We start from the raw sequence: 72,089 nt of genomic DNA, 5'->3' as shown, positions 1-72,089 counted from the left end.
TTGAAATATTTTTTTAACATATCCCTCGCCTAGGGTGCTTTTTATCTAAATAGTCACGCTACCAGTATGCTTTTATTGGAACAATCGAATTGATCTCAAATTTAGCACGAATTTGGCTATTAGAATCGCATTGATCTCAGAGTTTTGGAAGAAATTATGGTTTCTCTATCAAAATCCATTGTTTCTTAGCCCATAAGGTATTTTTCATGTCTTTTGTGATTGGATTTATTGGTGTTTTGTCTGGTCCTCTTCGTTAATTAGAAATTTTTTGTCTCTTTGGCTTTTGAAGTTCTTGGAGTGAAATTGGATTGATTCTAGGGTTTTTAGATCATTTGATTATCACTTGTTTCTTGTGAGTGTCACTGAGATCTTGATTTCCTGGTTGATTACATCTTATTTTCTGAAGAAGTCATTTAAAACATTGATTTTCATTCGTTTTAGCTTGTCTTTTACAAAGTTGTTTTTCGATTGCATTAGGTCATATTGCATTTGGAAACCATATTTTTTGTTTGTCAAGCATAGATTACATTGTTTGATTTACAAGCTTAAAAGAGTGCATTGTTTATTTGTTCAAAAGGGAAAAAGTGAAAGTTATTTTCATTTAAGTTCTTTTGAATTCGAATTGGTGTTGCTTTGATTGATGTATTAGCTGCATTGGAGGCATTTGAATAAAAATATCATTTTACTTTAGTTGATGCGTTAGTTGCATTAGATAATTAAAAAATCAAAGAAAACCATCATTTTTATGAGTGCATCTTAGTAAAAGTAAATATCATTTTTCTTTCGAAAGGTTCCAGTTAGGATTGTGAAAATTGAAAAGAAAAAAAAATCTGTTGATCATTACATTTGGAAAGAGAAAGTTAAAGTTAGTGGAAGCCATGTTGTTTGATGCATTTTGTTTGATGCATTATTGATTGAAATTTCTTCCTTGATTACTCTAGCTTTCATCGAAGTGGAAAGTTTTTTTTTCTCATATAGTTGCATCTTAGGGATTCAGGTGACATCATTTTGAACCCAAAATTGAATCATAATTCAAGATAAACGTAAAACTTACTCAATTAACCTAAGGAGAATTTTGAACCCAATGCAAACATTTAGAGGTCTAGGCTGGAGACGTGTTCTGGTATCTATAAACCTAGTATTTATCGTTATTTTCCATCATTGTATCTTGGGGGTGAAATCCCATTCCACGTATGGAAGTATATACGATCGCTCTCTAGTACTCTTGGGTATATCGGAGGCAATACACGGATGGAAAGTATATGAGAATGCTCTCATCGAATGGTTATGTTGAAATGTGGCAACAAGAATATTCTAATTTAGTTTTTCTTTGAATTAAATTGTGAATTAAAATAGAATTTAGTCTTAATAGCTACTTGTAAATAATTAATTAATTCATTTTGAAATAATTAGTTGGAGAAATTTAAGTTAGAAGTCTTTTTGAAGTCATGCAAGAGTTATCCCTTAAATTAAGGAGATAAGATTGAGTTATATTTGAGTTGTAATTAGTTAACTCAGCTTACTAAGTTAAATCTAGTTAAATTAGTTCCAAACTTTTGAGGAACTAATGGTAAGTTAATAGTCAGTTGACGCAAGCATGCACTCAACTAGTGTACTCTGGTTAACTGAAGATTCCATCATCAGAAACTTATGCATGTCTATTCTGAGAAAGACGCAGTTAAGATTAAAGACAAGTACAGTGTATTATCAGTTGCATGTGTTTTCTTATAAAGAAAACTCATGCATGCAGTCAAGAATAATTCCTTGAGGATTGCACAGTTGTGATAGTGTGTGAGAGTGATCATCCACTTGGTAACATAGATGTTGGGTTGTGTTATATTCTTTCCACGACTAGCCAATGTAGTTAACCGGGCAGTTAGAAGGGGGGTGGAGCCCCCCCATTCATTGCACCGATTGCATAGCAGGGGGGGTCACAGGGGGTTTGAGAGGTGCAGGTAACCCCACTCTATGGGGTCCATGGTTTTAGACATGATGGTTTTCGGTCCATGGTATTGGATGCTTCAGCATGTATAAATATGTATTGTAACATTGAAAGGAGCATAATGAAAAATCAATCTGGTAGTCCCAATTTTGGGATCCAGGGGAAAATCTCTATGTATATGTGTTTTATGTGTTAAGCTCTCGCATTTTTTATTTTATGTGTTTTAGAATTCGTACGCAGGTAATTTATGTACGGGGTTAAAACCTACAAGAGAATCATCCCAGAGGAATAGCGCAAGGAAATAGGAGCTTGGAGGGCAGAGAGGAAGGCTTTAGAGAAGCCAATATTGCCTGTGATCATCTATGAGGATTGTACTGAGACTTGGCTAGTTGTGAGAGCTAAGGCTTTATATAATTCCTATTTATTTCCACCTTGTATGATAACACAGATACTGGGGTTTTTAGCTGAGGATTTCCCCAAATTATTTTCATGTGTATTCTGCATTGATACTTCTTCTTCTGTTTATAGTGTTCATCTCGATCATTAACCTTCCAAAAATTGATAGTGGAAGTAAGTTATAGTATTCTTATTTGATTTATATTGCATTATCAGGTTAACCTACAGCAGATTTTCTACATGTTATCAGAGTTGTGTTTGTAGAAAATTCTACATGGTATCAGAGCTGGATTTGTAGAAAATTTCTACATCATATTAGAGTTGTGAACAATATACTAAGAAGAGAATTTGAAGTTTGAAGTTTGGGGTTGCAGGTGCAAATTGAGTTCATATCATACTTCAAGGTTGGCCAATGGCGTTCTATGGCTTGAGACTATGGCGTTCTATGGCTTGAGACTCGAGTATGCCTTGGAAGGTAACTCAAATTACATAGCATGGAAAGATAGAATGGAGGTTTTATTAGAAGACAATGGCTTGAAGGATTTCATTAATCAAGAAATCCCAAAGCTAGCTTCAACTAATGCACAATAGTTGGCTAAGTGGAAGAAGTGTGTGGCGAAGGTGAGATATATCATCCTTGAGGGAGTTCAAGACAATATTATCTTGAGTCTCTATGGGAAGGATACTCCATTTTCAATGTGGAATACATTGAAGGACCTCTACCCAAATAATAGCGACTAAAGGAAATTGGTGCTCAAGGATAAGCTTCGAAGAATCAAGATGGAGAAGGGCGATACTATTTCTACATATTAGAACACGATCACCACCTGCAGAGATGACCTTGGAAGTATGAGAATAACTACTACAGATGATGATACGGTGAGCCTCGCTCTCCTTAGCCTTCCAAAGAGTTGGAATATCTATCAGGACTCTATGAATGGAAGGGAGAAAGTGTCAGATTGGAAATGACTGTGGTTGGATTGATGAAAGAGGAGATCAGGAGGAGCACACGAGATGGTTCTTCATCTAAGGATGATGATGAAGAAAAATTGGCCTTAGAAAGTAAGGAAAGGAAAGGGAAGGGGAAGGCTTCCCATTCCAAATTGAATTCTTCTCATGGCGGGAAGAAGGGTGACATGTCTAAAGTGCAATTCTTTAATTGTCACAAGATGTGACATTATGCGACTAATTGCCCATCGAAGAAGTCCAAGAAGGGATCGTCGGAAGGATCAGAAGATGAGGCATTAGCCTCTCAGTTTGAAATGGACTTTACCCTCATTGCATGCATGGTGTCATCGATGATGGGTTGTGTCTGGTATCTTGATAGTGGAGCCTCATTCCACATGACCGCTGATAAAAAGTTATGCAGTACCTTGGAGGAGAAAGACCTAAAGATACGCATAGAGATGGGTGACGACGGAAGGTATAGTGTTTCAGGAGTGGGCACAGTTTCTTTTCAGAGGGAGCATGGACCTCCTATCACCTTGACAAATGTGATGTATGTGCCTGGACTAAAGAAGAACTTGATATCAGTCGTGATGTTAGAGGACAAAGGCTACGATATTGTTTTCAATAAAGGAAAGGTGTTCCTAAGACACATAGCCACGGGTCAGACCAAGAGGATAGGGATTCTGGTGAAGTATATCTATAAACTAGAGGTAGATGATTGTGCAACATTGCGTATGAAAGAATAATTGGTGCAAAGCCAAGACATTAGCAAGTTGTGGCACAGGTGGTTGGGCCATTTGCATCATGGGGCTTTGAAGTTAATGCAACAGATATCTGCAGGACTTCCCAAAGGTAAACTTAAGCAAGTTGACACATGCAAAGGTTGTACCTTGGGAAAGTACACCAAGTCTTCCTTTCCTTATCGAGACATTCAAGCAGAGGCTATCTTAGAGCGGGTTCATACTGATGTATGTGGACCATTCTCGATGACATCCACAACGAAGAAAAAGTATGATGTGATTTTCATTAATGACTAGTCTCGTAAATGCTGGATTTATTTCATGCATAAAAAGGACCAAAATTTCACAAAGTTTTGTGAGTTAAAATATTTGGTCAAGAAAGAGTCAAGGAAGAAGATCAAGGCCTTGAGAAGTGACAACAATGGAGAATATGTCTCTCAAGAGTTTAAGGACTTCTGTGCAGTGGAAGGAATTAAACGAGAGTTGATGGCACCTCATAACCCACAACAAAATGGTGTGGTCGAGAGGAAGAACAAAACTATTGTAGAGGCAACATGGGAAATGTTGCATGACCAAGGCCTACCACTTTACTTGTGGGCTAAGCCATACAACACAGTTATCTATTTGCATAATAGAAGCCCGCATCACATACTTGGGATGAAGACACCACATGAAGGTTTCTCTGGTAGTAGAGAAGATGTGGGTCACTTCAGGATATTTGGCTCATCGATATATTTCCATGTGACAAAGGATGCACCGAAGAAGCTTAAGCTGATAGCAGAGTTGGGGATACTTGTGTGGTACACTGATACACCTCAAAACTATTAGGTGTATTTTCCTACCAATCAGAGGATAATGGTTCACAAAGATCTCAAGTTTGATGAGTAGAAGGCCATGAGAGTTTCCTTTGAGAGGGAGATCCAACTACAGGCTGTGGAGGAACTGTTGGTTCCTAAGGAGGAGGAGCCTCAAACTGATGTAGAGCAGCTGCATGAAAAGTTTCCAAGAGTGGAGACATCCACTCAAGCAAAGTCTTCCAGAGATGGATGAAAGCGCACAATAGAAGCTCACAGATTGTTGAAGGATATGAGAGAGAATGTGGGAACACCATATTCTCAGCGCAGACAAAGGAGGTCACCTGAGAGGTACACTAGATACATGTCCCTTGCTGGGGAATGTGTTGACACTGAACCATCTTCCTTTGAGGAAGCAGTGCAATAGCTGATTTGGATTGATGCTATGGTGTTATAGACATTTTTGTGCCTTACAGCATGAAGCATGAAATGTCAATAATCTAAGGGATCCAAAGTCCCTAAACATGTTGTTCCTACCCCTAGAGGAACAAGGTCAGCAAACCACAGCACTAAATATCAGTTCTCCACCTGAAAACACTCAAAAAAAAGCTAATTCTGGATCATGTCAACTGCTCCACTGAGCATCTGCGCTGAATGTCAACTTCTCCACTGTGTACCTGCGCTGAATGTCAACTGCAAAGAAGGCTACCTGCGCTGGGCGAGTTTGGCCAAGTGGCACAGTCATTCCTCAAGGTGTCAATGCCCAGGAAGCTTCCAAAATGACACTTGGATCAGAGAATTCACCTAGTGATGAGTAAGAGGGTCTAGATCTCCAAGTGGAAGCAAGAACCTCCAAGTGGACTCAAGAACTGAAGAATAACTGAAGTGGGAGAGGACACTAGTCAACTCCATGCCAAGCTCAAGCTGACTCATCCTTTCTCCAAAACTCCTATATATAGAGCTCTCTCATGAGGTCTAGGGAGGCTGGAATCTTGTGAATGTAAGGAAGTGCTGTTGGTTTGAGTATAGAACTATTGGGTGATTTTCTTGAAGGAGGTGAAGAGGAGATTTCTTTCTGCTGGGAGGTGATGCTGGATTGGGCCTTTTATGGTTGTATCACTTCCTGAACTTTACTTCTTCCATTAATAAAGCATTTGAGGTTCTTCTATATGCATGTGTCTCAATGGTGTATTGTTATACTTGTATATTTGATTTATTCTAATCCTTGAATCAATTATGAATGTATGCTTCTTGTAGTTTCCCTCTCTTGTGATTTTGCAGGATCTTGGTGTAGCTGGGCCAGTGAAAGAGCAAGGAGCTGGGAGCAAGTAGCAAAGAGAGAAGATTGGATCAATCATTAGCGGAAGACATCGGTTAGTGGGTCTCTTCCTCCTCTCTCTTACATCTCATAAAGAAGTAATCTCAAAAAGATTTGCTTTGATTGTTCCTGAGGTACTATCACCCTTAGAGTGGGATAGGGTCATTCCGTATTGGATACTTTTCCCAACAACAAATTGGCGACTCCGCTGGGGATCGTATCTTGTTGGTTGTTTGTGTTTTTGCTATTCATTTCATAAACACAGGGAGTACCGAATCGAACTGCATTTGGATCTTTCAAATGCAAAGTAGAGGGAAGCTACTCTAGCTCAGTTTCTGGGCATGTTTATGATTTGAAGAGCTGATCCACAAGGACTCTAAATAGCTCTTAGTGATAGCTTTTCATCCTCCTTTTCATCCCTTAGTGTGTACTTGATTGATAGCTTCTGATTTGGCCAAAAACTGTGAATTTTTGAGCAATCTGTGACCCGGAAACTGAGAAAAACGAAAGTTTGAATCTTCAGTGCAAGCACTGTGAAGGAAGTCTGCATTTCAGCGCAGTTCCCGAAGGGGCTACCTGCGCTGAAGGTCAAACTGCCAGTGTACTACCTGCGCTGAACCAGTTTTGCCTAGTGCTACTGGGGTTCCCTCCTGTTTATTGCCCTGTTTTCACCCTTTTTTTTGCAGCCTGTTATCAGTCAATGTACCTATCTGAAACCAAATTTCCTTGCCACTTTTCCGCCTCGGTTGTATAAAGAAAATTTGTTTGTTCTTTGTGTATTTCTTGTATCATTTACAGTTTCCCATAACGAAAGTGAACTAGTCTTGCTGTGGCCTCTTAGATCTAGACCTGTGATTAAGTGTCGTTTTGATCTTAAGAGTTAGTTTGTTGGCTGTTCATAGCTGATTGAGCTTTTGCTTTCGTCATATGGTTTGAATTTATATATTTCTAGTGTCGAAACAAGTAAATCTTAAGGTGTCTTTTGATTTTGGACAAGCTTGTTTGCTTTCACTTGAAATTGAATTCAAAATTATACAACAGCTTTCTTTTTGTATTACACCAACATTAAGAAAGAGAAAAGAAATACTTGCATTGTGCATGTGCATTATGACAGTTTGCATGTCGATTTAGGAAAAAGTGCATTAGTGTGTGCTCTATGATCTGTGTGAAAAGATGATGTCTTTCTTTTCCCTCAGTAGTTAAGATTTTCAAAGTTGAAATATTGAAAAGCTTGCTTATCATCTTAGACTGCATTTAGGAGTGTTACTATACATCTCGTGGTGATCCATAAAGGCAAACTGCTAAACAAGATCAACCTTAAAATAAATTGAATTTACATAACAACGCATTGAAACATAACGCAAACACATAGAGGTCTAAGCTAGAGACGTGTTCCGGCGTCGTTAAACGTGATATCTTAGCGTTGAGTGGTTGGGTGATTCCTCCACGGTGAAGCGATAAGTATCAATACGGACTTGTGCTCCCACGTACCGTCACGTATATATTGGGAGACCCCTATAGGAACAAAGCCTTTATCCATAGGAAGCCGTGTCGGCTGCCCTACTGATCGCAATGCAGTGAACACAGCATTCACGAAGATCGACCACTCGTACCGTAAAACGTATTCTGTGGTTTTGCGAAAAGTTTGGCACACCCTCTGCCTAGAACTCCAGAGTAGTTTCATTTGGCCTTTTTCAAACTCTATAACTAAAAAATTCCATCCGAGCATTTGTCACTTTGGGCTCGTTAAAACATCGAAGGAGACTAGAGTCATCTTTAGCTTTTTCTCGACTCTTAAAAAGTGAAAAAGAAAGTTGTGTCTAAAGCGTCGTTATAAAATTTATTTTAAACGGAACATAATCACCTCCTATTCCTGCGTTGATCTGTAGGTTGAGAACATGGAACGCCCCAACCAAGGAATTCCACATGATGGAAATCCTAGTCCTTTCTCCTCTTGGGGAGAAGTTGGTGCGCCCCACATGGCCACATTGTCGCTTCCAGGACTGACAATTGGCCTGCCTATTTGGCTATTGTCAACCAATGTAGTTCAAAACACCATGGTTCCTGAACAGTCGAGTCAACAGTTAGATCAGTCTAGAGCTGCCCACCAGCCTTCTACTTCCTATAACTCTTCCTCCGATCCTTCATCTTCGCAAGGTAGAGCCGGAAAAAGCCAAGCTCCCATGGAGAAGAAAGAGAAGAAGAAGAGAGAGAAGAAGAAGAAGGAGCCTAAGGCGACTGGGGGCAAGCAAAAGACATCTAACAAAAATCCACACACAGCACAGACCGGGCCTAAATCGCCATGTGTCATATGTAGAGGAGACCACTTCCATAGAGATTGTCCCTGTATTCCCCGGATACTAAGGGACTGGTCCCCTTGGTTGCACAATTTGGGAGCATCAACCTCTGATAGCCATGTTGAATGCTTACCGTCAACCAGCGAAAGTGAAGGTTCAAGACAAAGGGGGGGAGCAAGATCCCCCTGCAGACTGTGTGAAGGCGATCACGCCATCCACCGTTGTCCCTTCTTAGACGAAGCGAAGAGAGTTTTGGAAGATCGCCCGGTTTCACCGTTGAGACTTCCTCCTGGATACAAAAAACTTGTGCCAAGTCCTTCGTTGGTTGAAAATACAGCTGGCCCGCTCAAGTGGTCAGCTGAAGCGTCAGTCATCGAAAATGAACCTACTGAATCCAGACCGGACGAAAGTCCCAAGGTCGAAACGGCAGTTGACCCGGTTCTGCCTTCGGAGGTTTCATGTTCAAATGACACCGTCAATGAAGATTCATCTTCAAATGACACCCTCACTGAAGAGAATAAGGATGACACCATCCAGATTCTTTTCATCAACACCGACTCCCATGAGCATCAGGGAAATGCGCCCATTCCTCTATCGCAGGGAGGAACATCGTCAGGGTCATATCCGGCCGTGTATTCGGTCCCACCACCAAGCAACCTGGTTGTGTCCTTTGATTGGAACCAACTAGGCAGACCCCGGTTGCCAGCCAGTATACCATTCAGAATCATAGTCCAAATTTATAGAATGGTAATGGCTGGCACTATCATTGATGAAGGGGCATCTGTGAGTATCCTTTCCTCTATTGCTTGGAAAGCACTGGGTTCCCCGGCGCTTTTGCCTGAGATAAGAAATCTCTCGGGTTTTGATAAAGGAACCAGTCGACCATTAGGGATCCTCCCCAATGTACCTGTTACATTGAAAGGGAAGACCGTTCAAATGAACGTGATGGTCGTTCAAGGACCCTTGGATTATAACCTACTTCTTGGACGAGACTATATATATTGCATGGGAGCTATAGTCTCCTCACTCTTTAGAGTAATGTGTTTTCCACACGAAGGAAGAATGGTCAAGCTCGTATACCAACTTTCATTTCCGGGATCACACATCGCAAATAGTCACATACCAACCCTCAATGGTCTATTCACTCAAGAAATGTCTCCACCCCCAGTCCTCCTTCCCAATGAGTGCGAGTGATTCGGAAATATGGGACTGGAACCCAGGGGGCATGCATCCTGGTCTGCTTCGGGCAGAGGAAACCTTGGGTATAAGGTAGAATTTCCGCGAAAGAATATGACTAGTCCGTACCCCGTCCGTGGATGGAAGAGGGGTTGTTCTAGAACATGATTCTTTTGTTAAGGTTACTTGTTTGACAAAGGTCATTCACCATTGTCTACTTCGGTAGACAGTGCCGAGGAAATGTTTTCGTTTGATGGTGTTAACAAAACAATCTTTGGGTAACCAGAAAGAGGTATGCCTCTCTCGGTGAAACGAAAGTTTTGGCGGAAAGAAGTAGGGGTAACCTTGAAACTCTGTCTTATACCTGGGGGCATGCAAACCTTTTGGAATGCAAGCGAGGGACGACTTTAAATTTTTAAAATTTTTAGGTCCTCCCATTTAAACCTGTAGGTCTAACCCTTTAAACTCGTAGGATTAGCCGTTTCCGAACTTGCATAAAGAAAGGATGAGAAGGAGCATAGCTTATGTAAGGCGCGAGCTCTATAAAGAATGGAGTCTTACAGGAGACATTTCTTATCTTATGACTGGTATATCGAGCAGTTTTACGGCGGAATTTATGATCGTTAAAAAAATAGAAAAGTGAGATCCGAGCAGTTTTAGCACTTAGTTCATGCTCGTTAAAAAATAAACATAAGATTGAGCAAGAGTTTCCTCCAGAGTTTAAGCTCATTAAAAAATGAACCTATCCCGGTAAATAACCATTGTGATCATAAATTTATTAGCCATAAAAAGCCTTGGTCGTGTTTTCACCTGCCACCTCCATTCCATTTGGCCGATCGTTCACCTTCATATGATTGTTTACCCATTTTGAGGAACAACTGCGAAGAGTGATTTCACCTAGCCATCCTTGTGACATTGCCGTGATTGGAGAATTCCAACCTGTACCTGGAATCTGCTGCTATCCCTGTTTATCACTCGTTCCTCAAAAGACGAGTCTTCTTTGAGCTCTTTTCGTCTGACTCGTAAAATATGAAAAGTTTGCCGAGTTTTGTCCTTCCAGCTCGTTAAAGTGATCGGAAGAGCTATCCCTCCTCTAGATTTTAATCTTTTTGGACCTGAGGGATTATTACACAAAAAGGTCGAGCGCTTGTTTTATTCGGCTCGTTAAAGTTATCGAAAACTCATCCCTTCTGTATTGTTTTATACTTTTTCGGACTTAAGGGATTAAATGACGAAAAAGGAATTTTGGAGTTAACTTTCTGTACCTTTTCAAACTCTCTAAAAATGAAAAGGACCGAGTTTTCCTTGTCGTTAGACTCGTTAAAATGATTAAATAGCGACAAACTTGTCTTTAGACGAGAACGAGTTTCCCTATCGCTAGGCTCGTTAAAACATAGCAATGGGCTTGCTCGAAGGGCAGGTTATAGAACAAGCATATGTTATCCTCCTCAAGCTTGACAAAAATAAAGAGGTACTGGTCAGAAATGACTGGGGAAAAATTGGGAGAACCTCAAAGCTTTAATGGTAGCAAGTCGCTCTTTAACATGACACTTTTCCTCCGTATCACATCGGGTTGGGTTGTTTCATTCACCGGTCTCATCACCATGGTCTTCGCCAAACCATCCACATTTGGGGTAATGCTACCGATCCATCGCATCAGTGTCGTTATATGTTCAAGAGATGTTGTTCAGAAAGAGTCAACCGTGTCCCATCCACTGCCATACATTATCCTTCATCCACCCATGATCGCCACCCTGAATCATATGTCACAGATTGTTTTCACCTCCACTAAAATCATTAGCTCCGTTCCGTGTCACTGATGTGGGATTCATTAAGGCCCTCCTTTGACGGATCGCTTCTTGTCGACTTCAGCTCATTATCCAAGAAGTTGATCTAGGAACACCCCCCTCAGTACTTTGAAGCTTGCAGGCCTCAATGGCAAGTTTCTCACTTCCGGCGACAGGTATACATCAATGACCTTCGACCAGAAGATTTTATGTGGTGTTCGACGCCAAGTCCTATATTCACACCACGTGAATTGTACTGCAGTACCTTGAGGGTCATTATCATTATCGGTGATTCCTCTCGCGCTTGTTAACGGTTTACATCATTGATCGGTAATCAAGCGATGTCTTTCCATGTTCGACTTCAGCGCAATTCTCACATGGATCGACTTGTACTTAGAGTGAAGATCGAACGAGTTTGAAGACCCCAGATCTAGTTTCATCCATCCGGGCTGCGATATATATTCAGGAAACATAAAGACATTTGACATGTACATCATTGCAGCAGATGATCATCCTACTCAAAGGATGATAATTTCAGCAGAGAATTATCAGTCTACCATCAGACGATCATTTGTTCTATGTACCAAAATGAATTTATAAAGTTGAGCATGGGAATGCCCGCCTCAGCTAGATCATGAAAGCAGAATGAAAAATAATGTATTGTATTGTATTTTATTACAGGTCACCTCTCAGCGATTGAATGAACTTTGGATCCTCCTGATAAAGCATTTCACCCGATAAACGACCTCATACTTTAGGGGGCAACTGTTATAGACATTTTTGTGCCTTACAGCATGAAGCATGAAATGTCAATAATCTAAGGGATCCAAAGTCCCTAAACATGTTGTTCCTACCCCTATAGGAACAAGGTCAGCAAACCACAGCACTAAATATCAGTTCTCCACCTGAAAACACTCAAAAACAAGCTAATTCTGGATCATGTCAACTGCTCCACTGAGCATCTGCGCTGAATGTCAACTGCTCCACTGTGTACCTACGTTGAATGTCAACTGCAAAGAAGGCTACCTACGCTGGGCGAGTTCGGCCAAGTGGCACAGTCATTCCTCAAGGTGTCAATGCCCAGGAAGCTTCCAAAATGACACTTGGATCAGAGAATTCGCCTAGTGATGAGTAAGAGGGTCTAGATCTCCAAGTGGAAGCAAGAACCTCCAAGTGGACTCAAGAACTGAAGAATAACTGAAGTGGGAGAGGACACTAGTCAGCTCCATGCCAAGCTCAAGCTGACTCATCCTTTCTCCAAAACTCCTATATATAGAGCTCTCTCATGAGGTCTAGGGAGGCTGGAATCTTGTGAATGTAAGGAAGTGCTGTTGGTTTGAGTATAGAACTATTGGGTGATTTGCTTGAAGGAGGTGAAGAGGAGATTTCTTTCTGCTGGGAGGTGATGCTGGATTGGGCCTTTTATGGTTGTATCACTTCCTGAACTTTACTTCTTCCATTAATAAAGCATTTGAGGTTCTTCTATATGCATGTGTCTCAATGGTGTATTGTTATACTTGTATATTTGATTTATTCTAATCCTTGAATCAATTATGAATGTATGCTTCTTGTAGTTTCCCTCTCTTGTGATTTTGCAGGATCTTGGTGTAGCTGGGCCAGTGAAAGAGCAAGGAGTTGGGAGCAAGCAGCAAAGAGAGAAGATTGGATCAATCATTAGCGGAAGACATCGGTTAGTGGGTCTCTTCCTCCTCTCTCTTACATCTCATAAAGAAGTAATCTCAAATAGCTTTCCTTTGATTGTTGCTGAGGTACTATCACCCTTAGAGTGGGATAGGGTCATTCCGTATTGGATACTTTTCCCAACAACATATGGTGGAGGAGTATGACTCCATAGTTCATAACAGTGTTTGGGACGTGCTTCTGAGACTGGAGAACAAGTCAGTTGTGAGTTCCCGTTGGCTTTACAAGGTAAAGAAAGCTGTTGATGGTAGTGTGGAGAAGCATAAGGCAAGATTTGTTTCCCGTGGCTTTTCACAGGTCGATAGGATCATCTTGTTGTAGTACATTTCGATAGAGGAGCAAGATGTTGACATTTTGACAAAGGCATTGTCAAAGTGTAAATTCGAGTTCCATAGATACAGGATCGGGGTGGCATATAATCCCTTTCTTCTAATTGGTTACTACATTGTGTTTATTTTGTTGAAATATGGCAACAAGAATATTCCAATTTAATTTTTCCTTGAATTAAATTGTGAATTAAAATCAAATTTAGTCTTAACAACTACTTGGAAATAATTGATTAATTCATTTTGAATTAATTAGTTGGAGAAATTCAAGTTAGAAGTCTTTCTGAAGTCATGCAAGAGTTATCCCTTAAATTAAGGAGATAAGATCGAGTTATATTTGAGTTGTAATTAGTTAACTCAGTTTACTGAGTTAATTCTAGTTAAATTAGTTCCAAACTCTTTGAGGAACTAATGGTGAGTTAACAGTCAGTTGATGCATGCATGCACTCAACTAGTGTACTCTAGTTAACTAAAGATTCCCTCATCAAAAACTCATGCATGTCTATTATGAGAAAGACCCAGTGAAGATGAAAAACTAACATTGTACTATCAGTTGCATGTGTTTATTTATAAAGAAAACTCATGCATGATTCCTTGAGGATTATGAAGTTATGAAAGTGTGTGAGAGTGATCATCCACTTGGTAACAGAGAATCATCCCAGAGGAAAAGAACAAGGAAATAGGAGATTGGAGGCAAAGAGGAAGGATTGAGAGAAGCCAAGATTTCCTGTGAGCATCTGTGAGGATTGTAATAAGAGCTAACTAGTTGTGAGAGTTATGCCTTTGTATAATTACTATGTATTTCCACCTTGTATGATAATACAGATAGTGGAGTTTTTAGTTGAGGCTTTCCCCAAGTATTTTCATGTGTATTGTGCATTGATTCTTCTTCTACTTAGATTGTTCAGCTTGATATTTAAGATTATGGAAATTGACAGTAGAAGTAGGTTATAGTATTCTACTTTGACTTATATTGCATTATCGGGTTAACCTACAACAGATTTTCTACAGGCTATGCATTAGACAGTGCTAACATGGACTTGTGCTCCTTGTATCATTGCGTATATATTGGGAGACCCCACTAGGTTTCTATCCTTTAGCCACATGTAACTAAGTTAGCCGCCTTGTAAATATGATACACCAAACATAGCACTCGGGGAGATTGGTTGTCATACGTTATGTCCTTGGTTTTGTATAAGGTGTATATAGAAACTCACAAATACTTGGTAAACCCTCCTGCCTATATTACCATTTTTTGTTTATTTTTTTGTTTTAGGTTCTAAAATTTACTGCCCATGATAAAATGTCTTACCCATGTAGTTCTCTTTGGCCTCATTATGCATTATTAATAGTGAATTTTATTTGAAACTCAAATAAATCACCTCCTCTCCTTTTGTTTTTGAGAAAAGGTCGTCGTCACAGAATTGTCGAGTTTGCCTTATCAATCCCCTTCACAATATGACATTGAAGGGTCACCATAAGGATTCCACCCTGATATTCTAGAGTCACTTGAAAGTAAAGGTCTTTAAATTGTAATTTTCTCAAGTATTTAATCCCTTGCTTCTCTTCCTCCACCTCGAGAGTTGTTGCCATCATCTCAAGAATATGACCCATAAATTCCTGAGGTTACTCAATCGTTTTTGTTGTTTCCCCCGAATCTGCTTTGTGAACCTTTGATAATATCTCCTCAATTCCTGCATAGTATGTTTGATAATATCGGCGTACATTTGGAGCCTTCGCCTAGATCATCATAGATTCCCCCTCTCTAGTTGTTTCCACCCATGGCATCAGAAGGTGATATCCCAACCTCTCCTCGAGATCCTCCTCCAGAAGTCTCGGCCACTCATACTCTGGGTCTTGGTGATGAATCTGAATATCACTTTCTGCTTGAATTCTTTCCTTATGTGTCTTCTCCTCATATGGGGAGTGGGCCAACTCCACCACCTAAATGTAATGAACCTTTATTCCCACTAGGTTATACCTCTCTTGGTCATTTATTTTCAAGTACTCCAAGCACATATTTGCTTTATCATCATCCGATAATGGTCATATGGAATTACGCCTACCTCTGACCCATTTGTTTCAAACGTGGCTTCATAAATTCCTTTCCATTCGCGGCCTCTTCGGTTACTATTCAACCTATAGTCATGGTTGGGAGAGTTAATGTCCCTATAGGTTCTTAAAATCCTCTTTCAACCTCTACAATGGTTGCACCTCCTCCATTGAGTGGAAAATATGTACCACCCCTATCCCATTGCATGGGGGGAAACCACCTCCTCCGTATGCACCTCTTGTTTTTTGTGGAACCTACGTGAGTGGATCTCAAACTCACATTATGGGAGCAAGTCAAACTGTACGTAATATTCCTTCTCAATCTAGTCAAATTCCTTATCAACAACCTCTCTCAGCTCAAATACCTTACCAACATCCATACCCTCCTTATGGTTCACATCAACCTCAAAATCCACCTTTTAATCCATAAGTAGGATCCCAAATGCATTCTAGTCCTAACCTATCATTTGGGTCATCTGGTCATTTTCAGTCTGCTTCTATAACTTATCCTTTAGAAGTTGGTAATCCTTTTCAGTAAGGACCATTACAGCAACAACGAACCTATCAAGTCCCATAAGGAACCCATTAGCAACAAGGACCTTTTGTACAACAAGGACCTTACATGCCACAAGGGTCTTATCAACAACCTTTGCAGCAACAAGGGAAACCTTTGGAGTGACAAGCCCAACCATTGCAGCAACGATGTCAACTGTTGTATCAGTAGGGTCAACCATTGTAGTAGCAAGGCCAACCATTGCAATAGTAATGTCAACTATTGTATCAACAAGGTTAACCATTGCAGCAGCAAGGTCAACCATTATATCAACAAGATAAATAGTTGCATCAAAAACCCTATGTTTAGCCCCCCATGGTTCTCAATGACCTATGGCAACCTTTTCTTGGTTAGAACCTACCTTTGTGGGGGAAAACTCAACCTTTGTATGGTCAAAATTCCTCCTAGTGGGGGTGGTATCAAAATCCCTATGGTCAAAATATGCCACTATGGGGGAAAAATCAATACCAACAAGGTTGGAATCCTCAATCTAGACCTTATCAAAGGCCTTTCATGCCTTTTAATCCTCAATTTTCATTCTTAGCAATTTTGGAGTTACCGAATGTGTCGAGGCTCACAAACAACCAAATACTTCATTCATTGTATTAACCTTTGGTTCCTACCAAAATTCATGGTGATTGTCCAAAATTCAAAGGAAAATCTCGAGAAGACCCCCAAACTCATGTCATGACCTACCATTTATGGTGTTCATCTAACTCTTTGGTTGATGATTTCATTCAATTGCATCTTTTTTAGTGAACCTTAACGGGTTCTTCTACTAAATGGTATATTGAGTTACCTCGAGGTGACTTTCAAGTTTTCAACGCTTTGGCTATGGTTTTTCTTACTCACTTCCAGCTACGAGTTCAGTATGAAATTGGTACCCATCTCCTAACATCTTTGAAACATAATAATGTTACCCACATCTCTGATTGCATCCATGAATGGAGACATTGGTGTCATCTTATCAAGTTTTATATTCCTAATGAAATTTTAACTGAATGGTTTACCAAAACATTCATTAATAAAAATGCCTAAGACATAGTTATGGGTGGTTGTGTGACTGAAGTTCAAGTCATTGCCTGTGCCCATTATCTGGATTTGGTATATTCTCAATCTGGCACGTTGTATGATCTCTTTTATGATGCTCCACGATCTTCAACTGATTCGACATATTCTAAACCTACAGAAACCCTACCCGTTGATGGTATTATTGTGTCAGTAGCTCAAACGTCTAGCAATTCTTCTTCTACTTCTACTCTGGCTACTGCAACTTCTCCTCCTTTGAATACTCCCAAATATATTGGTAAAACTTTCGATGTGAATGATTTCCAATCTACCACATCAGACAAAGCCTCAAAAGGAAGGAAGAAGGGTAAAGGTAAGGTTAAATCTGATACCCCAAAACAGGTTCCTTCTAAACCATATGTTGATGATGCATCCAAACGTAAGATGAAATACCCTTGTATTATATGTGATGAATATCATTATACAAAGTATTTTCCCCACCGCGTTGTGTTTATTTTTTGGGTGTGGAGCCTAATTATCTTCTGTATTCAAAGGTTTTAGCCGGATGTATACCCCAGGAATACTGTACACCCCTCCATGTGGGGGGGTGCGGAGGGGACTTTCCCCCCCGGCTGGGGGGTCCGAGGGCCAGCGGTCCCCTGATAGGGATTCGGGGCCAGCACCTCTGAAGCTAAAAATAGATGTAAAATTGCCTTGTAAAATTATAGTAATTTCTAGTCAATCTTGGTCGTTCATTAGGTGGATGATCTGACAGTAGAAGTTATGTTTAATTTAGGGTTTTTTTTTCCCTAGAAGGCAACCCCTCACTATATATGAGGGAATTGTATGGCCTCTATGGATATCTATATTCTGAGTGAGGAAAATGGAGGAGATTGAGATCGAAGAGGGATTTACAGAGGATCTATTGTAGGTTGTATCTCTTCAGTTTGTTGGATAATATAATAAAAGAAGGACTGGCTATTTCTCCGTGGATGTAGCCCAAACTAGGTGAACCACATATATCTGTGTCTCACTTGCTTAATGTGTTTTCTATGTTTATATTTCTGCAATATTTTATGTGTTCCATTGCTCTGTAATATATAATTTTCTAACAACTGGTACTAGATCCAAAGGTATATTTGGCTAATAAACTTGCAGGAGAGAAGGGTTCCTGGTTTGAGTGGGAGCAATGGTGGAAAATGGTAGGTTTAGGGTTGAAAAATTTAACGGCCAAAACTGCCAGTTGTGGAAGAAGCAGATGGAAGATTATCTGTATCAGAGAGATCTGTACCTACCATTGAGCGGAAAGACAAAGAAGCCGACGAGTATGACAGACACAGAATGGAATATTCTCGACAGAAAGGCACTTAGAACAGTACGACTATGCCTAGCAGTGCCGGTAGCGTTCAATATTTCAAAGGAAATGACAACAAAGGGTTTAATGTTGACATTAGCCAAACTATATGAAAAACCCTCAGCCTCGAACAAGGTATTTCTTATGAAGCTTTTATTTAATATGAAGATATCAGAGGGTGGATCTGTTGTAGACCATTTAAATGATTTAATACAGTTACAAGTCAGTTAGGTTCTGTAGGGGTAAATTTTGATGATGAAGTTAGGGCTCTGTTATTTCTGTGCTCATTGCCAGAAAGTTGGAATGGCTTAGTTATGACCATTAGTAACTCTGTCTCTGGATATAGTATTTTAAAGTTTGATGATGTTGTTAGTGCAATCCTTAGCGAGGAAATGCGACAGAAAAGCTTCGGTGAGACATTAGGCAATGCTTTGACTACAAAGACTAGGGGAAGAAAAATGGAAAGAGGAAAGAGCCTAGGATATCGCAGTAAGTCAAGAAAAGGTAGATCCAAGTCTAGATTGGGGATAGTGTGCTGGAAATGTGGGAAGAAAGGACACCTGAAAAAATATTGCAAGTCTTGGAAGGGAAAAGAAGGAGACACACAACAAGAAACTAATCATGAAGCAAATATAACAGGTGATGTGTTGCAAGATGCTTTGATTCTTTCATTAGAAAATATTATTGATGCCTGGGTGGTAGATTCAGGGGCCTCATTCCATGCCACACCTGATAAGAAACATTTTCATGATTATTTTCAAGGAGATTTTTGACAGGTTCGATTAGGTGATGATAAACACTGTAAAATCGTTGGAATGGGTACAGTTTTCATAAAACAACAGAATGGAAATCAATGGCTATTGAAGGAGGTAAGGCATGTTCCATATCTGAAGAAAAATCTGATTTCAACAGGACATTTGGGAGGTGAAAGTTGCGTAAGTACTTTCACAGATAAAACTTGGAAGGTCACTAAAGGATCCTTGGTAATAGCGAAAGGAGGAAAGGTTGGTACGTTGTATTTATGAAATGGTATTTCTAATTCTGTTAATGCTTTAACCTCTACAGGAGAAGATATGGCATTGTGGCATCATAGGCTTAGGCACATGAGTGAGAAGGGGATGCAAATTCTTCACTCAAGAAATTTGTTGCCAGGTTTGAAGCATGTTGATTTAAAATTCTGTGAAAATTGTGTTTATGGAAGACAGAAGAGAGTCAGATTCCTTAGAGTTGGGAATGAAAAGAAGAGCGAAAATTTAGAGCTTGTGTGTAAAGATGTATGGGGACCTACTCAGGTATCATCTCTTGGTGGCTCTCATTATTATGTTACTTTTATTGATGACGCAACCAGAAAAACCTGGATTTATTGTATTCGAAATAAATCTGATGTATTTGATATTTTCAAGAAATGGAAAGCTTTGGTTGAAAATGAGAGAGGAAAAAGGTTGAAGTGTCTCAGATTAGACAATGGAGGTGAATATTGCAGCAAAGAGTTTGATAGATATTGTTTTGAGAATGGAATTCGCAGAGAGAAGATAGTTCCAAGAACACCACAAGAAAATGGTGTGTCAGAAAGGATGAACAGGACAATCATGGAGTGTGCAAGGTGCATGAGATTGCATGCAGGATTGCCTTTACAATTTTGGGTAGATGTTGTAGATACTATTGTTTATCTAATAAACAGAGGGCCTTCAAGTTCCTTGGATGGTGGTATTCCAGAGGAGGCATGGATAGGTAAAAAGGTAAACTACTCTTTTTTAAAGACTTTTGGTTGTGAAGCCTTTGTCCACATTAATAAAGAAAATAGAACAAAGCTTGAGGCAAAATAAAAGAAATGTACCTTTATTGGATATGGTGTTAATGATTTTGGTTATCTCTTTTATGATTATGAAAAACACAAAATCATTAGGAGCAGATATGTCATATTCAATGAAAGGGTTTTGTATAAGGATCAACTGCAGGAAAAGAAACAGGAAAAAGAAAATAGAGAAGACACAGTGCTTGACGGGATCATAGAAAAAGTGATGGTGCCTAAAAATCATAATGATCAACAGCCAAAACAACAACCACAATAGCAACAAACACCTTAAACACCTAAAAGTGGTGTTATAAGATCTACCAGGATGAGTAGACCCCCTGAATGATACTCTCCTTCATTATATTATGTATTGTTGACTGATTCTGGTGAACCAAAATGTTATGAAGAGGCAGTGCAAGTAGAAACCAGAAAGAACTGGGAGAAAGCCATGAAAGAAGAGATGGACTCCTTAGCACATAACTAGACTTGGGACTTAGTCAGGTTGCCTACAGGTAAAACAGCATCGCAGAATAAATGGATTTACAAGTTGAAGGAAGAAGATGGAGGTAGAAGAAGGTATAAAGCTGGACTTGTTGTGAAAGGGTTTGCACAGAAAAAGGGTATATATTTTGATGAAATATTTTCTCCTGTTGTTAAAATGACTTCAATCAGAACTATTTTAAGTCTAGTAGTAGCTGAAGATTTGCATCTTGAGCAGTTAGATGTAAAGACAACTTTTCTCCATGGGGATTTGGAGGAAGAGATATATATGCAACAGCCACAAGGATATGAGGTAAAATGGAAGGAGAAACTAGTGTGCAGGTTGAAGAAGAGCTTGTATGGCTTAAAACAGGCTCCAAGGCATTGGTATCTAAATTTTGACAGGTTTATGTCTGAACAAGGTTATACTAGAGGTCACTCTAATCATTGTGTTTATGTCAAAAGACAAAATGATGGCAGCTATATTATATTGTTATTATATGTAGATGACATTCTTGTTGCAGGTTCTAACATGCAGGAAATAAATGTTCTCAAAAAGAAATTGGAAAACTCATTTGCAATGAAGGATTTGGGTGTTGCAAAACCAATCCTTGATATGAGAATAACTAGAGACATGAAGAATCGCAAATTAACATTGTCTCAAAGTGAGTACATAGAAAAGGTGTTGAAAATATTTAGTATGTAGAATGAAAAACTAGTTAGTATACCTTTGGCTATCCATTTCAAATTAAGTAAGGAGGTGTGTCGCAAGACTCAGGAATAAATGGCTCATATGTCTAAAGTTCCATATGCATCAGCAGCTGGAAGCTTAATCTATGCAATGGTCTGCACAAGGCCTGATATTGCACATGTAGTGGGAGTTGTAAGCAGGTACATGAAAAATACAGGAAAATAACATTGGATGGCGGTGAAGTGGATTCTCAGGTATTTCGGAGGTACCACAAATCAAGCATTATGCTTTGGTGGTTCAAACATTTCTCTATAGGGATATGTTGATGCAGATATGGCAGGTGACAGAGATAACAGGAGGAGCACTATAGGATATGTATTTACTATAGGTGGAACAACTATTAGTTGGGTTTAAAAAATCAAAATTTTTGTTGCACTTTCAACAACAGAAGCAGAGTATGTTGCTGCTACAGAGGCTAGTAAAGAAATGATTTGGTTACAAAGGTTTCTGGATGAATTGGGTAAAAAGCTATAGTTGGACAGGTTATAAAGTGACAGCCATAGTGCCATACACCTTGCAAAGAACTCTGCATTTCATTCCAAGACTAAACATATATAGCTCAAGTACCATTTCATACAGCCAGCATTGGAAGATGGAGAGTTGAAGCTGGAAAAGATACACACTAGACAGAATCCTGCAGATATGTTAACAAAAGTTGTAACCAGGGAGAAACTGAGAATCTGCTCAGTTTCAATTGGTCTTCAAGTATGATGAAGAAGATGAGAAACAACCAGGTCCAAAGTGGAGTCATTTTCTAGCAAATGAAGCAGCGGTGGAGTTGCTATAATTAGTCTCCAAGTGGGAGATTGTTGGGTGTAGAGTCCAATTATCTTCTGTATTAAAAGGTTTCATCCGGATGTATACCCCAGGAAGACTGTACATCCATCCATGTGGGGGGGTGCAAGGGGGACTTATCGCCCCTGTGGGGGTCCTGGGGCCAATAATCCCCTGGCAGGGGTTCAGGGGTAGCGCCCCCTAAGCTAAACATAGATGTAAAATTGCCTTGTAAAAGTATAGTAATTTCTAGTCAATCTCGGTCGTTCATTAGGCAGATGATTTGACGGTAGAAGTTATGTTTAATTTAAGGTTTTTTTGCCCTAGAAAGCAACCCCTCACTATATATGAGGGAATTTTATTGTGTCTATGGATATCTGTATTCTGATTGAGGAAAAGAGAGGAGATTGAGAGCGAAGAGGGAGTTACATCGGATCTATTGTAGGTTGTATCTCTTCAGTTTGCTGGATAATATAATAAAATAAGGACTGGCTGTTTCTCCATGGACGTAGCCCAAACTGGGTGAACCACGTATATCTGTGTCTCTCTTGTTTTATGCATTTTCTGTGTTTATATTTCTGCAATATTTTATGTTCCATTGCTCTATAATATATAATTTTCTAACATTATTCGCTTATTCAAAGGCACCCAAGGGACACCGACTGTGTTGAAAGAACCTTTTTGTCATAGCAAACTTTATTTGTAGATCAACCTCAATTGTCTACATCTTCAGGTTCTCAAGTATGAGTGGAGTGAAACCTGTCACTGTTGCCACTTGATTAAAATATTATCATACTTCTCCCAAACTGGTTGTGGAAAATGATGCTACTGATACATCTTCTACTTCCACTCTACCTAGTTTTGGTCCTCTTCATATTGAGTGACCTATTAATGATTCCATTATATGTCCACCTCCCAAAGGTGTTCTTCTTAAGTCATCATATAATCTGAATGCTTGAGCTATTCAACATTATAATATTGTGGAAGCTTTAGCTCAAACACCTTCGGCAATGTTAGCTTTGGAAGTCCTCCAGACTTGTCCATTACAAAGGAAATTATTACTATCCGCTATATGAGGAATTGATCCTATTGATTTGAATCTGATTACTTTTGACCTTGAGAAATATGTTCCTTGTCTCCTGCATAAACTTACTTTCTTGATACAAGTTATTATCAAGGGGAATATTATTCATAGCATTATTATTGATGAGGGTTTTTCTACTTGCATCATGTCTCTTTCATGTTGGAAAGTTATTGGCTCTCTACCTCTCAACCAGTCCCTCAATACCTTGGAAGCATTTGATGGTAGAGGTTCATGTCCATATGGTATTCTCAATGAATTTTTGATATCATTGTAAGTGTTACACAATAATTTGTCACTGTCTTCACTCCAGTCTTCCTACTATGTCATGTGTCCAAGTCATTCATGCTCATGTTAGACAAATGCTCTCTAATGTTGCCAAATGACCCACTTTTCCTAATTTATCTGCCTCATCGCATCTGTTGGCTAAATAAACGTGCTGAAGGGTGCTCCAAAACAGCCCAGAAGCGCTGCCATCGCAGAAGTACACCTGATTCCCGCAATGGTCTGATTTTATGTGCCAGTGCGACTGTCGCTTGTAAAGTTCTGCGATGACCTGACTAGCTACGTTATACAATAGTGATGTCAGCGCGGAAGACCAGTTATGTGCCCACAATGATCCAAATTTGGCGAATTTGTTCCAATAGTCGGCCTTTCGGATGACTCCATACCTGATTGTTGGCCTAGTTTATGTCGCCCTCCTTTCTCTGGCGTGGTTGTTCCGTCATTTGTGCTACCTTCCTTGGAGATAAGCTCACTCTTCCACCTTTCATGGAGACTCCTTCTCCTATTTAAACTCTCACCATTGCTATGTGCTGCTAGTTTGGAGTTCTTAGTCTTTAGAATGGTTGCTGATAGTGTTGTTAGAGTTTGTGAGTTTGCTAGATAGCTGGTGTGACTGTGACAAGTGTGGGATTGTTGATAGCTTGAGGAAGGTTATGAAGTGCCCTTATTCTTCTGTAAAACTTTTGAGTGAGAGAAACTTGTGTTGGGAGATCCATCTTCAAAGAGTGAGTGCTTGAGGAACATGCTGGCTGGACCCTTCTAAGAAGGCTTGTGACATCAAGACTTTGGTTGTAAGCTTACTCTTATTTCATAATTAATGTAATCAATGATGTTTTCCTATGTCTTGTATGTAATGTACTTGATACCTCCTGACTTCTTGACTTTGTGAGTAAATAGATCATTGTTGTTCTGGTTATGTGCTTTGTTGTATTTCCTTTGCATTGTTTTAGGTTGATTACCCATTAGGAGAAGGAAGCGGAAGCTAGAGCAGTGCAACGAAACTCCATCGACAACCAGTTGAGGTATGCCTCCAACTATGAATGTTTAAGGAAAGCTATTGTTGATCTGTCCTTGTTTTTGACTAGACACACTCTAGGGCTAGAGGGGTTGCCTCTGTCCGTAGAGGGAACACTTTCCTGCATCACAAATTGGTGACTCCACTAGGGAGATTTGGCCTTTTTCCTTTTCTTGTTTGCTCTTGTTTTGATTTTTTATTTGGTATATTTTGAAGTTTGGGGATTAATTATCAATCTTTTGAGTTTCCTGGGTTGATCTGGGAAATACCTCTATTTGATTTAAGGGTTGACTCATTTTGGTTTGGGATTTTTTGTTCATTTGTCATTGTTTTTGAACATCATCACAGAAAAAATCCTAACAATCGTGATGTCATCACCACGTTGTATCTTTTTACCCATGATGATCTTGGGTTGCTAGCTTAATTCGCGCGACGACTTTTGAAATCGCATCATCACGGAAAATAGGTGTTTTTCCGCGATCATCTTGGGTTGTCTGTGTAAAATTTGCGATGACATCTCTAGTTGTCTATCCATCATTTGCGATTGTATCTAAACTTGCGATGACATCTCTAGTTGTCAATGTACAACTTGCGATGATTCTTAAAAAGTTTTTTTTATAACTTTACCTCCTAAATTCATCAATCTTGCTTATCCCATGTTGTTTCTTGTCTCTCATTAAATTGTTTTAATTGCTTTTTGTTAGGGTATTGTCTCTTTGATTTCATTTGAGTGAGTCTTGTGTTTTTTGGACCATGTGACCTAGCCCTTTAGAAGTTTCATCGAGAAACTATTTACTTGGGTTACTTGTGTTGTAGGGAAAAGTATCCGACTCGGATGACCCTATCCCACTCTAAGGGTGACAGTTCCTTAGCAACAACTGTAAAACAAACTACTTAAGGTTTTCTTCTTTATGAAAGCAAAAGAGAATGGAGAGAGCACTAACCGTTGCCTTGCGCTTAATGTCGAATCCAAACTCTTCTCTTTGGCTGCTTGCTCCTAGCTCTTTTTTCTTCTGCTCGCCCAGCTACAATGAGATCCTGCACAATAACAAAGAAGGAAACTACAAGAGGCATGCAATCATAACTGGTTCATGGATTAGTGTAAACCAAACATGCAATCATCACAATATATAATTGAAACAAGAGCACATAGAAGAACCTCAATAGCTTTTATTAATGAAGAAATAAAGGTTCTGAGAGTATTACAACCATTGCAGGCTCCAACCCAGCAACACCTCCCAGCAGAAAGAATTGCTCTTCTTCACCTCTCTCAAACAATCACCCAATAACTCAATAATGAAACCAACAGCATATCATTACTTTGCACAAAATTCCAGCCTCCTGAGCTCATAGGAGAGAGCTCAATATATAGATGAATTGAGAAAGGATGAGTCAGCTTGCAACTGATGTGTAGCTGCCTTGTGTCCTCTCTCTCTTCAGTTAATCTTTAGTTGATCTTCATTTCTTGAGTCCACTTGGTGAACCTTGCTTCCACTTGGAGAAACAAAGCCTCTGACTCATCACAAGGCGAAATACCTGATCCAAGTGTCATTTTTGGAAGATTCCAAAGCAATGACTCACTGTGCCACTTGTCCTTTCTCGCTTAGCGCAGGTGGCCTTTGTCCCACTTGCTTTGCAACGCAGGTACACCATGGAGCAACTGAGTTTCAGCGCAGAACCCTAGTGGAGCACCTGCTTTGATTTCAGGATTGCTTGTTTTTGAGTGTTTTCAGGTGGAGAACTGATCTGAGAGCTGTTGGTTTGCTGACCTTGTTCCTCTAGGGGTAGGAACATCATGTTTAGGGAACTTTGGATCCCTTGGATTATTGACAATTCATGTTTGTTGCTGTAAGGCACAAAATTGTCTATAACAGATGCCCCTTAAAGTATGAGGTTGTTTATCGGGTGAAATGCTTTATTGAGAGGATCCGAAGTTCATTCAATCTGCTGAGAAGTGTCCTGTAATAAGATACAATACAATACATTATTTTTCATACATTTTTCATGATCTAGCTGAGGCGGGCATTCCCATGCTCAGCTTTATAAATACATTTTGGTACATAGAACAGACGATCGTCTGATTGTAGACTGATAATTCTCTGCCGACATTATCATCCTTTGAGAAGGATGATCATCTGTTGTAATGATGTACATATCAAATGTCTTTATGTCCTGAATATATATCGCAGCCCGGATGGATGAAACTAGATCCGGGGTCTTCAATCTCTTCCGATCTTCACTCGATGTACAAGTCGATCCATGTGAGAATTTCTTGAAGTCGAACATGGAAAGACATCGCTTGATTACCGGTCAATGATGTAAACCGTTAACAAGCACGAGAGGAATCACCAATAAGGATGATGACCCTCAAGGTACGGCAGTACAATCTACATGGTGGGAATAAAGGACTTGGCGTCGACCACCATGCAAAATCTTCTGGTCGAAGGTCATTGATGTATACCTGTCGCCGGAAGTGAGAAACTTGCCATTGAGGCATGCAAGCTTCAAAGTACTAAAGGGGTTGTTCCTAGATCAACTCCTTGGATAATGAGCTGATGTCGACAAGGAGTGATCCGTCAAAGGAGGGCCTTAATGAATCCCACATCAGTGACACGGAACGGAGCTAGTGATTGTGATGAGGTGAAAACAAACTGTGATGTATGATTCAGGGTGGCGGTCATGAAGTGGATGAAGGATAATGTATGGCAGTGGGTGGAACACGGTTGACTCTTTACAGAACCACATCTCTTGAACATATAACGACACTGATGTGATGGATTGGTAGCATTACCCCAATTGCGGATGGTGTGGCGAGGACCATGGTTATGCGACCGGTGAATGAAACAACCCAACCCGATGTGATACGGAGGACAAAGTGTCATGTTCAAGAGCGACTTGCTACCATTAATGCTGTGAGGTTCTCCCAATTTTTCCCCAGTCATTGCTGACCAGTACCTCTTTATTTTTGTCAAGCTTGAGGAGGATAACATATGCTTGTTCTATAACCTGCCCTTCGGGCAAGCCCATCGCTATGTTTTAACGAGCCTAGCGATAGGGAAACTCATTCTCGTCTAAAGACAAGTTTGTCGCTATTTAATCATTTTAACGAGTCTAACGACAAAGAAAACTCGGTTCTTTTCACTTTTAGAGAGTCTGAAAACGTACGAAAAGTTAACTCCAAAATTCCTTTTTCGTCTTCTAATCCCTTAAGTCCGAAAAAGTATAAAACAATACAGAAGGGATGAATTTTCGATTGCTTTAACGAGCCGAACAAAACAAGCGCTGGATCTTTTTGTGCAATAATCCCTCAGGTCCAAAAAGATTAAAATCTAGAGGAGGGATAGCTTTCTGGTCGCTTTAACAAGCTGGAAGGCCAAAACTCGGCAAACTTTTCATATTTCACGAGTCAGTGAAAAGAGCTCAAAGAAGACTCGTCTTTTGAGGAACGAGTGATGAACAGGGATAGCAGCAGATTCCAGGTACAGGTTGGAATTCTCCAATCACGGCAGTGTCACAAGGATGGCTAAATGAAATCACTCTTCGCAGCTGTTCCTCAAAATGGGTAAACAAACATATGGAGGTGAACGATTGGCCAAATGAACGAATGGAGGTGATGGCATATAAACATGACCAAGGGCTTTTAATATGGCTTTCAAAGGTTACATTTCTCGAGGTTGTTTACCGGTTCATTTTTTCTGGATGAGCTTGAACTGCTAGGGAAAGATTGCTCACAATTTATGTTTATTTTTTAACGAGCATGAACTTTGCTAAAACTGCTCGATTTATACCAGTCTTAATATAAGGAATGCTTTAGGTGAGGTAATCTTATTTAAGGAGCGATACCTCACTAATTACTCCAATTTGGCAGGTTTTACCTTTTGCCCTTCATCCTTTCTTTATGCAAGCTGGAAACGGCTAATCCTACGAGTTTAATGGGTTAGAACTACAGGTTTAAAGGGAGGACCTAAAAATTTAAAAAAATAAATAGTCGTCCCGTGCTTGCACTCCAAAAGGTTTGCATGCCCCCAGGTATAAAGTATAATTTCTAGAGTCTGCCCTCTTACTTATTATCCGAAAAATGGTTTTGTTTGCTGCCGCGAACTAAACTCTTTTTTCGGCGATGTCTATCATTAGGTTGCTAAGGATGGTGACTACTTGTTGCAGCAATTTCATCTCTTTCTTTGGAGACTGCCCCTACTTATCCTTCAAAACATATTGTTTTAATGGGTGAGGCTTGACATTCAAAGATGGTGGCTACTTGCTGCCACAAATGGATCTCCTCCTTAGGAGAGCCTACTTTTTTAGACAAAGGGAGACGATCCTTTCGCTGTCATAACTTTGACAAAAGAATTTTATCCTAGAACAACCCTCTCTTCCTCTGCCAGACGGGGTACGGACTAGTCCATCCTTCTGCGGAAATTAACTTTATACCTAAGGTTTTCTCTGCCCGAGGCAGGCCAGGGTGCATGCCCCCTGGGTCCCCATTCTTTTCTTCTCGAATTACTCGCATTCATCGGGAAGTAGAACCAGGGGCGGTGGCATTCCTTGAGTGAATAAACCGTTAAGGGATGGTATTTGACTATTTGCAATGCGTGATCCTGGAAATGAAAGTTGGTCTACGAGCTTGACCATTCTTCCTTCGTGCGGAAAACACATGACTCTAAAGAGCGAGGACACTATTGCCTCCATGCAATATATATAGTCTCGTCCAAGGAGTAAGTTATATGCCAAGGGTCCCTGGACGACCATGATGTTCATGCAAACTGTCTTCCCTTTCAATGTAACCGGAACATTGGGGAGAATCCCTAACGGGTGACTGATTCCTTTATCAAAACCTGATAGATTTCTCATCTCAGGTAAAAGCGCCGGGCAACCCAGTGCTTTCCAAGCAACAGAGGAAAGGATACTCACAGATGCCCCTTCATCAATGATAGTTCCAGCCATCACCATTCTGTAGATTTGGACTATGATTCTGAATGGGATACTGGCTGGTAACCGGGGTCTGCCTAGTTGATTCCAATCAAAGGATACAACTAGGTTGCTTGGTGGTGGGACCGAATATACGGCCAGATACGACCCTGACGATGTTCCTTCCTGCGATAAAGGAATGGGCGCATTGCCCTGATGCTCATCAGAGTCTGTGTTGATGAAAAGAATATGGACGGTGTCATCCTTATCCTCTTCAGTGAGGGTGTCATTTGAAGAGGGGTCTTCAATGACGGAGTCATTGGATGATGAAACCTCTGAAGGAAGAACCGGGTCAACTGCCGTTTCGACCTTTAGACTTTTGTCTGGTCTGGATTCAGCAGGTTCATTCTCAATGACCGACACTTCAGCTGACCACTTGAGCGGGTCAGCTGGATTTTCAACTATCGAGGGATTAGGCGCGAGTTTTTGGTATCCAGGAGGAAGTCGTAACGGTGAAACCGGGCGATCTTCCAAAACTCTCTTTGCCTCATCTAAGAAGGGACATTTGTGGATGGCGTGATCGCCTTCACACAATATACAGGGTGATCTTGGTCTCCCTCTTCGTCCTTCACTCTTGCTAGTTGACGGACTGCAATCAACATGACTACCAGAGGTTGATGCTACCGGATTGTGCAACCTTGGGGACCAGTCCCTTAGTATCCGGGGAATACAAGGACAATCACGATGGAAGTGGGCCCCTTTGCAAATGACACATGGCGATTTAGGCCCGGTCGGTGTAGTGTGTGGGTTTTTGTCAGCTGTCTTTTGCTTGCCCCCAGTCGCCTTCGCCATAGGCTCCTTCTGCTTCTTTTCTCTCTTCTTCCTTTCCTTCTTCTCCCTGGGAGGCTGACTTTTGCCGGCTCTACCTTGTGAAGATGAAGGATCAGAGGAAGAATTATAAGAAGTGGAAGGCTGGTGGGTAGCTCTAGACTGTTCTGACTGTTGATTCGACTGCTCAGGATTAGTGGCGATCTGGACTACATTAGTTGAAAAGAGCCATACAGGTAGGCCAATTGTCGATCCTGGAAGTGACAATGTTGCCATATGAGGCGCACCAACATCTCCCCAAGAGGAGAAGGGATTTGGACTTCTGCCAAGGTTACTTCCTTGGTTGGTGGGCTCCATACTTTTCAACTGAAAGATCAACGTGGGAATAACAGGTGATTATGTTCCGCTTAAAATAAATTTTATTAACGACGCATTTAGACACAAACTTGCTTTTTCATGTTTTAAGAGTCGAGAAAAAGCTAAAGATGACTCTAGTCGCCTTCGATGTTTTAACGAGCCCGAAGTGACAAATGCTTGGATGGACTTTTTCAGTTATAGAGTTTGAAAAAGGCCAAAAAAAACTGCTCTGGAGTTCTAGGCAGAGGGTGTGCCAAAACTTTTCGCGAAACCACAGAATACGTTTTACGGTACGGGTGGTCGATCTTCGTGAATGCTGTGTTCACTGCATCGCGATCAGTAGGGAAGTCGACACAGCTTCCTATGGATAAAGGATAATTGCCTATAGGGGTCTCCCAATATATACGCGACGGTACGTGGGAGCACAAGTCCGTATTAGTGCCACTGACTCTCAGGAGGAATCACCCACCTTCGTAGAGATCGACAGTCACTATGTTTAACGACGCCGGAACACGTCTCTACCTAGACCTCTATGTGTTTGCGTTATGTTACAAAGCGTTGTTATGTAAATTGGATTTATTTTAATGTTGATCTTGCTTATCAGTTTGCCTTTAAGGATCACCACGAGATGTATATAACAAATTCCTGAATGCAGTCTAAGATGAGAAGCAAACTTTTCAATATTTCAACTTTGAAAACCTTAACTACTGAGGGAAAAGAAAGGCAAATCTTTTCACACAGATCATAGAGCACACACTAAAATGCAAATTCTTCCTAAATCGTTAAGCACACAGTCAAATGCAAAATGCACAATGCATGTATTTTCTTTTCCCTTTCTTAATGTGGATGGATTACAAAAAGAAAGTGGTTATATAACTTTGATTTCGATTTAGAGCGAAAACAAACAAGTTTGTCCAAAATCAAAAGACACCTTAAGATTTACTTGTTTAATCACTGGAAATGCATGAAATCAAACCATACTAACGAAAGTAAAATGACTAATCAGCTATGGACAGCAAACAAGCTAACTCTTTAGACCAGCAAAATGCCTAACACAGGTTCAGATCTAAGAGGCCAAAAGGAAGACTAGTTTACTCTTCATTATGGGAAATTGTAAATGAGTAAGAAATACAAAGAACAAGTACAATTTCGTTATATAAAAGAGGCAGAATGATGGCAAGTAATATTGGTTTCAAAACAGGGCACAAGACTGACACCTAGCAGCAAAACTAAGTGAAAACAGGCAAGAGAAAGGAGGAAACCCCAAATGCACTAGGCAAATTTGGGCCAACGCAGGCTCTGCACAGCCAAACTGGCTCTCAGCGCAGGTAGCCCCTTCGGTACCTGCGTTGCAAAGCAGGTAGCCTGTGTACTACCTGCTTTGGAAAACGAGAATTGCGTTTTCACAGTTTCCGGGTCATAATTTTCTCAAAAATGCACGGTTTTTGCTCAAATCAGAAGCAATCAGTCAAGCACACTTAAAGGGATGATTAAGAAGGTGCAAAGCTATCACTAAGAGCTTACAAGGATCCTTGTAGATCAGCTCTTCAAATCATGAACTTGCTCAGAAAATGAGCAAGAGTAGCTGCCCTCTACTTCGCTTTTGATATAGTCAAAAGCTTTTCGATTTGGTACTCTTTTGTTCAGGAAATGAATAGCAAAATACTACAAACACAATCAAACGGATACGATCCCCAGCGGAGTCGCCAGTTTTTTGTAGGGAAAAGTATCCGACTCGGATGACCCTATCCCACTCTAAGGGTGACAGTTCCTTAGCAACAACTGTAAAACAAACTACTTAAGGTTTTCTTCTTTATGAAAGCAAAAGAGAATGGAGAGAGCACTAACCGTTGCCTTGCGCTTAATGTCGAATCCAAACTCTTCTCTTTGGCCGCTTGCTCCTAGCTCTTTGTTCTTCTTCTCGCCCAGCTACAATGAGATCCTGCACAATAACAAAGAAGGAAACTACAAGAGGCATGCAATCATAACTGGTTCATGGATTAGTGTAAACCAAACATGCAATCATCACAATATATAATTGAAACAAGAGCACATAGAAGAACCTCAATAGCTTTTATTAATGAAGAAATAAAGGTTCTGAGAGTATTACAACCATTGCAGGCTCCAACCCAGCAACACCTCCCAGCAGAAAGAATTGCTCTTTTTCACCTCTCTCAAACAATCACCCAATAACTCAATAATGAAACCAACAGCATATCATTACTTTGCACAAAATTCCAGCCTCCTGAGCTCATAGGAGAGAGCTCAATATATAGATGAATTGAGAAAGGATGAGTCAGCTTGCAACTGATGTGTAGCTGCCTTGTGTCCTCTCTCTCTTCAGTTAATCTTTAGTTGATCTTCAGTTCTTGAGTCCACTTGGTGAACCTTGTTTCCACTTGGAGAAACAAAGCCTCTGACTCATCACAAGGCGAAATACCTGATCCAAGTGTCATTTTTGGAAGATTCCAAAGCAATGACTCACTGTACCACTTGTCCTTTCTCGCTCAGCGCAGGTGGCCTTTGACCTACTTGCTTTGCAACGCAGGTACACCATGGAGCAACTGAGTTTCAGCGCAGAACCCTAGTGGAGCACCTGCTTTGATTTCAGGATTGCTTGTTTTTTAGTGTTTTCAGGTGGAGAACTGATCTGAGAGCTGTTGGTTTGCTGACCTTGTTCCTCTAGGGGTAGGAACATCATGTTTAGGGAACTTTGGATCCCTTGGATTATTGACAATTCATGCTTGTTGCTGTAAGGCACAAAATTGTCTATAACAACTTGTCTATTCAAGGTTCATCCACAACCCTCTTATTGATTTGCTTCAGGCTTTTTCACTGCTTGTTTTCATACTGGTTGATTTTTAGTGTCGATTATTGAACCGATTTTTTATGTTGATTCAATTTCTTCACTACCAAGCATAGATCACAATTGTTTGGATCGATCAGTTCACAATTGCTTGTTTACAAAAAGAAATCAAAAGTTTGCATTCATTTAGCATACAAAAGTGAAAGTACATTTGCATTACGAATTTTCATGTTTGAGAAATTGGAAAGCAAATTTTAAATCTTTCATTAGTAGTATCGATGCATCGTGAGATTAGTGTATTGGTGCATTGTGTTTCTTAGTGTTTACATTCACTTTTCCCGGTTTGGGAATGAACTCTCTACCTTTCCATAAGTAGGTGTTCTTCGAAATGAAAGATGCTTTGCTCATTCTAGCTGCATCCTAGGTTTTTGATATACATACGGTAAGGCTTGGAAACTGAAACATAATTCAAGATCAACCTTAAAATGAACTGAATAAATCTAACAATGCAATGGAATATAACGCACACATTTAGAGGTCTAGGTTAGAGATGTGCTTCAGCATTGTTAAACCTAGTCACTTTTGTTTCCTCTCAAGGCTGGGTGATTCCTCCTTCTGTGACTCAATAGTGGTCTAGCATGGAATTGTGCTCCCATGTACCATTGAGTATATGCTGGGAGACCCCACTAGGTAATCATTCTTTATCCATAGGAAGTCGTGTCTACCGACTTACAAGCCGTAACGTACCGAGCACAGCATTCGGGAAGATTGACTGCTGTACAGAAAGTCCTTGGTTTTCATATGACTGCCAAGGTGTATATGCAGTTTTACGGATTTGTCTGGTAAACCTTTTGCCTAGTTATCCAGAATAGTCACTTTCATTCCTTTTCAAACTCCCTAAAAGAAAAGGTCCATTTGAGCACTTGTCCTTTCAGGCTCATTAAACCTCGAAAGAGATAGAATCACATTTTCATCCTTTTCTCGACTCTTGAAACATGAAAAGGTCAAGCTTCGTTCCTGTGTCATAAAATGTACTGCCCACGAAATATTCTTGGTAATAGTTTGAGTTCTTGGTTGTGAGCAGAGTGTTTTTTCAGGCTTGTTCCTGATGGAAACATTCCCCAAGTTTACCAGCCAAGGCTTTCCCCTAGATGGAAATCCTAGTCTGTTTCCTTCTTTTGGAAATGTCGGTGCTCCGTATATGGCAACATTGTCTTTGCCTAGGTTAACCATCAGTTTGCCCGTATGGTTGTTTTCAACCTCGGTGGTCCCAAGCATCATGACTCTTGTTCCACCATCTCCTTCGTCTGAAACATGACATGTTGATTCCAAGGTTGGGCCTATGCCTTCTTCCCCTGTTTCTTCCTCCTCCTCTCCTCCTTCGCCTGGTGACAGTTTCACATCTGGTAACCAGGAGGCTAAGAATAAGAAGAAGTCCAATAAACATGAGGCAACCTATGCAACTATTGCTCCACGTACATCTTAGGTCGGGCCACCCTCTGCTCCTCTGTGGAAGGTTAAGTTTCCTTGTAAATTGTGCAAGGGTGACCATCTTCTTCATGATTGTCCTGGTATTCCTAGGATCTTATACGTATGGTCTCACGATTTGGCTCGTCGCTCATCATCCTTTGAAGCTCATGACGATGCCACCCTATCAACTGGCAATGGTAAGAAGAAAGGAAGATTTGATTCCCCTGTAGGCTATGTGAAGGCAACCATCCCCTTCACCTTTGTTCGCTCATGGATAAAGCTTCTGCCGTTTTGGAAAGTCTTATAGCTTCTTCCCCCCAACTTCTCATTGGTTATCAGAGGCTCTCTTTAGACCCTCTCCCCGTTGACAAAGAGATTGACTTCAATCCTTCTCTTGTCCATCCTCCTCCTTCCGAGCCTAGCTGCGCTAAGCCTATTCCAAACCAACCATTGGTTGGAGAGAGTGTCGACTTGGGATCACCCCCTGTTGATCACTCTGTTTCGGAAGAGTGTCATGCTCATGTTCTTCTCGTCTCCTCAGATTCTCCTGAGTCTGAGAACGACCCTCCCATCCCTGTTGATTACGAGAGTCCTTCTTCGATTCCTATAGAGCATGGGGGCAATCATACGATTTCCCCACCAAGTAGTTTGGTCGTTACCTTCAACTCGAGTCACTTGACTATTTTCCGCTTTCTATCCTATGTGCCCTTCAAGATTACAGTACATGCCTATGATAAGGTAGTACCTGGCACTATCCTAGATGAGGGTGCATCTATCAGTCTTATTCTGTCCACTAGCTGGAAAGCTTTGGGTTCCCCACAGCTTGTGCCGGTCACACAGAATCTGTTGGCATTCGACGGAGAACCTTGTCAACTTGTAGGGATCCTCCTGAAGCTTCCTGTTACTTTGGGGGGCAAAACCGTCTATATAGACATTATGGTTGTCCAAGGTGCTTTAGATTTCAGTCTTCTCCTTGGCCGTGACTATGTTTATGCCATGGGGGCCCTTGTCTCTTCACTTTTCCATGTGGTTTTTTTTCCACACGATGGAAGAATGGTGACCATAGATCAACTATCGTTCTTCAATCCCCTGGTGCCTCCTGTGTAGCTATCATCCCCTCTTGGTTCTTGCTCGAAAGCAGTGCCTTCTTTGCCACAGGTCAATTATGTGGCTTCCTATTCCGTCTTTGCATCTGTTGTTGATCATGCAGATGGTCTCGTACATCATGCACTAGGGGCATTGGAACCTGATTTGTCATTGGTGCATCATGACATGTATTCCTCCCAGAGTGCATCTCTTCCATCCCGCAAAGACCTCTTGGGAGCCATGTTCTCGTATGGCCCATGAACAAGGTGTCCGAGGACAGTTCCTATCTTGTGTCAGCCTCGTTAAAAAATGAAACAGGGAGTCTCGAGCACAGTTCCTTCTCTTGTTTCAAGCTCGTTACCAAATGAAACAAGGGTTATGAGGATAGTTCTTTTACTGTTTCAACCTCATTAAAAAATCAAACAACTCCTCCTTTTCCAAATTGAGTCTTTGATTAAGATCTCCTAAAATCCAAGTCGAGTCTTTCCAAGATCTTGAATGTGAACCTTCATTCCATCCACTTCGTTGAATGCAATGAAGCTTGGGGGCATGTACCTCGATTTGCGTTATTATGATGGGGGCATGCGAACTTATAACAAGCATAGTTTTTTGTTTCAAGCTTGTGTAAACATGAAACTGAATCCAAGCAGAGTTCTCCATGGTTCAAGCTTGTGTAAAAATGAACCCACACCCGATTTACATCTCGTGATTGCCATTTATCCGCTAAATTTTGCTATATGAACCTTGGTTGTTTCATTCCATCGCCACCATCTCTTTGGATGATTATATGCTTTCACTTGATTGTTTATCCTTTCCGGAGGAACTGCAGCGATCAGTGGTTTTATTAGCCAGCTCTTGACCATTAGATGTTTTAAGTAGTGCCACAATTGTTGAAACCAGTTGCTACCCTTTATACCACTCATTCCTCTAGGATGAGTCTCCTTTAAGATCTTTTCTAACTCATAAAAGCTGAAAAGTTTACCGAGTATTTTTCCCTTTTTGACTCGTTAAAGAGAATAAAAATGGAGGTCTACTTTCAGCTCTTTTCCGACCGTTTAAAGACAAAAAGATTGCAGAGTTTTCCCTTTTAACTCGTTAAATGGAATAAGAGGTGGTTTCCTTTAAGCTCTTTTTCGACTGTTTAAACACAAAAAGGTTGTCGGGCCTTTGTCGTTTCAAGCTCATTATCGGTTACGAAACGATGTGCTTCCGACTGCTTTTCTACTTTTTTGGGTCGAAGTCACTAGTTACGAAAAGTATTTCTCGATTGTAATGGTCGGGCTTGAGAGACACAAATTTACGAAAAAGGACCCCCCTGGAGTTTTCTTTTCCATGTCTTTTTCAAAATCTCTAAACATGAAAAAGACTCTGAGTTTCACCTATGTTAGACTTGTTAAACCCTAACGACATTGGACTCATCACCATGACGAGACTCGAGATTCTCCTTCCTAGGGTTCGTTAAAACATTACTAGGTTGGACTCAACAACAGGTTTATCATTGATTGTCTATGGCAGCTAGTCACTCTTGAACATCGACACTTTTTCTTCTTGTCAGGATGGGACATCCATACATCGTCATTTGGCCTTCTGCGGGTTTGGGTCATCATTCCAGCCTCATTCCACCTCATTCATGCTGTCTCCTTCGAGCCTTTGATCCCTTGGTGCCTGAATGCTGCCACCCCCCTCCAGAGTCATGTAGCCGACATGTCCAAGAGTATAATCCTTCTGCAGTTTACACCCTCGCCTTCTCCTCTGATACTCTATTTCGCCATCTACCACTTGTTCCTTATCTTGTGTCATTTATGGGGGAAACATTATGGCCCTCCTGCGATGGGTCGTCTCCTGTCGACATCAGCTCATTATCCAGGAGATTGATCTAGAGATCCCCTTTGGTAGCTTAGAGCTTGCATTCCTCAATGAAAAGTTCAGCTCCTTCTTCACACTTTGTGGATTGTGCTAGATATTGCCTTGAGAGCCATTGGAATTATTGGTGGTTTCTCTCGCGCTTGTTAATGGTTTTCATCATTGACTGGTAATCAAGCGATGTTTTATCATGCTCAACTTCAGCACATCTATTTGCATGTTATGATTTGTACTATGATCGGATGGGTTCAAGACCCCGAACTTAGATTACATATGTTCGGGCTACGTGGATTGGTTTATGATTACATGACTCACTAATGGATGGCTATGACCATACCTGAGTCTTCATGGATGGCTGCGACCATACCTTTATCATCATCATGGTCTCATTAGCTGGATGGCTGCGTCCATACCATAGACCTATTTCATATGTCTTTTGGATGGTTGTGCCCATGCCTAGACTACATGTACTTCATTGTCAGAGATATCAGTTGTACTTGCGTGTAGGTTCTTCCAGATGGTGTTCTAGCTCAACCAGTTTCGTAAAGCATTTCACCCCTCCCTCTCTCTCGAGCTGCATACGTTAGGGGGCATCTGTTACACAATAATTTGTCACTGTCTTCACTCCAGTCTTCCTACAGTGTCATGTTTCCAAGTCATTCATGCTCATGTTAGACAAATTCTCTCCGAAGTTGCCAAATGACCACTTTTCCTAAGTTAGTTGCCTCATCGCGTCTGTTGGCTAAATAAGTGTGCTGAAGGATGCTCCAAAATAGCCCAGAAGCATTGCCAACATGGAAGTACACCTGATTCCCGCGATGGTCCGATTTTATGTTCCAACACGACTGTCGCTTGTAAAGTTCTGCGATGACCTGACTAGATTCATTATTCAATAACGATGTCAACGTGAAAGACCAGTTATGTGCCCACGATGATCCAGATTGGGAAAATTTGTTCCAACAGTCAGCCTTCCAGATGACTCCAGACCTGGTTGTTGGCCTAGTTTATGTCACCCTCCTTTCTCTGGCGTGGTTGTTCCGTCATTTGTGCTACCTTCCTTGGAGATAAGCTCACTCTTCCACCTTTCATGGAGACTCCTCCTATTTAAACTCTCACCATTGCTATGTGCTGCTAGTTTGGAGTTCTTAGTCTTTGGAATGGTTGCTGATAGTGCTATTAGTGTTTGTGATTTTGCTAGATAGCTGGTGTGAGTGTGACAAGTGTGGGATTGTTGATAGCTTGAGGAAGGTTGTGAAGTGCCCTTATTCTTTTGTAAAACTTGTGAGTGTGTTATAGACATTTTTGGGCACTGCAACCCCAAGCATAAAATGTCCATAAATCAAGGGCTCCTAAGTCCTTAAAAGTGTTGTTCTAACCCCTAAAGGAGCAAGGTCAACTGATTACAGCTGCTTAGAATTGGTCAAAACAGGATCATTTTAGCTGCTCCATAGGCTAAGTGCGTTGAATCTCACCTAAACACACTATGTGGGTGCATTGCATTTCAAAAATACCTTCTATGGGGTGCGATGGGCGAGAAATGACAAATGGAAGTGTCATTCTGCGAGGTGGAGAGGTAATGGAAGCTTCCAGAAACTTCTCCTGTAACACTTGCCTCTCTGAATTCGACCAAGGATGAGTAAGAGATCATCAATCTCCAAGTGGAAGCAAGAACTATCAGAGGGAAGACACTAATCAAATCACAAGTTGACTCATCTCCCTTACAGATATCTATATATGGATCCCTCATCCCACAGATCCAGAGGCTGGAATTTTGCATATTGTAAGGAATTGTTGTTGGTTTCTTGAGATAAACATCAGATTGTTGGGTGATCTAAGCTTTGTATGAGGTGAAGAGGGGTTTCCTTGCTGAGAGGATGATGCTAGGTCAGAACAACTGGTTGTAACTCCCCTTGGCTCTTTCTTGTTTATCAATAAAAGCTATTCAAGTTTTCCTCCATACTCTTGTGTCATTTATATTTGTTGCTCTGATCCTAGATGGTTTATGATTATAGATCCATGTTCTTGTATAGTGCTATGCTACTGTGATCTTACAGGTACTCTGTGAAGCTGGGCGTGCAAAGGAACAAGTAGCGAAAGACTATCAAGGAAGAGAGGAATCGAACCAGGAGATTAGTGCAAGATAGAGGTTGGTCTTCTTTGTTCTTCTCTATCTATACTTCATAAAGGAAAAACGAAAGTAGTTTTAATTTGTTTTTTTCTAAGGCAGCTATCACACCTTAGTGGGATAAGCAGTTATAAGTAGACACTTTTCATTGTAACAAAATGGTGACTCCGCTGGGGACGAATTAGTTTGTTTGTTTATCTTCCTTGTTGTCTATTTCATAAACTTACAGACGGAGTCTGAAGTCGTGCCAGGTAGCTTTCGAACTGCATTTGCTATGCAATTCAAAGTAGATAAATGTCGCTTTAGTCAATCTCTAGGATTTGTTTATGATTTAAACAATTGATTCACAAACTCTCTGATTGCCCCTTGTGGTAGCTCTTAGATTCTCCTTAGATCTACCCCTGATTGTTGCATTACTGATTACCATTTGTTCGGCCAGAACCCATGAACTGAACTGCAAGTGTGACTTGGAACCCAAGAAAAGTATCATTTCTCACCCAGCGCAGGTACTGTTCTGAGAATCTGAAATTCAGCGCACTTCCCGAGTGTAGTAGGTGCGTTGCATTTCAAATTCCCTGTGTTACAGGTGCACTGATCAGACTAGGCATTGTTCAGTTTTGGTTTCCGTGATTCATTCTTTTCAGTTCTATTCATGAATTTTGCTACCTGTGATCAGTATATCTCTAATTGAAACCCATTTTCCTTGCTTTTATTCCGCCTCCTTTGTACAAAAGAACTGTAAATGTTTTTGTGTCTTTGTTGAGTCATTTTCAGTTCTCCTTTTTGCAAAACTAACGTAATCGTACTATCACCCCTTGATTTGAAAGCAACGCAAGTGTCGTTTTCAGGCATAGGAAAGAGTTTGATTGCTATAGATAGTCGATTATCCTTTACTATTGTTTTTGGTCTGAATTTGTAATTTTTCTAGTGTTGAAAACAAGTATTCATTTCCAAATCGTAGAATGTTGTGATTGTCTCCATTTTTTATTTCGAAAAGAAACTTGTTGATAATTGTCACTTGAAAAGAAATTCAAATTTGTGCATCAACTTTCTTTTTACCATTCATATGCTAAGAAAGTCGAAAACAAATACATGCATGTGCATTTTCATTTAGACAGTCTGATTGGTTTGATTTAGGAAAGTGAGTTTAGAGTGTGCTTTTTGCTCTTTGTGAAAGAATTCTATCTTTCTTTCCTTAGTAGTGGGGATTTTCATTGCACAAAGAAGACAAAAGATTGTTTATCATATTAGATTGCATTTTAGGAATTATGCTACATTTCACGGTGAACCTGAAAGGTAAACTTCATAAACAAGATCAACTATGAAATAAATTCAATGAATCTAACAACTCTTTGGAAACTAACGCACAACATTTAGAAGTCAAGGCTAGAGACGTATTTCGACGTCGTAAAGCCTGGTAACTGTTGTTCTCACTGATGGTTGGGTGATTCCTTCACTTTGAGACGATAAGTGCCAGTACGGACTTGTGCTCCCACGTACCGTCGAGTATATTTTCGGAGACCACAATAGGCTTAATCCTTTATCCATAGGAAGCCATGTCTGCCGCCCTATCGATTGCAATGCACTGAACACAGCATTCGGGAAGATTGACTGCCGTACCGTAAAAAGTATTCTGCAGTTTTGTGATTGGTTTGGTAATCCCTCTACCTAGATTTCCAGAGCAATCCCTTTCGTTCCTTTTCAGACTCTTTAATGGAAAAGGTCCATCTGAACACTTGTCACTTCAGGCTCATTAAAAATCGAAGGTGACTAGAGTCATCTTTTGTTTTTTCTCGACTCTTAAAAATTGAAAAAACAAGTTGTGCAAAGCGTCTAAAATTCATCTAATTTGGAAACATACTTCCCCTTTATTTTTAGTTGATCAAGTAATCCGCAATCGTGGAAGAAAGTCAATTGAAACCCCGTCGTTCGTAGAGACTTACGAGTCAACCGTCTTTGTCTCTGGAATCGAAGCTAGTACGGACAAAGCGAACTCGTTTAACCGGTTCCAAATCTCCTGTTAAAGTTAGAACAAGTGTTCCAACAACATCAGAGACTTTGGTTACTCCAAACATTTCTGGTATCCCTGCCTTTACAGAAGAAGTTCAGTAGCCACAGAAGGACTGTAGTACTGATCCTAGTCTGAGGGTAAACACTTGTATCATTGAACCAGTTCCATCTACAACCGGTTTGGAGAGTGTTGCTCCTCAAACATCTATCGTTGCCGAGTCCATACCTTCTTCGGCACCAAAAATATTCTACGGACCTAATGGTATACCCCTTCCACCTGGTCTGATTGCTATAGAAGGGATTGTGGAGATCCTCCATCTAGTACTCCATCGCAATTTGGAGTCGGGATCACTCTATATCCTTCTTCATCAGAAGTTAGTCTACCGCCAGCAGAAGTTCCTGTAGAATCGATACGTAATCTTTTGGATAGACTAGAAATGTCTGAACAACCGTCAACATCTAGGACTGTGTCGTCTGACACAATGACGGCAGAACTCCCTGCTATCACTCCAACAATGTTCGTCAGTATACCATCTATCCCAACTAGCTCTCAATCGCTAGAAGGAGCCCACTCAGGGGCTATTTCGATGGTATGGTCTGTTCCTGTTTGTTCATCTGGAATAATATCCGGAAACTCTTATGTTGAGTCTCAACAAATTGATCCATTTGGAGGTAAATTTGGGCAGTCCAGCCCTCAAGGGCAAACCATTCCCTTGAGTACTGGATTACCACTGTATGGAGGGCAGTATGCCCTTTCATTATCCCCTCCGGGAGGACAGCCATATGGGAGTTCACAACAAAATTCGGGTTATGCTGGAATTACTTCAAGCGGTTGGGTACGAATACTACTTCAGCCAAGAGTTGTATATTCGATGCAACAATGCTTACCTATGTCAAGTATACCAACTACGCCAGCTATTGTGACAGTATGGGGGATTTACGCAGTGCATTATATTAGATATCATTTTTGGGATTCAACTGCGTTAAGTAAGTCATTCAAACGTATGACCATTTCCATGAGAGGTAGTCGTAACTGACTAATTTCTCATGATTTTTGAATAGTTCACTTAGCACTCATTGCATCGGGTGATTCTCACAGGGGTGAAGAAGTGGGATTGAAACTAGTGAAATTTGGAGAAAGAATCATTGATGATTGATGCTATGTGATTCGTTCTCCACATTTCACTAGTTTCAATCCCACTTCTTCACCCCTGTGAGAATCACCCGATGCAATGAGTGCTAAGTGAACTATTCAAAAATCATGAGAAATTAGTCAGTTATGACTACCTCTCATGGAAATGGTCATACGTTTGAATGACTCACTTAACGCAGTTGAATCCCAAAAATGGTATCTAATATTGTGACAGTGTCGCAAGTTCAAGCCCTGCCTGTTGTATGCCAACCTCAGGCTTCTCAGGTTGTAATGCAAGAGCCCCTTGACCCTGCGACTCAACCACAATCGCCAACTGGTGGAATGACACAAGTTCAAACAGGTACAATTACCCCTCATCTTGGTCAAACAGTTAGTATCGTGGAACAACACATGGCTTCACAACCATGGCTAGTACAATACCAACAACCACAATTCCAACAAGTATACCAAGGTTCTGAGCAACAAATCTTTGCAAATAGTGGGCAGCCGTATATCCAAAACGGTCAAAATCAACCATTTTACAATGGTCATGCCCACCAACCTTACCAAAGTTACCAGCATCAAATGCATTATGCTGGTATGCAAGGACAAACTACTCAGGCAATCCTATCTTATCCTGGGTATGCTTCACCTAACTTAAATCAACAGTTACCCTTCATGGCAACTTTAGAGTTACCTAATTTAAATCGGTTAACAAACGATCCAATCGCTTATGCCCCTTGGTGGCCAGCGATTCCGCATAAACGTCCATCAAATATTCCTAAATTTAATGGAAATCCGAGTGAAGATCCGTCGAATCATGTGATGACCTTTCATCTGTGGTGTTCATCAAACACCCTAAATGATGATTCTATTATGCTTCACCTTTTTCAGAGGACGTTAACTGGTCTCGCAGCAAAATGGTACATCAAATTGCCTAGAGCTTCATTCGACAACTTCAGTACCCTAGCCACAACCTTTTTAACCCATTTTCAGTTACCGATAAGGTACGAAATGGGAACGGAACTTCTTACAAACTTCAAAGAAATGGCGGCCACTCACATATCTGATCATATACATGAGTGGCGACGTCTTCGTAGAATGGTGAAAACGTATGTTCCCGATCAACTCTTAGCTGAATGGTTTATCAAGTCATTACTACCTTCCATCACAGAACATGTGGCAAAAGGGGGAGTCATCACAGAAGAGCAAGTTATCGCTCGTGCGCAATATTTGGACTTGATTTATACTTAGTCTGACACGCTCTATGATAAAATACCTGACGCCCCTAGATCGGAATTCTCAGTTCCTCCTCCTCCTAAATCAAATAATTACTCTCATGCCGGCGATGGCGTGATTGGCGCAACAGACACGAAATCGACAAAGGCTACATCCAAAAAGGCCCGTAAGATTTCAGGTCAAAATGAAAAAGATGAACTTCTTGCCTCAGAAGTAAATGCCGTATTGACAGATAAAGTCAAAGAAACCAAGCAACCAAGTGGCAAGAAGAAAGGCAAAGGGAAGAAGAAGAAACAACAGGAATCATCTCCTGAAAAATCTTCTACAAACCCTCCTGGAAATAGGAAACTAAAATATCCATGCATGATATGTGATGAGGATCATCGGACACCAGATTGTCCACATAGAGCTGAGCTTAAAAAATTCTTCAAGAATACAAAGACCTCAGCAGTATTAAATGATCTGTTTCCGAATCCAGGAACAAATCTGGTTGATAGTGGAAATGATTCCCCGTCTCAAGTGCTAATGTTGTCGGTTTCAAAATAGCAAAATGATGCTTTTATATCGACAAGGAACAAAGATTATGGGAATCCACAGCTGGCGAACAACAAAGATAAAGATCAACCTAGTAGTTCGACAACAACTTCAACAGAAGTTGCGCCACCCACCATTCCTGAACTGACAATAAAACCGCCAAACGGAGTAGTACACAAGTCGACATTTAATCCTCGTGCTAGAGTAGCACAGCATTATAATATAGTGGAAGATTTGGCCCAATCGCCATCCGCTATGTCGACTCTTGAAGTACTACAAAATTTCCCATCCCAAAAGCAGGGTTTATTATCAGCCATTGGTGGGATAGACCCTAAGGATTCCAATCTTGTATCCTTTGATCATAAAGGATACAATCCTCAATTACCAGCTCAACTAGCTTTCCTCGTTCAAGTGAAAGCCCTCAAAAAAACTGTTCATCGAACAATTATTGTTGAGGGGGCATCTACATGTATTATGTCGATGAGTTGCTGGAAAACTTTAGGATCTCCAACCTTTTCATGATCTTCGACGACATTAAAAGCATTTGATGGATGAACATATACCCCATATGGTATTCTAAGTAACTTGAAGGTTGAAATAGGAGGGAAAACAGTAGAAATAGATGTTGAAGTAATCGACGAAAATCTCGATTACAACATCCTACTAGGAAGACCATGGATATATGCTATGGTTGCTGTTGTGTCGACCTATTTTAGGAAGATTGCATTTCCCTTTCAAGGAGGGATTACAATCGTCGATCAACAAAACTTCCTCCCCAATGGTTCTCAAGTTACGGGAAGCATTCCTATGATCCATGGAAGCCCCCATTCTCTTCAAAATATCGAAGTAGGCCTACTAAAAGACCCTGTATTAATGTGAACATTTTCCCTTCCACCTCCAATCAATTTGGCAGAAGTAGTGTTAGTAGGAACCTGCAACATGATATCTTCTAAAAAGATCTTAGAAAACGATATCGACATGGATCATGCGATGGTTTTGCCTCCAAACCCAACAGAAATATTGTAGCAATCAATGTTCCTACCCTGGGAAGCAAACCCAAATCAACGCTCATCGAGCGTTTGGATAGATAGGTCTAAGGAATATGGCACCCCTTCAGATCCTTGGTCGAGAGTGCATGACACCAACGAAGGAATTGTTCAATCAATGGTAATTGAAGGGGCACCATGGGATGATTACCACCATCGTTCCCTTCTTCCGGATTGTGAAGAAAATACTCCTGATGACCTTTATCATCCTTCAGTTTTTGATTTTCTATCAAATATTGTAAACACGGTGGATTCCGAGAGAAACTTGTCCAACATTGAAGAGACTATCGCCATAAATATCTCGACCAAAACAGATGTTGTAGAGAATATTTATGTTGGCAAATGTTGTTCTCCTTCAGAACTGGAAATATATAATGCTCTTTTTTGTGAATTTAGAGATGTCTTTGCTTGGTCATATAATGAAATGCCAGGCATTGACTCGAGTATCGTTGCACACGAAATCAAGATGTATCCAGATGTCAAACCATTACGACAACGGCTACGGCAGGTGCACCCCAAGAAAGCCACTGCCATTAAGGCAGAAGTTGAAAAACTTGTACATGCTGGTTTCATTTACCTGGTTCCTCTAACCGATTGGGTATCAAATATTGTTCCTGTTATGAAAAAACATGGAACAATTAGAGTGTGCGTCGATTATAGGGATGTAAATCAAGCTTGTCCAGAAGACAACTACCCTACACCCTTCATCGACCAGATAATCGATGAATGTGCTGGATGTAAAATCTTTTCATTTATGGATGGATTCTCCGGGTATAATCAAATAAATATCCGCCCACAGGACCAGTCAAAGACTGCATTTATTTGTCTGTGGGGCACATTCGCATATCGAAAATTACCCTTTGGTTTAAAGAACGCAGGAGCAACATTTCAGAGGGCAATGAATTATGCCTTCCATGACATCAAAAACATCGTTCAACCATACCTTGACGACCTTCCGGCTCATTCGCGAAAGCGGACTGATCATCCGCAACATTTAAGAGCGATATTTCTACGTTGTCGACACTACAAAATACGACTCAATCCACACAAATGTGTATTTTGTGTCAGTTCTGGTCATTTACTTGGCTTTGTAGTCTCGAAGGACAGAATTCGTCTCGACCCATGTAAGGTTCAGGCAATCATAAATTTTCCTCCACCTTCAAATTTGCTTCAGATTCAGAAACTCCAAGGGAAAGCAAACTTTCTGAGGAGGTTCATTCCAAATTACGCCAAACTTGCTAAAGGTTATACATGTCTTTTCAAAAAGGAAGTACCCTTTATCTGGGATCAGGTTGCGCAAGCTTCCTTTGATGCTTTAAAAGAATCCCCAATGAAAGCATCATTAATGTACACTCCTGATTATCAAAAAGACTTTAACCTGTATCTGGCTGCAGCGAATACGACCATTGCAATGGTTTTAGTTCAAGAAGAAAACGGAATCGAACATCCTATATATTATTTAAGTAAGAACTTAAATGATACAGAAAGAAAATATTCTTATGTTGAAAAGCTAGCGCTCACAGCTGTTCAAGCGATACAGAGATTTCGACACTATGTCCTCTTTCGAAAAACTACCATTCTGTCAGATTGCAACCCCGTGACTTATATATTGTCACGAAAGTTTCTGGGGGGCAAATATTCAAAATGGATAGCAATCCTACAAGATTTTGATCTGGAATTTGTAAAATCCAAGTCAAAGAAAGCTCTGGTTTTTGCAGAATTATTATGCGATCTCCAATTGTCGTCCAACGATGAAACATCCAAAGAAACGATCGTGGATGAAAATTTGTTTCTGATATCTTCAAGCAATCAGTGGTATGGGGATATAATCATTTATCTCCAAACCCAAAAATATAGGCCAAATACCTCTCGCTCCGAACAAAAACGTATTCAATACCAAGCAAAAGACTACATGATCGTCGGTGATACACTTTACCGTCGCGGTATCGATACAGTTCTGAGAAGGTGCCTCACCCATGAGGAGGCCAAAAAAGTCATGAATGATTTCCATTCAGGCGCGTGTGGGGGGCATCAATCCGGTTATGCTACAACGCAAAAAATCTTACGAGCAGGATACTTCTGGCCAACAATGTTCAAAGATTGCATAACCGCAGTCAGAAGTTGCCATTCTTGTCAAATTTTCGATAGCAAAACCAGAAGACGACCCACACCTATGTAGCCAATAGTTGTTGTCGGGCCACTCGCCAAATGGGGAATCGATTTCATGACATGTAACCCCACCTCGACTGGGGGGCATGGGTACATCATAGTCGCAGTTGACTATTTTACCAAATGGGCCAAAGCGATGCCTACATTAGATAATACTGGTGAAACAGCTGCCCTCTTCTTTTTCAATCATGTAGTCACCAGATTCGGTGTCCCACAAGCTATAGTCACAGATCATGGATGGCATTTTCGCAATCACATGATGGTCGAATTAGTTGCCAAACTAGGGTTGTCTCACGACAGCTCTACTCCATATTACCCGCAAGCCAACGGACAAGTTGAAGCAATCAACAAGCTCCTGAAGCACATGCTGCAAAGGATGATTGGAGTTCACAAAAGAAGGTGGCACCTAATCCTGTACTCAGCCTTGTGGGCTTACCAAACATCGGTAAGGAATGCAAGTGGGTTTACACCTTTCCAACTGGTATATGGTCTGGAAGCAGTCTTACCAATCCAGTGTGAAATCTCGTCCCTTAAACTCGCAATTGAGCTTCTCCCTGGAACTTCAGAAGAATAATCTTGTTTCTTGGAACTAATCCAATTGGATGAAACGTGTCGTGATGCTACTTTGGCTAACGAAGCCCATAAGAAATGAGTCAAAGCGTAGTTCGACAAAAATGTCAAACCCCGTGTCTTCTCAGAAGGTGACTTGGTCTTGCTTTATGACCAAGAGTCCGATAAATTGGGAGTAGGCAAATTCAAGTCTTTGTCGATGGGCCCCTATATTGTTAAGCGAGTGTTAGCAAAAGGAGCCTACGAGTTAACAGATTATGACGGAATTCCACTGGCACAACCTCGTAACGGGTTGTACCTCAAGCGCTACTATGAGTGATTCAGTATGATAACCTGTATGCTTTTGTTATGTTTTTGTTTTCGCTAAAGTTCTTATTTTGGTCAAGTAATCTAGTTTTTACATTTATTGCAGATGTCAAACCTATTGGAGTCATTTGTTGGATATGCCGACGGAGCGAGTCGTAGTTCGTGGAACCTATCTTTCGCGGCCTGGGCCATTTTTGATCCAAGCGACGAGTTAGTAAGTTTCAGAGGGGTATGCATTGGTCAATCAACGAATAACATCGCTGAATATAGCATGTTGATATAAATTCTCTCTGATGCCATCACACATGGTATATGCCAACTGATTGTCAGGCTAGACTCACAACTCATCATACTACAACTCACTGGTATCTACTCTGTTCGAAATCCAACTATTTATCGCATGTTCCTAAGGGTTAAGATTTTGGAAAGGCAATTTGATTTTATTCAATATCAGCATATTTCCAGAAACTTAAACACATTAACTGACTCATTGGAAAATTATGTGTTAGATAGACATTTGCAACATTTATAAAAAGAAACATACCATCAATATTGCATTTGGATCATGTAACTTAACCGAAATAAAACTTTGAAAATCAAAAATATATATATAATTGTTTATGGTTTACACATAATGTTCTGTAACCAAGACAAAATTGGTCAAATGACCCAAAACTCAAAACACTAGGGGGCACCCTAGTCTAATGATGCTCGTGATAGAAAGTCACAGACTGTGCGATCATGCGTAGGAGCCGAGTCCATCGTCTTGGCACACCAGTAGTATGCTGCTGCAACCTCAAGGGCAGCTCATCAGTCCTCACATCTGGAATACCACGAGGTAGTCCCTCAACCTGTTCCTGTAATGCTGTGAGAGTCTCGGCCACATCGAGGTCGCGAAGGATAACCCTTCCAACAGCCTCTCCTACTGGGGCAGCAGCTAGCACTCTCAGGCGTACTAGTGGTCGAACGGGACCAACATCTACATGAACACATGAGTTTCGTTAAGTCTTGACAGAATAAAGCACAAGGACATTATAAAAGAAAAACGATAAACAGGAATATGGTAAAAGAATTTACCAATGGCGCCCCACTGTTCGCCATCCGGCAGTACTAAATCTGGATCACCCTAGAAATCCATGCCAGCATATGGATATTTGGAGTAAACCATCTCCTGACGATCAAACCACCCGAAGAAGGTATCAGAAAAGGAAATCTAAGACTGACCAGCATGCCTAGACATATGGTTGACGCATCTCTGCATACGTGGTTCAGTCGGTGAAGGTAAATCGAGTGAAATATACTGCGGCTGCATCAGTGGTATCTTTTCCAAGGCAAAGGCGGTCAAAATAGAACCATACCCAAAGTTCTTCAACCTCCCACTCTTTACCTTGGTCAACTGTTCTTTCATCACAAGAAGTACTGCATCGCACCAGTTGAACACCTTCGGTTGGAGGCATTCCAAGGCATACTGCATATAAGATCGGTTGGCTACATGAAGAGCCGCACCACCAGCCATCCTACCAAAAGTAAACAGAATAGTCCTGAGGGACCTGTTAGTGACATCACGGATGATGATCTTGTCGTCTTGACTCGGCTGAGATCCCTCTCTGCAATACCAGTGAACATAATCTCTCACAGATTCACCTCCTCGAGCCAAACCTGATAAAGAGATGGGGGCACCCCGCCTCGACAAGCCAGTCAAGAAATAGATGTCCACTACAGTCAAGGGGATAGATTTTCCCCTAATCTGGAACACCTGGTTGGTAGGATCCCAAGCATCACGCAAATACTACAGTAAGTTGATCTGTTGTCTCATGCTAGAAATGCGGAAAAACTTCAGCAAGCCACAGTTCCGCAGTGCGTTTACTGTAACCAGATCATGTAAAGCAAGCATGTCCTCTTCTTCATGCTCATGTTCTCACCATGTAATAGTCATCTTGCTCCAAAGATCTCTGAAAACAAATAAGAGAAGAGTTAGATCCTGATTTTGGTAAGAAACAGGTAAAATTTCCATCAAAAACTGTGCATAAAATTCCTTCTTTGCGCCCATCGCACCTACAATAGTGCTCTGGGTGCGTTGCATGTCAGATGGCCAGTAGACAGGCCAACACCCAACGCACCTTTCGATACACAGAGGGTGCGCTGAACGCAGAGCGAGTTTTTCAAACCCCAGAGGCTTAGGAAAACCAGGAATCAAGCTCAGAATGCAAAATGGAAAGCATGAAATGAAAGAGTTCAAGTTTAGCTCCTACCTGGTCCAGACGGCACCGAGAATCGTCCACAGAATCTCCCGAAATCAACTGATGAAAATCAAGGGGGAAAATCACCTCCAAAGCTCCAAAAAACCAAAGTTCAAATGAAATGGTAAAATGAGAGGTAAAAGCACTTTTACATTAATTTTTACGTAATTCGAGTAAAGTATTAGTGTTCTAACTAATTTTTCAAACATGTATTGTTCATTTCTAACTAGTTTGATGAAGCAATTGAAAATGCAGTACAATCTTTGAAAGAACAAAGCTATTTACGGTAAAATCAAGAAATGACCGTTACATCGAGTAGTTTTAGCGCAGACTTCATGCTCGTTAAAAAATAAACATAAGCAATGAGCACATGTTCCTCCAGAGTTTAAGCTCATTAAAAAATGAACCAATTTCTGGTAAATAACCATTGTGAATGTAATACTTCAGCCTTTAAAAGCCTTGGTCATGTTTGCACCGTCACCTCCACTTTTATATTGGCCGATCATTCACCTTCGTTTGATTGTTTACCCCTTTTTGAGGAACAGCTGCGAAGAGTGATCTCACTAGCCAGCCTTGTAACATTGTCGTGATTGTAAAATTCCAAACCTTACCTGGAATCAGTTGCTACCCAATTTTATCACTCGTTCCTCAAAAGACAAGTCTCCTTTAAGCTCTTTTCAAATGACTCGTAAAATATGAAAAGATTGCCGAGCCATTGGCCTCTCCAGCTCGTTAAAGGGACCGGAAGTGCTATCCCTCCTCTAAATTTTAATCTTTTTGGACTTGAGGGATTATTACACAAAAAGATCGAGCACTTATCTTGTTCGGCTCGTTAAAAGGATCGAAAATTCATCCCTTCTGTATTGTTTTATAATTTTTCGGACTTAAGGGATTAGATGAAGAAAAAGGAATTTTGGAGTTTCCTTTACGTTCCTTTTCAGACTATCTAAAATTGAAAAGGACAGAGTTATCTTTGTCGTTAAACTCATTAAAATTTAATAGCGACAAACTTGTCTATAGACGAGAACAAGTTTCACTATCGCTAGGCTCATTAAAACATAGTGATGGGTTTGCCCGAAGGGAAAATTATAGAAGAAGCATATGTTATCCTCCTCAAGCTTGACAAAAATAAAGAGGTACTGGTCATCAATGACTGGGGAAAAATTGGGAAGAAAACTTGAAGAAACTTTGTTGGTATTAAGTCGTTCTTGAACATGACACTTTCACTCCACATCCAAGTCGGGTTGGGTTGTTTCATTCACCGGTCACATCACCATGGTCCCATCACACCATCCACATTTTGGGTTAATGCTACCAATCCATCATGTCAGTGTCACCGATATGTTCAAGAGAAGTCATTCAGAGAATTCACCTGTGTCTCACACACTACAATACATTTATACTCCATTCTTTCATGACCGCCACCCTGAACCTTATATCACCAGATCGTTTTCACCTCCATTAAAATCATTTTCTCCGTTCCGTGTCATTGATGTGGGATTCATTAAGGCCCTCTTGTGACAGATCACTTCTTGTCGACATCAACTCATTATCTAAGAATTCGATCTAGGAACACCCCATTCAGTACTTTGAAGCTTGCATGCCTCAATGGCAAGTTTCTCACTTCCGGCAACAGGTTTACATCAATGGCCTTCAACCGAAAGATTTCGCGTGGTGTTCGACACCAAGTCCTTTATTCACACCACGTGAATTGTACTGCAGTACCTTGAGGGTCATTATCATTATCGGTGATTCCTCTCGCGCTTGTTAACAACTTACATCATTGGCTAGTAATCAGGCGATGTCTTTCCATGTTCGACTCCAGAACATCTCTCACATGGATAGACTTGTACTTCAAGTGAAGATCAAACGAGATTGAAGACCCCGGATCTAGTTTCATCCATCCGGGGTGCGATATATATTCATGGAAATAAAGACATTAAATGTACATCATCGCTGCACAGATAATCATCCAATCAAAGGGATGATGGCTCTGCCAGAATCATCAGTCTACACTCAGACGATTGTCTGTCCTATGTACATGAAAATGAATTTATAAAGTTGAGCATGGGAATGCCCACCTCAGCTAGATCCTGAAAATATTATGAAGATAATGTATTTTATTGTATCTTATTACAGGTATCCTCCCAGCTTGAAAGAACTTCGGATCCTCATAATAAAGCATTTCACCCGACATCAAAAGATTAATGACCTCATGCTTTAGGGGGCAACTGTTATAGACATTTTTGGGCACTGCAACCCCAAGCATAAAATGTCCATAAATCAAGGGCTCCTAAGTCCCAAAAAGTGTTGTTCTAACCCCTAAAAGAGCAAGGTCAATTGATTATAGCTTCTCCCAGAAGTTCTCCATGAAAAACTACTCAGAATTAGTCAAAACAGGATCATTTCAGCTGCTCCATAGGCTAAGTACATTGCATCTCACCTAAACACACTGTGTGGGTGCATTGCATTTCAAAAATCCCTTCTATGGGGTGCGATGGGCAAGAAATGACAAATGGCAGTGTCATTCCGCGAGGTGGAGAGGCAATGGAAGCTTCCAAAAACTTCTCCTGTGACACTTGCCTATCTGAATTCAATCAAGGATGAGTAAGAGATCATTAATCTCCAAGTGGAAGCAAGAACTATCAGAGGGAAGACACTAATAAAATCACAAGCTGACTCATCTCCCTTACAGATATCTATATATGGATCCCTCATCCCACAGATCCAGAGGCTGGAATTTTGCATATTGTAAGGAATTGTTGTTGGTTTCTTGAGATAAACATCAGATTGTTGGGTGATCTAAGCTTTGTATGAGGTGAAGAGGGGCTTCCTTGCTGAGAGGATGATGTTCGGTCAGAACAACTGGTTGTAACTCCCCTTGGCTCTTTCTTGTTTATCAATAAAAGCTATTCAAGTTTTCCTCCATACTCTTGTGTCATTTATATTTGTTGCATTTGTATGGTCAATTTACATCTGATCCTAGATTTTTTATGATTATAGATCCATGTTCTTGTATAGTGCTATGCTACTGTGATCTTACAGGTACTCTGTGAAGCTGGGCGTGCAAAGGAACAAGTAGCGAAAGGATATCAAGGAAGAGAGGAATTGAACCAGGAGATTAGCGCAAGACAGAGGTTGGTCTTCTTTGTTCTTCTCTATCTATACTTCATAAAGGAAAAACGAAAGTAGCTTTACTTTGTTTGTTTCTAAGGCAGCTATCACACCTTAGTGGGATAAGCAGTTCTGAGTAGACACTTTTCCCTGTAATAGAGTGAGAGAGACTTGTGTTGGGAGATCCATCTTTAAAGAGTGAGTGCTTGAGGAACATGATGGCTGGACCCTTCTAAGAAGGCTTGTGACGTCAAGACTTTGGTTGTAAGTTTACTCTTATTTCATAATTAATGCAATCAAATATGTTTTCCTATGTCTTGTATGTAATGTACTTGATAGCTCATGACTTCTTGACTTTGTGAGTAAATAGATCATTGTTGTTCTGGTTACGTGCTTTGTCATATTTCCTTTGCATTGTTTCAGGTTGATTACCCATTAGGAGAAGGAAGCAGAAGCTGGAGCAGTGCAATGGAACTCCATCGACCATCGGTTGAGGTAGGCCTCCAACTATGACTGTTTAAGGAAAGCTATTGTTGATTTGTCCTTATTTGTAACTAGACCCACTCTAGGGCTAGAGGGGTTACCTCTATCCGCAGAGGGAACACTTTCCTACATCACAGTAAGGAAAAACCATTAACCTAGAAGTAGAAGTTGTCGATGATAATCTAAATTACAATCTTCTACTTGGTCGTAGCTGGAACCATGTGATTTTTTGTGTGGTTTCCACTTTATTCTGGGTGCTCCATTTTCCTCATCAATGTAAAATAGTCATTGTTGATTAGCTCACCTTTTTCTCTTCTAAATCTTAAAATGGTAATTTCCCATATGTTGGGAATACTGATATCCCTTATGAGAGTGTTGGGGTGGGTCTTTTCAAAGAATCTTCCCTTATGGGAAATGTTTCCCTTCCACCTCTGAACATTGCTTCAATTAACATTATCTCATCTTCTCAAGATCCTTAGGTCATTCCCCATCCTAATCAGATTAACATTTTTGGCAATGTTACGCTGCTTAGCCCTATAGAGAAAGCATATCAAGCTATCATTTCAGCTTCTACAAAGACTTATAAAATTCATAATCATTTCCATCGAAGTCTAGATGCATATTCGCAATCTGCATGGCTCAGTTCTTAGGATTCTTCAAATCCTTTGAATGAGACATTTTAAACTGATGAGACTATTGGAGAAGTTATGTTTCTTAAGGAAACTCCATGGAATTATGTCCATCATCGTTCCTCATTTATCGCAAGCCTTAGTGAGATCTCTTCTTGTATAGAAACCCATGTTTTTGATGTACCAACTCATCCACTCTAAACACCTAATTTGGTTCGTGAAGTGTTGTTTGAAGGAAACATGGGGAACATTTCAGCTACAATGCCTATCGACATCTCCATCAAACTAGGGATTGTCGGAAATATCCATGTTGGGGTTTCTTGTTCTCCGGATGAGATCAATATTTATACCGCCCTCTTCAAATAATTTTGTGTTGTATTCTCTTGGTCACATGAAGAGATGCATGGCATAGGTCTGACTATAGTAGTGCATGACATTCCTACTTATCCATATGTGAAGCCTGTTTGTTAGCGCCTTCGTCCCATGCACCCTAAAAAGGCATCTACCATAATGGGAGAGGTTGAAAAACGTCTTAAAATTGGCTTCATTTATCCTATTCTATTGACAGATTGGGTCTTGAACATTGTTCCTATGACAAAGAAACAAGGAACTATCTGTGTTTGTGTTGACTATCATGATAAAAATTAGGCATGTCCTAAAGATAATTATCCAACTCCATTTATAGCTCAAATCATTGACAAATGTGTCAAGAGAGATCTTTTTTCCTTTATGGATAGTTTTTTTGTATGCAACCAAATTAACATTCTTCCCGTCAATCTACATAAAACGAATTTCATTTTTCCTTACGAAACCTTTTCTTACAAAAAAATCCCTTTTGTGCTAGAAAATTATATATATTACGGAGCAATGGAACACATAAAATATTGTAGAAATATAAACACAGAAAATGCACAAAACAAGAGAGACACAGATATATGTGGTTCACCCAGTTTGGGCTACGTCCACCCCGAACAGCCAGTCCTTCCTTTCTATTATCCAACAAAAAATGAAGAGACACAACCTACAACAAATCCGCTGTAATATCCTCTGTTTTCTTTCACAGTCTCACCTCTCTATTTCTCACTCACAGAATACACATCTATATCTCAGCCTCCAATACAATGCCCTCATACAAAGAGAGGGGTTGCCTTCTAGGGAAAAAAACCCTAAACTAAACATAAGTTCTACTGTCAGATCATCTGCCTAATGAACGGCCCAGATTGACTAGAAATTACTATACTTTTACAAGGCAATTTTACATTTATTTTTAGCTTCGGGGGCACTGCCCCCGAACCCCTGCCGGGGGACCACTGGCCCCCGGACCCCCTAGTCGGGGGGCATCGGCCCCCCCAGAACCCCGTGGGGGGGACAAGTCCCCCCCCCCACCCCTCGTGGAGGGGTGTACAAACTTTCTGGGTTATACATCCGGCTGAAACAAAGACCTCTGAACAATCATGCTCCACACACAACAATCTCCCACTTGGAGAATGATTGTTGAAACTCCATCGCTGCTTCATTTGCTGGAAAATGACTCCTCTTTGGACCTGGCTGTTTATCATCTCCATCATCATCCTTGAAGACCAATTGAAACTAAGCATATTCTAAGTTTCTCCTTGGTTACAACTTTTGTTAGCATATCTGCAGGATTCTAGCTAGTGTGTATCTTTTCCAGCTTCAACTCTCCATCTTCCAACACTGATCGTATGAAATGGTAATTGAGCTGTATGTGTTTAGTCCTGGAATGAAATGCTGAGTTCTTTGCAAGATGAATGGCACTTTGACTATCACTGTATAACGTGCCCATATCATGCTCCTTACCCAATTCACCCATAAACCTTTGTAACCAAATCATTTCTTTACTAGCATCTGTAGTAGCAACATACTCTGCTTCTGTTGTTGAAAGTGCAACAACACTTTGGATTTTTGAAACCCAACTGACAGTTGTTCCTCCAACATTAAACAAATATCCTGTAGTGCTCCTCTTGTTATCTCTGTCACCTGCCATATCTGCATCAACATATCCTTGTAGGGAGATGTTTGAACCACCAAAGCATAATGCTTGATTTGTGGTACCTTTCAAATATTTGAGAATCCATTTCACTGCCATCTAATGTTCCTTTCCTGGATTGTTCATGTACCTGCTTACAACTCCCATTGCATGTGCAATATCAGGCCTTGTGCAGACCATTGCATACATTAAGCTTCCAACTACTGATGCATATGGAACTTTAGACATATAATCCATGTCTTCTTGGGTCTTTGGGCACATTTCCTTGCTAAGTTTGAAATGGCTAGCAAAAGGTGTACTAACTGGTTTTGCATTGTGCATGTTAAATCTTCTCAACACCTTTTGTATGTACTCATTCTGAGACAATGTTAATTTACGATTTTTCCTGTCTCTAGTTATTCGCATACCAAGGATTTGTTTTGCAGCTCCCAAATCCTTCATTGCAAATGAATTTGTTAATTTTCTTTTGAGCACATTTATTTCCTGCATGTTAGATCCTGCAACAAGCATGTCATCTACATACAATAGCAATATAATATAGCTGCCATCATTTTGCTTTTTCAAATAAACACAATGATCAGAGTGACATCTAGTATAACCTTGTTCAGACATAAACTTGTCAAATTTTAGATACCACTGCCTTGGAGCCTGTTTTAAGCCATACAAGCTCTTCTTCAACCTGCACACTAGTTTCTCCTTCCATTTCACCTCATATCCTTGTGGCTTCTGCATATATATCTCTTCCTCCAAATCCCCATCGAGAAAGGTTGTCTTTGCATCTAACTGCTCAAGATGCAAATCTTCAGCTGCTACAAGACTTAAAATAGTTCTAATTGAAGTCATTTTAACAACAGGAGAAAATATTTCATCAAAATCAATACCTTTCTTCTATGCAAACCCCTTCACCACAAATATAGCTTTGTACCTCTGTTTTCCTCCATCTTCTTCCTTCAGCCTGTAAACCCATTTATTCTTCAATGTAGTTTTTCCTACAGGCAACCTGACTAAATCCCAAGTCTGGTTATGCATTAAGGAGTCCATTTCTTCTTCCATGGCTACCTCCCACTTCTTCCTGCTTTCAACCTGCATTGCTTCTTCATAACATTCGGGTTCACCAGAATCAGTCAACAATAAATAATATAATGAAGGAGAGTATCGTTCAGGGGGTCTACTTATCCTGGTAGATCTTCTAACACCACTTTCAGGTGTTTGGGGTGCCTGTTGTTGTTGTGGTGGTTGTTGTTGTTGATTATTATTATTTTCAAGCACCATTACCTTTTCAGTGATTTCATGAAGAACTGCGTATTTCTTGTTTTCTTTTTCCTGTTTCTTTTCCTGCAACTGATTCTTATACAAGACCTTTTCATTGAATATTGCATCTATGCCCCTAATGATTTTGTGATTTTCGTAATCATATAAGCGATAACCAAAATCATTAACACCATATCCAATAAAGGTACATTTCTTTGACTTTGCCTCAAGCTTTGCTCTATTTTCTCTATCAATATGGACAAAGGCCTCACAACCAAAAGGATTTAAAAAGGAGTAGTTTACCTTTTTACCTGTCCATGCTTCCTCCAGAACACCACCATCCAAGGAACTTGAAGGCCCTCTATTTATTAAATAAACAACAATATCTACAGCATCTGCCCAAAATTGTAAAGGCAATCCTGCATGCAATCGCATGCACCTTGCACGCTCCATGTTCTGTTCATCCTTTCTGATACACCATTTTCTTGTGGTGTTCTTGGAACTGTCTTCTCTCTATGAATTCCATGCTCTGAACAGTACCTATCAAACTCTTTGCTGCAATATTCACCTCCATTGTCTGATCTAAGACACTTCAATTTATTTCCTGTCTCAATCTCAATCAAAGCTTTCCATTTCTTGAAAGTATCAAATACATCAGATTTATTCTTAATACAATAAATCCAAGTTTTTCTAGTTGCATCATCAATAAAAGTAACATAATAACGAGAGCCACTGAGAGATGATACCTGAGCAGGTCCCCATACATCTTTATGCACAAGCTCTAATTTTTCATTCTTCTTTTCTTTCCCAACTCTGAGAAATCTGACTCTCTTCTGTTTTCCATAAATGCAATTCTCACAGAAGTCCAAATCAACATTCTTCAAACCCGGCAACAAATTCCTTGAGTGAAGAATCTTCATCTCCTTTTCACTCATGTGTCCAAGCCTATGATGCCATAATGTTGCATCTGCTCCTTTGGAAGTTAAAGAATTAATAGAGTTAGAAATACCATTTGATGAGCCCCAAAAATGGACAATTATTTGGGCTCATTCAACCTCCTAAGTTGACTTAATCCACCATTCTCATTGGTTTATTGCATGTTTTTTATTATTTTTATGTTAATAGAGTGAATTTGGTTAGTCATTATGCCAACAAGTCTAATGGGTGCTTTGTGTAGCCTTTTTGGTCAACTTGGAGACAAAATTGAAGGTCTTAATGAGCACTTGGCAGCCAAATTCGTGGGAGAACAAGCTAGAGGATTTGTAGGAAGGTGTCCCCCTCATTTGTGGACCCTTACCTCGAATTCTCCACCATCAGCTCAGAGTTCAAAGGCCACCAAATCAATGAGCACAAGGGCAGCCAAGCAAGTCAAGTAGGACTGTTGTTAACTACAAGTCTTGGGCAGCCAAGTCCCTAAATTTTAGGAGGACCGTTGGGTCCTCAAATTGTATAAATAAGAAGGCTTAGGGCCTCATTTTGGTTAGCTAGTGGTTAGTAATTTTTGTAGCCAATAGTTAGTCATTTCATAGTCTTTTTGTAGTCATTTTGTAGTTCGATTTTTAGGCCATAGATTAGTTTTGTTGTCAGCTCATTTTCGAGTTCTTCTTGTGGACAGTTTTGATGTAACTTTTCATTTCTTGATCAATAAAGATGAATACAGCTTTGCACCATCTCTAAATCTCTCTTGGGAGGCTGTAGCTCTTGGGGTTGGGCCCATCTCAAGCGCCCAATACCTCCCTTGTTTATCTTTATGTGTTTGTTGCATTCTTAGAGTAAAATATGCTACTTAGATTTAAAACTTGTTGTGTTATTTAGGTTGCTTTTGATGATTAAAAAGGTTCTTCATGTTCAGATTTACTTGATATGTTAATCACAGGGAATATATTCAGAAAAAGGCTACCAAGTACTTTGGATCTCACCTCCCCTTTAGTGGAATCATGAGCTGGGACCAATGTAACCTTGCTGCCCACAAAAACACATTCTTTGCTTCACCATGCAATTAGTAGTATTGGATTTTTAGTGGTCGAACTTGATATCAGTTTTGATTGCATGCTTCAGTTTATGATTGCTTAGTTGTAGAGTCATTTCACGTATTTCATTTCGAATAAACTTCTATCCATTTCCTTTTGTTGTTAGGTCTGATTATATTAAAGTAACTAGGTCATAGGTTTTATATGTGTGTGTTCGTTCAGTTTGGAAAACCACTTGCAGAGTACCTATTACCCTTCCTTACCTGCACATACCCCATTCAACCGACCTTTTCATCCTTCACTCATAACCCTTACCTTGCATTTACCTCATTCGCTTACTTTGCCATGATTCTCATCTTTTTGTGCAACATTACTTCAGTCTTCTTGGAACAAGTCCAGCCATCCACACCTTCTCCTCAACTCCATCCTCCAAGTCCTAGACCTCTTCACACCCCTATTTCACCCCCATACTCATTTCATCATCGTGTTCCCTCCATCCATGCTCCAAAATCCTCTTTTCAGAACATCCTGTAGAAATCTCTGAACATCCTGTAGAAACCCCTGCAGACATCCTGTAGAAGCCTGCAAACTCGGTTGCTGAGCATCTGAACGTGTGGAACTTCTGTGGGATGATGTTAGAGATCCCCTGGAACCTCTCCTAGCCCCCCTGACCTTTCCCAAGCTTTCCTTCCCTTCGCACCACCTCTGCACAACCAAACCCTAATAAGAAACAAAATCATCATCACTCCAACCATTTAAGAAAAAATACAAAAACATGGTATTTTCAATAGAAGTAGTTTAAGTTCATGCATTTCACATCATTAGAAGTAATGGCATCATTTCCAGACACTTGCACTCCCACCATTGCATCATAGAGGTTAAGCTAGTCAGATTAGGGTTTACTAGGGTTTCCATGTTTTGGTTGGCTTTCAGTTCGTTTTTGCAAAGTAGATTAATTTCCTCTGAGATAGCCTTCGTCCATCATTTAGAAAGCTTCTTTTGAGAACATATAAAAGTTGGCTTGAGCCCTAGCGGACTTGTGCCAGCTGACCAAGTGACAGCTGCGACAAGAGCTAGTACTTGTGCATACATCACCGTTGCTTCCAAGTTTGTACGAACTACCGGGTTGATAAAATTAGAGATTGGAAGCTCCAGGAGTTGTAGCATTATTGCTACAATACTAGAGCCCACCATCTTTTTGGCGCTGTTGCCGGGGAAGCGGTATAGTATTGGTGATTGTTGCTATTCTTCTATTTTCTACTACAACTTTCTGCTAAGTAGTTTATTTCATTTCCAGTCTGCAAACGTAGCATAGACATTTCCTGCTTTCATAGATTAGCATTTCCTGCTTTCATAGATTAGCATTTCCTGCTTTCATAGATTAGCATTTCAATTCCGCAATTTCATTTCTGCAAGCGTAGATTAGCATTTCAATTTCGCAAGCATAGCCTAGCATTTCATTCCTGCAATTTCATTTGAGCAAAATAGATTAGTCCTTTCTTGCTTTCATTTCAATTCTGCATTTTCATTTCAGCGAGATAGTTAGTTGCAGTTCAATCTATTTTAGTTTTGCAGGTAGAAGTAGAAAAAAAAAAAAATCAACCAAAAAGATTTCATTTCATGCTTTGTAGGAGTAGAGATAAGTTAGAAAAATGATTGCACAACACCCCCACTGCTTCACACAGCCAACGTTCTTCTTCGATGGCTGTGATGAAAGAACCCCTGGGTGGACATCAAGACATATCTGAAGAACCTCTAGGGGAGAAGAAGAAGAAACATTCCTCTGAAGCAAATGGCTACAAGCAGAAATGTTGGGAGCAGTCCCTTGTCCAAAGATGAATTTGCAAATCAGATCGAAGATTTCAAGAGTGATATGAGGCAGTTTCTTGCCATGCAACTGGATACCTTGCGGATCCAAAAGAAGCAAGAAGAAGCCAAGAGGGCTTTGGCCATTTTTTGTCCTAGGTGCACTAGAAAGCATCCTAGGAACGAATGTCCAATGCACCCTCTAGAAGTGTGTTTCATCTGTGAAGAATACCATCCTACAGATCAGTGCCCTTCCTTGCCCAGAATCAAAGCTACATATCAAAGAGCCAAGGGAGCCACTGAATCACTCTGTTATATGAACCAAAGGAGGCCACATGGACCCGTACCCTACCAGCAAGAACTACAAGGGACACCCGAGACCTATTATGACCCTTACCAAGCCACCTTCATGCCTTCTTGGGGTCCCCTTGCTCATCCTTCCTGGTTCACACCTCCTCCTTATTCCTTCACAGATCCATATTATGCCCAACCAGCTGCTCATTCGTTTAACTCTTATGCTCAGCCACAGCCTCAGTGGAATGCACCTTATCAGGAGTGGAGGCCCCAGTACAACTCTCATCCCGCTCATTTTCTTCCACCACCTGCTCATCCACAACCATCGTCTCCTCCTCCACCAAGGCAACCCCAAATGCCTACCCAACCACAATGCCATCCATCTCCATCTCAATTTCACACCCCCACTCAGCTACCCGTACCTCCATTTCCAAAACCCTGCAATGGAGCAGCTCAACCCAATTGCAAAGTTGAGGAACAACATGTGCAAATGACTCCTTTTGAGCTCAATGATGTTCACCAAAGCTCAGGAAGAGTGTTGCAAAAGAGAGAATTTATTGACAACATTGAAGGACCAAAAGCAAAAGAATATTCCAAAGAGGAGATCAAAGAACCATGGGCTGCACTTAATGAAGAGAAGAGATCAGAATCAGAGATCGAGAGAGTTCCTTCATGGTTACCATCAAATCTTCCATGTATTCAAGAGAAAGATCAACAAAAAGAGGAAGATCAGAAGGTCATGATAGAAAGTGACATGGAGAATGATCTAGATCAGCAAAAGAACCAAGGATATCAAAGCTATATTGAGATATGGTTTCAGAAGGTCACTAAGTTGCAGCAGTACTTTCTTCCTCAACTTCGTTTGATCCCTTCAAAGCCAGATCATTTGGTCTCTGAGATATGGATACTTGTCCAAGCATGCATTTCGAGCCTTCACATCATTTTTTCTCTAATCTCGATGTGCACATGGCTCCATTGGAAGTATTCTTATACTTGAAAATGATTTTGTTTTTCAAGTAGGGTAGGGTAGAAAAAAAAAAAAAAAAAAAAAAAAAATGAAAATAAGAGAAAAATAAAAATCTAAGGTGAAAACCTCCTCGGAGGCACCTTAGATTGGCTCATTGATTGAAAACCTGCATGAGGCGGTCAATGGGTTGAAAAAAAAGAGAAAAGAGAATAAGATCTCTGGGTGAAAACCTCCCTTGGAGGCACCCAGGGCAGGCAATTAGGGTGAAAACCTCCATGAGGCACCCTAGTTGTTTTTCAAAAAAAAAAAAAGAGAAAAAAGAAAAAGAAAAATAAAGCTAATCTCCATTGAATAATTTCATGTTGCAGCAATGACATTGCAGGTTGCAAGAAGGACGTTTCATGACAGGAGGAGCACTCAAATCAAGGTCAAAGTAATTCTTCTTGTGCCTTCTACAAGAAGCTCTGTATTACTACAGGAAACATCCTGTAGAACCTTTGGACGAGCCAAATCCAATTTCAAAAGTGAATCTGATGGTGGGAATCTGTTGATTAGGCCTACAAGCACTTGTGTGTCCATCCCTTTCCTTTCTCCATCACTTTTTCACCTCCTTGTGCTTCTCGTTGTGCTTCTACAGGAACTTCCTATAGAAATTGTGGGAAACTAGGCATGCATTTCAAAAAGTGGTTTGGCAAGCATGGTAGCTTCCTCAAAGGTTCCGAAGTCCTCCTGCAATCTTCCAACTCCTTCTCCATCATCTCCATACCTGCATCACAGCCAAAATTCATTTTGTCATACCATGCAACCAAAATGCAAAGTGCCTTGAAGCAAAAACACATAGAGTAGAATTTGTTTATGCCATAACTTGAAAACCATGCATCCATTTGACAAACTGTTTTATGGGGAATTGTACAAGGTTGATGACAACATGCCTGAGCAGTTTCATGCAATTCCGGTGCATGGTTTTCAAGAAATCAGCCTCCATCACCATCACCCATTTTTGCATTTTCTCCATATCCGTGCATCCATTTTAAAACGTGTTTCATGGGGAGATGCACATGGGTGATAGTAGCCTACCCAAGCAGTTTCAGCCGATTCCGATGCACGGTTTCCGAGAAATCGAGCTCTGAAATCTTCAGCCATTTTCCATTTTTCTCAAAATCCGTGCATCCATTGATCACGATTTTGCTATGGGAGATGCATAAGGATGGTAGGAACATGCTCACCGAGTTTCAGATCAATCCGATCTACCATTTGGGAGAAATGGCAAAAAGAAGTTCTGGTTTTGTGACCATGCAGCAGCAGCAGCTTGAACGGGAAGAGTTGAACATGGAAACGATTGCATGCAGCTCAGATCCAGCCAGAGGACACCTGCACAAGGAAAATCAATAAAAAATCATCAGCCACGCCCTCATGCAACCAAGGAATACAAGCATGCAACAGCAGAACATGAGCATGCGGCAGCAAAAAGCTTCACGAGCAGCCGTTTGACTTCAGGTACGTGACTAAACCTTGTTCTTCTATTACATGAATCTGATCTAAGCATGGCATGAAAGAATGAGATGGGAGGATTCAGCCAAGAAGAGAGCCATATTCAATTGCACTCATCAAGGCAACAATCACGCAGCATGATCAGTCATTCACGTGAAAAAAAACACAGTTAGTGTCAGTTGCTTGAACTCCAGTGCAGCGGATCAAGAAGAGAACATACAGTTCATAAGTAGAACATGCAGTTCACGATAGCTTAACTGTCTACATGGCCAACACATGTCTCTGCCACCTCACTCCAAAAATCACGCAGAAATCTGAGCGCTCAGCTGAAACTCACGAACTGCTGGTCATCTGCCCTTGCCACATCGTCAATGAAGTTTTCACAATCTATTAACTTTTCATCCTCCACCAATCTTTCTCGACCATTTTTCAGAACCCTTCGGCTTATTGGCATTCTACAGGGAGCACTGTTTTGTTCTACAGGAAATGAGAGCCGCCTACAGGAAGGCGTCTACAGGAAAGGCAGAGAACAGCTCTGCGGAAGGAAAACCCGAGATTTTTGTCAAAATCCAAGCTTGAAATGAGAAAAGTAGTTAAAGCTCGTGTCCAAGGTTACCAGGGTTCTTGAAAGTGTTGATTTCAGAGTTTTAAACGCATTATAGATCTGTTAATGATGGAGCAATCTGTTTGAATTTAGAATCTGATCAAAAGAACATATCCAGCCACCCTGTGTGACTGTGAGTTGCAGTCAAAAGCATGCATGGTGTTTGCAGGAACTACAGTTACCAATGGCTGCTGCAAATGCATTGCTGTGAGCACTGGCATGTTTACAGAAATAGGTAAAATTCAGGCACAAATTCAGGAAGCTTCAATGGAATGTCATGATTCCCCTTTGAAAGGAAGTTAGATGAATTCGTTGAAAGACTGACAACAGTGATTGGTGCCATTTGTATTCTTGTCTGGATCATGAACTACAAATATTTTCTTTCATGGGAAGTCATAGATGGGTGGCTAAAACAATATCAGGTTTTCCTTTGAGAAATGTACGTACTACTTTAAGATTGTTGTTGCTCTGGCAGTTGTTACTATACCAGAGGGATTGCCTGCTGTGATTACTACATGTTTGGCTCTTGGCACTCTTAAGATGGCACAAAAGAATGCTATTGTGCGTAAGTTACCGAGCGTGGAGACTATGGGTTGCACCACAGTGATTTGCTCTGATAAGACAAGTACGCTTACAACCAATCAGATGTCTGTCAGTGAGTTTATAGTCATAGGGCACAGTGCTGGTTCACTTAGAGAGTTTACTGTTGAAGGAACAACATATAATCCTGAGGATGGAAAATATTAGATTGGCCTGCACATAATATGGGGGAAGATTTAGAAACTCTGGCAGAAGTTGCTGCAGTTTGCAATGATGCAGGGATATCTTGTCAAGGTCACCAGTTCCATGCTACTGATATTCCCACTGAGGCAGCCTTGAAGGTATTGGTTAAAAAAATGGGAGTTCCAGACCCAATGGCAGGTGATACAAGTGCCATTCTCAACAGTGGCACAGTGCAATTGGGCAATTATGATTGGTGGATACAAAGATCAAAGAGGCTGGCTTTATTGGAGTTTGATTGTGATTGAAAATCCATGGGTGTTATTGTCATGGAACCAATGGGACAAAATCGTCTGCTAGTAAAAGGTGCCATGGAAAATTTGCTTGAAAGGAGTGCTTTTCAACAACTTGCAGATGGATCAGTTGTTGAATTAGATGATGCATCAAGGGAATTACTCTTGAGCAAGTTTCATCAAATGAGTTCAAAGGCTGTGTTGTTTGGGCATTTCTACAGGAAGTTCAGAGAAAGGGCAGCAGAAGAAGAAATTGGTCGATATTTTAGCTAAGGAGGCAGCACCTGTGTTGGCCACCCTAAGCACATCCATCCCCTCCATGAACACTCATTTTTTCATGGTTCGGGCACAATGTAGTCATGGTTCAACCTTCTATAGGAAGCTACAGGACTTTCTACAGGAAGTTCTGTATTTTTACCAGAAACATCCTATAGAAGCCTTTGGGCAGGCCAGAATCAAGTATGGAGAGGGATTTGAAGCTTGAAGTCTGTTGAGGAGGCATGCAACCACTCTTCTCTTCCATTTTCCATGGGTTTTATCTCCTTTCACCACCATTTCAACCATCATATTAAATATACTTACACAATCATACCAAGGCTGAGAATTCTCTAGGAAAAGGAGCAGACAGTGGGAAGAGCAGAAAGGGGGAGAAGATGAAGGCTGACACAGCAAAGCTGAAAGGAGAAGGCACCCTCAGCCAAGCAGGCCGAAACAGTGAAGACTGTTTCTACAGGAAAACAGAGGACTGTTTCTACAGGAAACCAGCAAACAGTTTCTACAGGAAAGTTTGAAAAGAGGGAAGCCAAAGGAGAAATCGACCGAGATGATAGCCAAGGAAGCCACCAGGGCCATCAAAGACGAGGGGAGAGATTTGGTTGCTCAAAGGATGAGCAACACTTTCAGTAGGGGGGTGATGATGAGCCCCAAAAATGGACAATTATTTGTGCTCATTCAACCTCCTAAGTTGACTTAATCCACCATTCTCATTGGTTTATTGCATGTTTTTGATTATTTTTATGTTAATAGAGTGAATTTGGTTAGTCATTATGCCAACAAGTCTAATGGGTGCTTTGTGTAGCCTTTTTGGTCAACTTGGAGACAACATTGAAGGTCTTAATGAGCACTTGGAGCCAAATTCGTGGGAGAACAAGCTAGAGGATTTGTAGGAAGGTGTCCCCCTCATTTGTGGACCCTTACCTCAAATTATCCATCATCAGCTCGGAGTTCAAAGGCCACCAAATCAATGAGCACAAGGGCAGCCAAGCAAGTCAAGTAGGACCGCGCTTAACTACAAGTCTTTGGCAGCCAAGTCCCTAAATTTTAGGAGGATTGTTGGGTCCTCAAATTGTATAAATAAGAAGGCTTAGGGCCTCATTTTGGTTAGCTAGTGGTTAGTAATTTTTGTAGCCAATAGTTAGTCATTTCATAGTCTTGTTGTAGTCATTTTGTAGTTCGATTTTTAGGCCATAGATTAGTTTTGCTGTCAGCTCATTTTCGAGTTCTTCTTGTGGACAGTTTTGATGTAACTTTTCATTTCTTGATCAATAAAGATGAATCCAGCTTTGCACCAGCTCTAAATCTCTCTTGGGAGGTTGTAGCTCTTGGGGTTGGGCCCATCTCAAGCGCCCAGTACCTCCCTTGTTTATCTTTATGTGTTTGCTGCATTCTTAGAGTAAAATCTGCTATTTAGATTTAAAACTTGTTGTGTTATTTAGGTTGCTTTTGATGATTAAAAAGGTTCTTCATGTTCAGATTTACTTGATATGTTAATCACAGGGAATATATTCAGAAAAAGGCTACCAAGTACTTTGGATCTCACCTCCCCTTCAGTGGAATCATGAGCTGGGACCAATGTAACCTTGCTGCCCACAAAAACACATTCTTTGCTTCACCATGCAATTAGTAGTGTTGGATTTTTAGTGGTCTAACTTGATATCAGTTTTGATTGCATGCTTCAGTTTATGATTTCTTAGTTGTATAGTCATTTCACATATTTCATTTCGAATAAACTTCTATCCAGTTCCTTTTGCTGTTAGGTCCGATTAGATTAAAGTAACTAGGTCATAGGTTTTATATGTGTGTGTTCGTTCAGTTTGGAAAACCACTTGCAGAGTACCTATTACCCTTCCTTACCTCCACATACCCCATCCAACTGACCTGTTTCATCCTTCACTCAGAACTCTTACCTTGCATTTACCTCATTCACTTACTTTGCCATGATTCTCATTTTTTGTGCAACATTACTTCAGTCTTCTTGGAACAAGTCCAGCCATCCACACCTTCTCCTCAACTCCATCCTCCAAGTCCTAGACCTCTTCACACCCCTATTTAACCCCCATACTCATTCCATCATCTTTTTCCCTCCATCCGTGCTCCAAAATCCTCTTTTCAGAACATCCTGTAGAAATCTCTGAACATCCTGTAGAAACCCCTGCAGACATCCGGTAGAAGCCTACAAACTCGGTTGCTGAGAATCTGAACGTGTGGAACTTCTGTGGGATGATGTTAGAGATCCCCTGGAACCTCTCCTAGTCCCCCTGACCTTTCCCAAGCTTTCCTTCCCTTTGCACCACCTCTGCACAACCAAACCCTAATAAGAAACAAAATCATCATCACTCCAACCATTTAAGCAAAAATACAAAAACATGTTCTTTTCAATAGAAGTAGTTTAAGTTCATGCATTTCACATCATTAGAAGTAATGGCATCATTTCCAGACACTTGCACTCCCACCATTGCATCATAGAGGTTAAGCTAGTCAGATTAGGGTTTACTAGGGTTTCCATGTTTTGGTTGGCTTTCAATTCATTTTTGCAAAGTAGATTAATTTCCTCTGAGATAGCCTTCGTCCATCATTTATAAAGCTTCTTCTGAGAACATATAGAAGTTGGCTTGAGCCCTAGCGGACTTGTGCCAGCTGACCAAGTGACAGCTGCGACAAGAGCTAGTACTTGTGCATACAACACCGTCGCTTCCAAGTTTGTACGAACTACCGGGTTGATAAAATCAGAGATTGGAAGCTCCAGGAGTTGTAGCATTATTGCTACAATACTGGAGCCCACCACCATTGCATAAATATAATGTACCAACCTTTTTGCCTTTTGCTATTACCAGGGCTCCTTTGGTGACCTTCCAATCTTTTATTTTTGAAAGTTGTCACACAACCTTCATCGCCTAACTACCCTGTTGAAATCAGATTTTTCTTTAGATTTGGAACATGCCTCACCTCCTTTAATAGCCATTGGTTTCCATTATGTTGTTTTACAAGAAACTTACCCATTCCAACGATTTTACAGGGTTTATCATCACCCAGACAAACTTGTCCAAAATCTCCTTGAACATAGTCATGAAAGTATTTCTTATCAGGTGTGGCATGGAATGAAGCCCCTGAATCTACTACCGAGGAATCAGTAATATTTTTGAAAGAGAGAATCAAAGCATCTTGTAACACCTCACCTGTCACATTTGCTTCATGATTCTTTTTTTGTTGTGCATCTCCTTCTTTTTCCTTCCGAGATCTACAGTCTTTCTTTAGGTGTCCTTTCTTTCCACATTTCCAGCACACTATCCCCGATCTGGACTTGGATCTGCCTTTCCTTGATTTACTGCGATATCCTGAGCTCTTTCCTCTTTCCATTTTTCTTCCTCTAGACTCTGCACTCAAAGCATTTCCCAATGTCTCACCGAAGCTTTTCCGTTGCATTTCCTCGCTAAGGATAGCACCGAAAACATCATCAAACTTTAAAGTACTAGATCCAGAAACAGAGTTACTAATGGCCATTACCAAACCATTCCAACTTTATGGTAATGAGCACAAGAATAACAGAGCTCTAACTTCATCATCAAAGTTTACCCCTACAGAACCTAACTGACTTGTAACTGTATTAAAATCATTTAAATGGTTTGCAACAGATCCACCTTTCGACATATTCATATTAAATAATCGTTTCATAAGAAATACCTTGTTTGAGGCCGAGGGTTTTTCATATAGTTTTGAAAATGTTTGCATCAAACCCTCTGTCATGGTTTCCTTTGAAATTTTGAAGGCGACTGACGCAGCAAGGCACAACCGTATTGTTCTGAGTTCCTTTCTATCGAGAAGGTTCCATTCTTCGTCTTTCATACCCGTCGGCATCTTTGTTTTTCTGCCCAATGTTAGGTATAGATCTTTCTGATACAGATAATCTTCCATCTGCATCTTCCACAGTGGGAAGTTTTGGCCGTTAAATTTCTCGACCCTAAACTTAACATCTTCCGCCATTTCTCCAACTCGAACCAGGAACCCTTCTTTCCTGCGACTTTATCAGCCAAATAGACCTTCGGCTCTGACACAAGTTGTTAGAAAATTATATATATTATGGAGCAATGGAACACATAAAATATTGCAGAAATATAAACACAGAAAATGCACAAAACAAGAGAGACATAGATATACGTGGTTCACCCAGTTTGGGCTACGTCCACCCCGAACAACGAGTCCTTCCTTTCTATTATCTAGCAAAAAATGAAGAGACACAACCTACAACAAATCCGCTGTAATATCCTCTGTTTTCTCTCACAGTCTCACCTCTCTATTTCTCACTCACAAAATACACATCTATATCTCAGCCTCCAATATAATGCCCTCATACAAAGAGAGGGGTTGCCTTCTAGGGCAAAAAACCCTAAACTAAACATAAGTTCTACCGTCAGATCATCTGCCTAATGAACAACCCAGATTGACTAGAAATTACTATACTTTTACAAGGAAATTTTACATTTGTTTTCAGCTTCGGGGGCGCTGCTCCCGAGCCCCCGTTGGGGGACTGCTGGCCCTCGGACCCCCTAGTCGGGGGGGATCGGCCCCCTCGAACCCCCGCGGGGGGGACAAGTCCCCCTCACACCCCCCCGCGTCGAGGGGTGTACAAACTTTCTGGGGTATACATCCAGCTGAAACAAAGACCTCTAAATAATCATGCTCCACACACAACAATCTCCCACTTGGAGAATGATTGTTGAAACTCCACCTCTGCTTCATTTTCTGGAAAATGACTCCTCTTTGGACCTGGCTATTTATCATCTCCATCGTCATCCTTGAAGACCAATTGAAACTGAGCATATTCTCAGTCTCTCCCTGGTTACAACTTTTTTTAGCATATCTGCAGGATTCTAGCTAGTGTGTATCTTTTCCAGCTTCAACTCTCCATGTTCCAACACTA

The 72,089-nt window shown here is 40.7% G+C and overlaps 1 pseudogene; it reads left to right on the top strand.

Moving 5' to 3' along the window:
* Positions 1–17,077: 17,077 nt before the first annotated feature.
* On the top strand, positions 17,078–67,165 carry LOC149168474 (calcium-transporting ATPase, endoplasmic reticulum-type pseudogene; annotated as a pseudogene).
* Positions 67,166–72,089: the final 4,924 nt, after the last annotated feature.

The sequence above is a fragment of the Pinus tabuliformis genome, chromosome 4_2 (assembly GCF_031772625.1).
Source record: "Pinus tabuliformis cultivar Carrire ecotype Pingquan chromosome 4_2, CPIR1, whole genome shotgun sequence".
In the NCBI taxonomy this organism is placed as follows: Eukaryota; Viridiplantae; Streptophyta; class Pinopsida; order Pinales; family Pinaceae; genus Pinus; species Pinus tabuliformis.
The sequence above is the reverse complement of the archived record's forward strand: the minus strand, read 5'-3'. Positions and strand labels throughout refer to the sequence as shown.